General features: G+C 41.5%; 7 protein-coding genes and 1 pseudogene across 7 annotated transcripts; 1 reads left to right on the top strand and 7 right to left on the bottom strand.

Annotated features, from left to right (window-relative positions):
* Positions 1-2209: 2209 nt before the first annotated feature.
* On the top strand, positions 2210-2354 carry LOC136396154 (small nucleolar RNA SNORA48; annotated as a pseudogene).
* A 687-nt stretch (positions 2355-3041) lies between these two features.
* LOC136393726 (keratin-associated protein 9-3-like) lies at positions 3042-3401 on the bottom strand. The gene has a single exon (XM_066366358.1). The coding sequence runs from the start codon at positions 3399-3401 to the stop codon at positions 3042-3044; it is 360 nt and encodes a 119-aa protein (XP_066222455.1).
* A 2489-nt stretch (positions 3402-5890) lies between these two features.
* On the bottom strand, positions 5891-6584 carry LOC136393723 (keratin-associated protein 9-3-like). The gene has a single exon (XM_066366356.1). The coding sequence runs from the start codon at positions 6554-6556 to the stop codon at positions 6182-6184; it is 375 nt and encodes a 124-aa protein (XP_066222453.1). The 5' UTR covers positions 6557-6584; the 3' UTR covers positions 5891-6181.
* A 6327-nt stretch (positions 6585-12911) lies between these two features.
* Positions 12912-13313, bottom strand: LOC136393722 (keratin-associated protein 9-3-like). The gene has a single exon (XM_066366355.1). It carries the CDS (start codon positions 13311-13313, stop codon positions 12912-12914), a length of 402 nt encoding a protein of 133 aa, XP_066222452.1.
* Positions 13314-16907: 3594 nt separating this feature from the next.
* Positions 16908-17258, bottom strand: LOC136393724 (keratin-associated protein 9-3-like). The gene has a single exon (XM_066366357.1). It carries the CDS (start codon positions 17256-17258, stop codon positions 16908-16910), a length of 351 nt encoding a protein of 116 aa, XP_066222454.1.
* Positions 17259-20199: 2941 nt separating this feature from the next.
* LOC136393721 (keratin-associated protein 2-3-like) lies at positions 20200-20747 on the bottom strand. Its single transcript, XM_066366354.1, has one exon. It carries the CDS (start codon positions 20745-20747, stop codon positions 20340-20342), a length of 408 nt encoding a protein of 135 aa, XP_066222451.1. The 3' UTR covers positions 20200-20339.
* A 14609-nt stretch (positions 20748-35356) lies between these two features.
* LOC136393719 (keratin-associated protein 2-3-like) lies at positions 35357-35764 on the bottom strand. The gene has a single exon (XM_066366353.1). It carries the CDS (start codon positions 35762-35764, stop codon positions 35357-35359), a length of 408 nt encoding a protein of 135 aa, XP_066222450.1.
* Positions 35765-51509: 15745 nt separating this feature from the next.
* LOC136393718 (keratin-associated protein 2-1-like) lies at positions 51510-51947 on the bottom strand. Its single transcript, XM_066366352.1, has one exon. It carries the CDS (start codon positions 51945-51947, stop codon positions 51510-51512), a length of 438 nt encoding a protein of 145 aa, XP_066222449.1.
* Positions 51948-58787: the final 6840 nt, after the last annotated feature.

Raw genomic sequence — 58787 nt, 5'->3', positions numbered from 1 at the left:
TTAAGTTTTCAACTTATTTGGGAAAATACTGAGGAACATAATTGCTGCATTATATTGTAAGCCTATGTTTAGCTTTATAAGAAGTGGCCCAGCTGTCTTCCAAAGTGGCTATACCATTTTGCCTTCTCACCAGCAACGAGTGAGAGTTTCTGTTGCTCCCTTTGCCAGCATTTGGTATTGTCATTGCCTTGGATTTTAGACATTCTAATAGGTATGTAAGTCGGGCTCATTTTTTTTAAAATTTTATTAATTTTAATTTATTGTGTTAACATGGATTCAAGTGTCCTACTGAATATAACAACCTCTCCCCCCTCCCCCGTGTCCCTATTTACACCCCTTTTGCCCCCCTCCCCCTAACTCCTGCCCCCCATTCCCTCTGGGATTTGCTGTCCTGTTATCTGCATCTCTATGTTACGTATATATAATTTCACTCACCCTTTTACCTTCTTTGATCCCATCCTCTCATCCCCCTTCCCTCTGACAGCTGTCCCTCTCATCCCTGTGACCCTGCCTCTACCTCTATTTCGTTCCTCAGTTCACTTTGTTCATTAAATTCTACATATAAGTGAGATCATATGATATTTGTCTTTCTCTGCCTGGCTTATTTCACTTAGCAAAATAGTCTCCCGGTATGTCCATGCCATTGGAAAAGGTAAGATTTCCTTCTTTTTCATGGCCGCATATAGTATTTGATTGTGTATATGTACCACAGCTTTTTAATCCACTCATCCATTGATGGACACTCAGGCTGTTTCCAGATCTTGGCTATTGTAAACAATGCTGCCATAAACATGGGGGTGCATATCTTCTTTTGAATCAGTGATTTGGTATTCTTAGGATATATTCCTAATATTGGGATAGCTGGGTCAAAAGGCAGCTCCATTTTAAATTTTTTGAGGAATCTTCATACTGTTTTCCACAGTGGCTCCACCAGTCTGCATTCCCACCATCAGTGCAGGAAGGTTTGGGCTCTTTTTTTTTTTAATTTTTTTTTTTTTTTTTTAGAGAGAGAGAGAGAGAGTCAGAGAGAGGGATTGACAGGGACAGACAGACAGGAATGGAGAGATGAGAAGCATCAATCATTAGTTTTTCGTTGCACGTTGCAATACCTTAGTTGTTCATTGATTGCTTTTTCATTGATTGCTTTCTCTTTGGTCTCTGCCTTGACCGCAGGCCTTTAGCAGACTGAATAACCCCTTGCTCGAGCCAGCGACCTTGGGTCCAAGCTGGTGAGTTTTTGCTCAAACCAGATGAGCCCGCGCTCAAGCTGGTGAACTCGGGGTCTTGAACCTGGGCCCTCTGCATCCCAGTCCGACGCTCTATCCACTGCGCCACCGCTTGGTCAGGTTTGGGCTCTTTTTTAGTCACTCTTTTCATTCCATTTAGAATGACCTTCAAGGCCCACTTCAAAGATTACCTTCCTGTGAAGTCTTCCCTAATGCTGTCCCTTGCATAGCCCTTGCTGGTCCCAAAGTGATCTTTTTCCTTTTGAAATCCTGTCTCTGATCCTCTGTCTTCTTTGCAGTTTCCATAACTGAGATACTACTTTCCACAGCAGGGTCCATCCAGGGCCTCCCCGCGGTCTCTGAGGGTTCCTGGGGCATTGATTGCTCTCCCGCCATTCCCCTGCTCTGTCTGGCTCCTGGACTCTCTTCATCTTCCCTTGAATCAACCCAGACATGAAACTCAGCCCCTTCATTGGTTTTTACAGGAAAGTTGACCACTCCAAAGACTGTGTGAATGTAACAGCTTAAGGTGGACGGATCATAGACTAATATGCATGACCTCCTGACGAGATCTCTCCTTTCTTCTCTTTTCTCCTCCTTCCCTTTATTCAGTGAGAAATATTTCCCTCTTTGTTTCGTGTGTAATTGTTTAACATCCTTTTCTTAAGCTTTGGGAGTTGCCAGCCTGCATATCCCACGTGGGTGAACCTATTGTAAGTTGAACTACTAAGGCATCTTGGTCACAAAAGCATCTATTCCTAAGGCAGAGGGTGATTTTTCTCTACCAAATGCTAAGAAAATACAGTTTATCTCAGCACATTGTATGTAGCTATTTTCACACGCATTCTTTTTTTTATTTTCTGGATAGTAGGATTCTCAAGGATAAGAATGAACTCTTTATCTTTCTAATTTCCCTAATCCCTGCTTTAGAAGTGGTGGTCAATAAGTTTTTAATGAATGAATACACTATATATGACATCAGAACCCTCTGGCAATGGGCAAGGAGACACCTGATTGGTGATGTTGCTCTTATCACAGTCAGGGGCAAAGATGACGTATAGTCCTTAGTTCATCCTAGCTTGATGCCTGTGTTGGTGGCTAGAGCTGGTGCATACCTGGGGCACACAAAAAAATAAATGATAAAAAGAAACAAGTGTATTTCTTACAAATGAGCGTTCTTTAGCTGTCAGTAATTAACCCATTTTACATATAAGTAGAAACACTGACCATGATTTAATTTATTAAGAAATGACAGAAAACATTTGTATCACAAAATGATTAAAATAGTCAAGAAACAAGATCATTATGATTCCCACCCCCAAAGAAAGGGTTGGGATCAGAAATATGGAAAGACTAGCCTCGTTTTTGGAAGCAGAATAATGGGTGAAGAGCTTCCATTCCCTCTGGTGACATCTGAGGAATGTTACTTGGCTATATTTTGGTGCCTTTAATGTTGGGATTTTTTTTAGGTAAACAGAAACAAAAAATAGATCACAAAGTAGGGGAAAAATCAGGCTCGTGGACAGTTCTCAAAGATAAAATGCACAATACGGCATCAACCCTGCAGGAAGACCAGGACTAGAATGTCCGGAGCAATGGGATGGTCCGCAGGCGGGTTCGCAGCATCTGAGTCCGCAGTGGAGAGTCAAGGTGTTCGCTGCAGCATGGAACAAAACAGAACTCATCTACTTGGTAGCCCCCACACAGAGACCCAAAGAGAAGTCTAAGAACTTTTCAGAGGTCCAGAGGTTGTTAAGGAGGTAAATTGTTCAGATCCCGTGTCCTGGGTGATTGGAAGTCAGCAACTTGGCCTTTTTAGCAGGTGGGCTCGCAGCAGTAGCAGCAGCAGGCCGGACGACAGCAGGACTGTCCACAGTAGGATGGGCGGCAGCAGGAGGCCTGGGCGTGGTGCAGCTGGCAGCAGGTTGGGGGGGTGCAGCTCACCACGCAGCAGGGGGGCAGGCAGGTGTCCTCCACGCGGCAGTCAGGGCGGCACCACCTGGTGCGGCAGCTCATAGCTCCACAGCAGGTGCCACAGCCGGTGCCACAGCCCATCCCACAGCCAATGCCACAGCAGCTGGTCGGGCAGCAGGTTGGCTGGCAGCAGCTGGAGCCACAGTTCCCACCGGTGGAGCAGCTGGGAAACCCACAGAAGCTAGTGTGACAGCAGGCCATGGTGTCGGGAGCTGGGCTGCTTGGAGAAGCTTTAGTGTTGACTTTTATATTGGGGCCTTTTATATATCCTGGCAGCCGCTGTTTATACAATTCTTAACATATCTTCCTTGTTTTTGTTTAAATTTGTTCCTCAGTGGTCCTCTGATTGGCTTACGTTGAAATACTTATGACATATGAACAGCAATTTAGAAATTAGGTTTGTTTTATAGTTTCATTTGGACTCCTCACATCGGTCCTTTGCTGTTTGGAATAGGTTTGTGGTTTTCCATGTTCAAAGAGTCCTCCTAATTTAGTACACGTCAACACACTTGCTTTGTAGAGGTATTTATTCCATGTGACACTGTCCAGACTTCGAAGACAAGGATAATTGTGCTTCTTTTTTTTAAAAAAAACTATTATTTCTTCTTCGGGGTATATAGACTAAAAGTCTCTTGTGTTTAGGACATCAGGACATCCACTGAATTATCTTCTGTCCTTTAGTTTCCAATTTATTTACTCCAACATCAAATCAAACTACCATTATAATTCCTTTCATTTCAACCAGTTTGAAATGTGCAAATGTTATTCGTGTTTCAGGCCAAAAATCTTTCCTTGTGAACCAGATATCATAGTGTATATAAAAGTCTCTAGCAGGATGCTTAGCCTCTGGTAGTACCTCCCTGTTTATTGAATACGATATGAACGGGTGGAGGAAAGGGCATGATTCATGGATGCCTGTACCACTCAACGATGATTAAATAGAACTTCCAAGCTTAGCACTTCTCACAAAGGAGTCCTTCTTATTGTCAAAAGAGACCCGGAAATGCTGAAATTTTTTTCTACATTTAATAATTACACTAAGGCTCAGGAAAGACATCAGGAGTTATGACATTTTGTTTTGTTTTGTTTTGTATTTTTCTGAAGCTGGAAACGGGGATAGACTGTCAGACAGACTCCCACATGTGCCCGACCGGGATCCACCCAGCACGCCCACCAGGGGGCAACGCTCTGCCCACCAGGGGGCGATGCTCTGCCCCTCCGGGGCGTCGCTCTGTCGCGACCAGAGCCACTCTAGCGCCTGGGGCAGAGGCCAAGGAGCCATCCCCAGTGCCCAGGCCATCTTTGCTCCAATGGAGCCTCGCTGCGGGAGGGGAAGACAGAGACAGAGAGGAAGTAGAGGGGGAGGGGTGGAGAAGCAGATGGGCGCTTCTCCTGTGTGCCCTGGCCGGGAATCGAACCCGGGACTTCTGCACACCAGGCCGACGCTCCACCACTGAGCCAACCGGCCAGGGCCGGGAGTTATGACATTTTGAAGACTGCACTGCCATTTACTTTATCCTTCTCTGAAATATATAATCTTGTATGCGATCTATCATTACTACTAATTAAATGATGGAGTTAAGTGGGGGGAGTTTGTACATAATTTGGAAAATACTTGTCTAAGTATTGTCTAATATTTTGTCATGTTGTACTTTGTATATTGCACTCAAAAACTTAAGAAGGGTTGAAAATTAATTGGTAAAAGGTATTTTTGATCTAGATTTGTGTTAACTTCTTAAGAGAACATTTTTCAAATGGGATTGCTAAGTGCAAAATATATAATTGTTTCGTATTTCTAATGCATGAGTCTGACAAATGGTGATGGTGGAACTCACTGGATATCTAGCTATTTATTTTGCTTTCATTTAGATCGGTGATACACCTTATACATACTTATAATAAATGGAGGTGAGGGGTGGGAGTTGAACCTTAGAGATCAATTTGAGTATCAGTGGGAAGAATAAGATAGGGTAAGGCAGTGGTCGGCAAACTCATCAGTCAACAGAGCCAAATATCAACAGTACAACGATTGAAATTTCTTTTGAGAGCCAAATTTTTTAAACTTAAACTATATAGGTAGGGACATTCCTTATCGAGGTAGCGCCCGCACGTGGTATTTTGTGGAAGAGCCACACTCAAGGGGCCAAAGAGCCACATGTGGCTCATGAGCCGCGGTTTGCTGACCACTGGGCTAAGGCATAGGACTTAAAACTGAAATGCTCTTAGAAAATAAGTAGTGTCTGCTAGATACTGTCTGGTAGACATTTTTAAATCTACATAGTAGGTAATACATTTTCTTTGGATGTTTTGAGAATGCACAAGGAGAACGTCTAGTATATTAAAGGGAGGAGATTAAAAATGGTAGAAGTGCATCTAGGTAGAAATCCCATAGCTTTGATCAACCTGAAAATTTTAGCTAAAAGTAGCCTTATTGAGTCAGACCTAATCATAATAGACTAGAGCACGTACATATTTGAAAAATCACAAAACATTTTAATGCATGGAACATTTTATTAACTGATGGATGGAAGCATAATATAATTTGTATTTAATTTTTCTGGTTTAGACTTAACATTTTGCCTTAGGATTATTATCAAAATGCGAAGCCACTCTTCTTGAATTTCAGCTGAATGTGGACAAGCTTAAAGATAGAAGGAACAAAATAACTCCATTTACTGAGCATATTTAAACATTTTATTTCAAATGAACAGAGATATTAAAGGAGAAAATAGATCTGAAAATGTGTAGGGATTAAGAAATAAGGAGGAGAACAGAGATGTCACTAATTTGACACTCTGGTTGGTGCATGCTTTCGGTGTGCTAATTCGGCACACTCAAGAAGGTCGGAAGACTTGTTATTTCTGAGCAGGTTAGAAACATCGTGATACTTAGCATCCAAGCAAAGTCGAACATTTCTCCAGAGATCAAGGCAGTTGTCCTGTGCTTCACCTTTCATTCCTAAATAATCAGCAACCTTCCTTTTAGCAGGTGGGCTCGCAGCAGTAGCAGCAGCAGGCCGGGCGGCAGCAGGACTGTCCACAGTAGGATGGGCGGCAGCAGGAGGCCTGGGCGTGGTGCAGCTGGCAGCAGGTTGGGGGGGTGCAGCTCACCACGCAGCAGGGGGGCAGGCAGGTGTCCTCCACGCGGCAGTCAGGGCGGCACCACCTGGTGCGGCAGCTCATAGCTCCACAGCAGGTGCCACAGCCGGTGCCACAGCCCATCCCACAGCCAGTGCCACAGCAGCTTGGCTGGCAACAGCTGGTCGGGCAGCAGGTTGGCTGGCAGCAGCTGGAGCCACAGTTCCCACCGGTGGAGCAGCTGGGAAATCCACAGAAGCTAGTGTGGCAGCAGGCCATGGTGTCAGGAGTTGGGCTGAGAGTTGTGTTGTTAAGAGAAGTTTCTGAGTTTTGACTGCACCTTCTACGCCGGCCCTTTATATAGTCCTTAGAGACACCTGTTTCCCTAACATTTAGCATATTTCCATGATCCTATTTGCAAAGTCAGTCTCTGATTGGCTAATAACTGAGTTGTTTAGAAAATTATAAATAGCATTTCAATAACCTGCTTTGGTCTTTGCTCAATTAAGTCTCATTATGTTTCTTTTGTGCCCTGTGGGTCAAGTCAAGGCTCATTATGGAAGCCAATCATGGCAGCTCCTGTTTATGCTGGTCACATGACAGATGAAACTTGGGCCAACCACTGCCCTGGCTTGCTTTGTGAATCTGTCCTTTGATAACCTTCAGGCAGAGTTTACCTAAACTGAACATTTTCTTCGTAGGTGGTCACTCAATTAAGGATCATAATTTCATAAACAAGTTGTCTAGACTTGGAATAACTAACCCTAGTGTCATCAAAACATTAGTAATCACCTGATTCATCAACATCCAAAAATGTTTGCTTTTCTAGGATCAGAGTGTGTGAGTTATAGGAGCCTCAGAGCTCTAAAGGGCATTTTTGTCATCAGTCATCAATGTACGTGTTTCCAACTGAGACCCTTAATGACTTCAGCTTACAGATTGTTTGCGGCTTCTACTAAACTAAAAGTATACGCTAGTAATGAATACACATTTGAACAAGTCAAACAGTACAAAGGCATATATAGAAAAGTTAATATTTTCCCTCCCTTCCCCAAAATACACACATCCCTTCCAAAAGTAGTATTGCAAAGATAATCGGTATTTTGTGCCTATTCTTCAATACCTTTCTTCCTATTTTTGTGAACCTGAACCAACATATATACACATATATCCTCTAATTTTATAAAGTTGGGATCTCCTATACATATTTATATTTTTAATTGGTTGTAATAAAATACACATAATTTTTTTTTTTTACAGTGACAGAGTCAGAGAGAAGGATAGATAGGGACAGACAGACAGGAACGAAGAGAGATGAGAAGCATCAATCATTAGTTTTTCGTTGCGACACCTTACTTGTTCATTGATTGCTTTCTCATATGTGCCTTGACTAGGGGACTATAGCAGACTGAGTGACCCCTTGCTCAAGCCAGCAACCTTGGGTCCAAGCTGGTGAGCTTTTGTTCAAACCAGATGAGCCCGCGCTCAAGCTGGCGACCTCGGGGTCTCGAACCTGGGTCCTCTGCATCCCAGTCTGACCCTCTATCCACTGCGCCACCGCCCGGTCAGGCCACATAATATATTTTTTTTTTTTTTCATTTTTCTGAAGCTGGAAACAGGGAGAGACAGTCAGACAGACTCCCGCATGCGCCCGACCAGGATCCACCCGGCACGCCCACCATGGGGCGATGCTCTGCCCACCAGGGGGCGATGCTCTGCCCATCCTGGGCGTCGCCATATTGCGACCAGAGCCACTCTAGCGCCTGGGGCAGAGGCCAAGGAGCCATCCCCAGCGCCCGGGCCATCTTTGCTCCAATGGAGCCTTGGCTGCGGGAGGGGAAGAGAGAGACAGAGAGGAAGGCGCGGCGGAGGGGTGGAGAAGCAAATGGGCGCTTCTCCTGTGTGCCCTGGCCGGGAATCGAACCCGGGTCCTCCGCACGCTAGGCCGACGCTCTACCGCTGAGCCAACCGGCCAGGGCCCCAGGCCACATAATATTTTTAAGAGTACAGCTCACTAGTGTTAAGTAAATTCACATTGTGAATTATTTTTGTCTTGCAAAACAAATTCTATATCTATTAAACAACTTTCCCATTGTCCCCTCCCCAACCCTTGACAATCACCATTCTGCTTTGTGTCTTTTTTTTTTTTTTACAGAGACAGAGAGAGAGAGAGTCAGAGAGAGAGATAGATAGGGACAGACAGATAGGAACGGAGAGAGATGAGAAGCATCAATCATCAGTTTTTTGTTGTAACACCTTAGTTGTTCATTGATTGCTTTCTCATATGTGCCTTGACCATGGGCGGGCCTTCAGCAGACCGAGTGACCCCTTGCTCGAGCCAGCGACCTTGGGTCCAAGCTGGTGAGCTTCTGCTCAAACCACATAGCCCGTGCTTAAGCTGGCGACCTCGGGGTCTCGAACCTGGGTCCTCCGCATCCCAGTCCGATGCTCTATCCACTGCGCCACTGCCTGGTCAGGCTTTGCTTTGTGTCTTTTTTTTTTTCTTTTTTTTTGTATTTTTCCGAAGCTAGAAACGGGGAGAGATAGTCAGACAGACTCCTGCATGCGCCCGACCGGGATCCACCCAGCACGCCCACCAGGGGGCGACGCTCTGCCCACCAGGGGGCGATGCTCTGCCCCTCCGGGGCGTCGCTCTGTTGCGACCAGAGCCCCTCTAGTGCCTGGGGCAGAGGCCAAGGAGCCATCCCCAGCGCCCGGGCTATCTTTGCTCCAATGGAGCCTTAGCTGTGGGAGGGGAAGAGAGAGACAGAGAGGAAGAAGAGGGGGAGGGGTGGAGAAGCAGATGGGCGCTTCTCCTGTGTGCCCTGGCCGGGAATCGAACCCAGGACTTCTGCACGCCAGGCCGACGCTCTACCACTGAGCCAACTGGCCAGGGCTTTTGTGTCTTGATGAATTTGATCCCTCTAGGTACTTCATTCAAGTAGAATCATACAGTATTTGTCTTTTTGTGACTGGCTTCTTTCACTGAGAATAATGTTCTCAAGAGTCACCCATGTTGGAGAATGTGTCAGATATTCCTTTCTTTTTAAGGCTGAATAATATTTTATTGTAAATATACACTACAGTTTGTTTATCCATTTATCCATCAATGGACACTTCCACCTTTTGACTATGTGGTTAATGCTGCTTTTGGTTTGCAAAGTGGCCCCCATACACAAAGGGCAAGGAGGGACCAAAGAGAGAGGCAGGCCACTCCATATTGGTTGGTGGCAGGTTTAGAAAGCAAGGAAACTTAACTTATGAAGCTGTCTTGGGTGACAGCAAGGCAAGCAGACAAATTCAGCTGCTTGCCAAATCTTACAGAAGCTTTAACTGGATTCATGTATATTGTCCAGATAGTTTCAACAACTCATTGCTCTCTCTATACTGTGTCCTTGAAAACAGCTCCCAAATCAAACAATACAAAGGCATCTATAGAAAAGTTAATGGTTTCCATAGTGGTAATAGTACATTTCAAAGGCAGTGGAGGGAGTGAGGAGCCTTGAAATGCCCGGGTCCAACTCTTGGGTCAACCAGTGGGTAGTCACATTCTCTTAATTACCTCCTCCAACAGCTACCAAGAGCATGGGTGTATAAATATTTCTTAAAGACTGTAATTTTTCGTTCTTGTGGGTATAGTATATATCTAGAAATGGAATTGCTACTTTATGTGGCCATTCTATTTTTAGTTTTTGGAGTAACTGCTTTCCCATAGAGACTGTACTATTTTACATTCCCACCAACACTGTAGAAGAGTTTTAAGTTCTCTGCATTTTTGCCAACGTTTTTGGTTTTCTAGAGTAGCAATGGTGTGAAGTGGTATGTGATTGTGGCTTTGATTTGAATTTTCCCAATTATTAGTGCTATTGAGCATCTTTTCATGTGCTTGTTGGCCATTTGTATATCTTCTTTGGAGAAATGTCCATTCATGTCATTTGCCCAACTTTTTTTGTTTGTTTGTTTAAGTTGGAGCCAGGGAGGCAGAGAGACAGACTCCCGCCTGCGCCTGGAAAGCCCCCGTGGCAAGCTCCCAACCCAGTGGTGCTCTGCCCATCTGGGGCCACTGCTCTGTTGCTCATTAACTCAGCTATTTTAGCTGCCTAAGGCAAGGCCGTGGAGCCATTCTCAGCACCCGGGACCAACTTTGCTCAAACCATCTAAGCCTTCCTTGGCTGCAGGAGTGAAAGAGAGAGAGAGAGGAGGAGGGGAATGGGTGGAGAAGCAGATGGTTGATTCTCCTGTGTGCCCTGACTGGGAACTGAACCTGGGTCTTTCATATGCTAGGCTGATGCTCTACCACTGAGCCAACCAACAAGGACCACATTTGTCCAACACTTAATTGTTTTTGTTGTTTAGGAGTTATTCATATATTCTGGATATTAACCCCTTATTGGATATATGATCTGCAAATATTTTCTCCCATTCTGTAGATTGCCTTTCCATTTTGTTACTTGTGTCTTTGATGTACAAAAATTTAAATTTGATGTAGTTCAATTTATTTATTTTTTTACTTTGTTGCCTATGCTTTTGATATCATATCCAAGAAATCATTGCCAAAGTCATGAAGCTTTTCCCCTATGTTTTCTTTTATGAGTTTTAGTTCTTATATTTCATTTTTGTTTGTTTGTTTGAAAAAGTGAGAGGAGAGGAGATAGAGAGACAGACTCTTGCACATGTCCTGACCAGGATCTACCCAGCAACCCCTGTCTGGGGCTGATGCTCAAACCAGCTGAGCTATCCTCAGTGCCTGAGGCTGATGCTCAGACCAACCAAGGTATCCTCAGTGCCGGGGCTGATGTTCAAACCAATTGAGCCACTGACTATGAGAGAGGAAGAGAGAAATAGGGGGAAAAGGGAGGGGGAGAGAAGCAGATGGTCACTTCTCATGTGTGCCCTGACTGGGGATCAAACCTGGGACTTCCACACACTGAGCCAACAGGCCAAGGCCACATTTAAGTCTCTGGTCCATTTTGAGTTAATTTTTTATAAGTGTAAGGTAGGGTCCAAGTTTATTTATTTTTTACAAGTGCTTACATGTTATCATTTATTCATGCTTTCTAATTGCTTGGTTATTATTAACTCTTGAATGAATGAAGCATAATTTTAACCAAAGTAATATTCTTTTTTTTTTTTTTTTGTAGGGGAGAGACAGAGAGAGTCAGAGAGAGGGACAGATAGGGACAGACTGACAGGAAGGGAGGGAGATGAGAAACATCAATTCTCCGTTGTAGTTCCTTAGTTGTTCATTGACTGCTTTCTCATACATGCCTTGACCAGGGGGCTAGAGCAGACTGAGTGACCCCTTGCTCGAGCCAGCGACCTTGGGCTAAAGCTGGTGATCCTTGCTCAAACCAGATGAGCCGGCGCTCAATCTGGCAACCTCAGGGTCTTGAACCTAGATCTTCCGCATCCCAGTCTGATTCTCTATCCACTGCGCCACCGCCTGGTCAGGCCAAAGTAATATTCTTAATAAAAAAAAACAAAAAACACCTTCAGTCTCACCCAGTTTTTGAACCATGAATTAATCCTGATCCTTTCCCCAAAACCACCCAAATTTATGAAATATTCTGTTATACTTGTGTTTAAATGTGTATAAATATATTGTATATATGTATTATGTGTAAATGCATATATGTATGATAAATAGATGTATATTTCTGTTAAGTATACATTTCAAGCCAAAGTACTTATGATGGTTTTAAAAACAGAGCAAAATCTTTGTTATCTTCGCTTTCAGTTTAGAAACTGGGGGAGTTTTTGGAGTAAAAATCTCCCTCTATTTAAAAGCGTATTTCCTCAGAGGGGCTTCCCCATCTGATAGTCCTCTTGCTTTACTCCACGTGTAAATAGAAGAGTGTGATTTATCAGCGTACATTACCATTGTTTGAAGATTGCCTGAAAGAGCTTTCCTCTAACAGTTATGAAAAAATAACATATTCTGGTGCTAGATTCAGAGGTCCTGACTTCCATACCTTTCTGGGTATGAAAGCACTGTGGGAGGTCAGGACATGGTCATAGAGCTCTGCCACTTCTGAGGCTCTAGAACTGCCTATGCTGGGTCTTTTTTATGGGGATTAACCTCCATTGGATACAATAAAATTCCCTAACATTGTATAAGACGAGCAGTGTGGGATAGAAACACCCGATTAAATCTTTTGTATGGCTTTCTATGAAATGTACATCATGGACACGCTCAATGAAGAAAGAGATATTTGCTGCACCAAACAGATATAATTTATTATTTGGTGGTAAGGTATTCCCTTTTCATGGGAAAGGTAATCTGCAGGATGGTGGAGTACAGGAGGTGACCGTCTCTGAGGAGTACAGAGTGTTGGTTCTTCCACGGCCTCGGCAGTGCTGAGCCCTGGAGCGAGGGCTTGGATACTTGCTGAAGGTCAATCCCTGTGCAAATTGCTTTCCCCACTTCTTGAGTCAAATTTGTATTTTGCAGCTTCAGTTGGGAGTTTAAGGTCTGTGAGGGAGATAGGTCAGCGAGGCTCAAATATTTGGTAACCTCCACAACAAAAGCCAAATAAAAGTTCGAGGACTTATTAGTGGTCCAGGGATGGTCAAGGGGTCCATGGATTGAGTTGGAAGTTGAAACTTCAAATTAAAAATCAGCAACTTGGCCTTTTTAGCAGGTGGGCTCACAGCAGGTGGGCTCGCAGCAGTAGCAGCAGCAGGCCGGGCGGCAGCAGGACTGTCCACAGTAGGATGGGCGGCAGCAGGAGGCCTGGGCATGATGCAGCTGGCAGCAGGTTGGGGGGGTGCAGCTCACCACGCAGCAGGGGGGCAGGCAGGTGTCCTCCACGCGGCAGTCAGGGCGGCACCACCTGGTGCGGCAGCTCATAGCTCCACAGCAGGTCCCACAGCCGGTGCCACAGCTGGTGCCACAGCCCATACCACAGCCGGTGCCACAGCAGCTTGGCTGGCAACAGCTGGTCGGGCAGCAGGTTGGCTGGCAGCAGCTGGAGCCACAGTTCCCACCGGTGGAGCAGCTGGGAAACCCACAGAAGCTAGTGTGGCAGCAGGCCATGGTGTCAGGAGCTGGATTGAGAGTTGGGTTACTTGGAGAAATTTTTTTAGTTTTGGCGATGACTTCCACAGTGAGCCTTTTATAAGCCTTGGCCAGCTATCATTTGCATAATTCACAAAGTCTCTTCCTTGTTTGTGTTTAAATAACTTGTTTCTGAATGATAATTGCCCTGTCTCTGAGTTATTTGTTCAACCTTCTCAAAGCCTTTAAAAGTTGATTTTATTTGGTCTTCAATTAGGATTCCTTACCGTGGTCAAGTAGTCATTAGCGTTCATTGAGTACATAACCCCTAATTTCCCGTATTTGTTACAATTTGCTCATTGCCTAAAGAATAATTGTCCGATGCCTTGCCTGTAAGGAGTGTCAGTATTCCTGAATGTTGACCCTAATAATTGAGTCTTGGGTCTCACGGGACAGTTTAATTCTCAGCAGCATGGCCTCCAGTGTTGATAGCTGCCCCTTCTTCACTTGTCTCATCTTCACTTTGCCCGAGAAGCAATGTGCTTCAGCTGGCCAGAAAGGGGTGCTTCCACTGGGGGCTGGGAAATATGTGAATTGTTCCTGAAAATGTTTTTGAAGCATTTATGTGTCCAAACAGTTCTGAGAACTTTGCTTGCATCAATTCATTTGATATTTCTTATTTAGCAATTAAATTTTAATAGGGTGACATTGGTCTGTGAGAACATATAGGTTTCAAGTAGACATCTCTAGAGCATTTGAACTGTTGATTGCATAGTCGGCCCATCATCCAAAGTCAGATCATTTTCCACCGCCATATATTTGTCCCTCTTTTCTCCCCTCCCCCGGTAACCACTTCACTTTTATCTGTGTCCATGAGTCTCAGTTTTATATCCCACCGATGTGTGAAATCGTATAGTTCTTAGCTTTTTCTGATTTACTTATTTCACTTAGCATACTATTCTCAAAGTCTACAGATTGAATACTAACCTCTTCTGAAAACACCCTCATAGGCACACTCAGAAATAATGTTTTCCAGCTATCTGCTTATCCCTTAGCCCAATCAACTTGAGGCATAAAATTAACCACTGCATAATGCGCCACAGGATGAAGACTAATCTGAACATTCCCTTAGCTTCCCTACATAAAGAAAATCAAGTTTTTTTGTTCTACTACTTAAAGCCATTGATTCCTGATTGGTTCTCATACAAACAGAGTAAGAAATGTAAGCATCTGTGGTCTTCCCCGGTGTAGATTTTCTATCCTGTTTAAGTACTGGGTACTCCTAGTGCTGGTCTTCTTTGGAGAAAGAAAATACCAGTAGCTTTACATTTAAAGCTTTTTAAAATTATGATGCCCGTTTCTTTTGGTTTCAATGACTTCTTCTTTTAAGTTATGGTGCCTAGACTATTCCAGTATGATAAGAAGAGAGGATGTGTTTACCTGCAATTCTTGAATTTTTGCCTTCTGCTAATAGATACTAATATATTGACTCATTTTTCTTTAAGATGTCAGGGTTTCATTTTTCTAGCTATCCGTTTTGGGTATTCTTGCAATTTTTTAAACTTTATTTAATCAGATCTCTATATCAGTTGCATCTGTCTTACTTAAATTCCTGAAAAATCAGACATGGTTAATGCACCAACCAAATGAACATCCCTAACTTTTTATCTTAAATTATGTAACAAGATCTTTCTCTTCTTTTGTTGATTCCAACCTGGCTCTTTTCAGTTCTTCTGAGCTGAAGCCCTTCTAAGTAAAAGGTGCATTCAGTCTAAATTATCCCAGCTGGATGGGAGAAAAGGGAGAGGTAGAGGAGTGGAATAGAGTGTTGACTATGTTTTAGTGGTGTTGTATATGAATGTGTGGGTTGTGCCCTGATTGGGTGTTCTGTCCACTCAGAGGAAGGAGAATCTTCTTCTTCACACAAAGAGCTGTAGGCTCAACAAGTTGTGTATTTCTTGGGCTGAGTTTAGCTAATAGTAATGCTTTTTTCTAATTCTTTTAAGTTGTGCTAGTGGAGACACATCCCTTTGATTAAAAAAAAAATTGAGGTGAAATTAACATACCATTTAAAACATTTTAACATTACCATTTTAAAGGGTACAGTTGATTGGCATTTAGTGCATTACAATGTTTGCCCCTACCACACTTCTGTTCAGTTTCAACACTTTTTCATCACCCCAGAGGAGGAGTGATTAAGGTTAGCAGTCGCTTCTACCTACAGCTGTTGGATTACCACTTCGATTTAAAGATCCCAAAGATTTTATTTGTTATCATGGAAGCTCCATTCTGTGCATTTCATCTCATCTTTGTTTCATTCTAGAACTCTCTGGAGATTAGAATAAAAATGGAGATATGGTATGCCAACACCGTGATCATTTAAATCCATCCCTGTAATGGTCATTTATTTTCTACTTCACAGTGCTTGAGAGAATGGTATAGGTGTTATAAAAACATCAGTTGAAATTACCTTTAGTCAATCTGTGAAGTCTATTTTGAGGAACAGTAGGGTTACAGGATGTTAGTTGGTGATAAGTGAATAGAAGATCTCCTGGTTAAATCAGTTTGGGAGTGATGGTTATAGAGGTTCCTTTTTGCAAGACATCTCAGTCCCCTCAATATTCTAATGTGCTTTCTATGTGTAAAATGGTGGTAATACATACAACAGTATTTTTTTCTGCTTTGGACATCTGAAGGGACTAATTGTCAATGTGTCACCTGTTAAGGAAATGACTTACTACCCTATGCCTGGGACATTATAAGTCATAAAACTCCATTCTCTCATTTTCCAGGTTAGAAATAAATGGCCAGCCAGGTTAAGGGATTGCTCAAGAATTCATGGATTATTATTACAGAGTGGGGACTAGAACTTAGGCTGCTTTTACATGTATTAGTGTAAAATCTTGCATTTACTGTCTTTCCAATTATGCATTACTCTTTTTTATACCCTTGCTGATTGAAAAATTGTACACAGAATCATATATTTATGAAATGAATGCATTTGGCAATGTTCACAAGAAGGTAAATGACACAAAATTCCTTTTTGTAACATCGATCTTCTGCAACACCTAGCCATCGATTGCACATTTCAGTACTTCGAGGAATAGTTTATAAATACTATCTTTTTGTATTCTTTTAAACATATATTTTGGCTGCAGAATATTGGATCATTTAGTGGCAAAACTAAAGAAAACTACCTTTTAAAGACTATTATTAAAGGCACAATAATGAAAAACCATAGTGCTATGCCTCATTTATTGAGATATTGAAAAAATCCCAATACTCTAGTATTAGTAACAAGTTCCAAAAAGAAGACTCCAACGATGACTTCATCACTGAAGAATGAAAATTTTTATTAGATCTCAAACCCAATGAGCTGTTGAAATATTTCAGATGGTATTTATAGTATTAGATTATGCACTATTTTCACATTGTAGGTCTTCTATTGATATCCAGGTCTATAAAATACTTTTGGTCTTCTATTATAAATTAATTTACATCTTAGGGAAATTATGTAGCCATGGGACAAGAGGTAGCAAGCTGAGTCATGGGTACTGGAGCCCAGAAGTTTGTTGGGACTCTACATTAGTTTGGATGTGCCATTTTCTCAGGATTGCCATCAGAAGAAGGTTTTCAACAGGTAGGCTGGCAGCAGGTGGGCTGGCAGCAGTAGCAGCAGCAGGCCGGGCGGCAGCAGGACTGTCCACAGTAGGATGGGCGGCAGCAGGAGGCCTGGGCGTGGTGCAGCTGGCAGCAGGTTGGGGGGGTGCAGCTCACCACGCAGCAGGTGGGCAGGCAGGTGTCCTCCATGCGGCAGTCAGGGCGGCACCACCTGGTGCGGCAGCTCATAGCTCCACAGCAGGTGCCACAGCCGGTGCCACAGCAGCTGGTTGGGCAGCAGGTTGGCTGGCAGCAGCTGGAGCCACAGTTCCCACCGGTGGAGCAGCTGGGAAACCCACAGAAGCTAGTGGTGCAGCAGGCCATGGTGTCAGGCGCTGGGCTGTGAGTTGGGTTGCTTGGAGGAGTTTCTGAGTTAGGGCTGCTTATTCCACTTGGGCCCTTCATAGGCCTTGGCCAGTTTCTGTGTGATGGACAGCATTTTTATTTTGTTACTTGTTAAACAAGGTTTCCCAGGGCCCTCTGATTGTTTAAATACTGAGTTATTTTAAATATATGTCCCAACTGAGTTTTCCTTATTGCTCAGCTGGTACTCACCAAATGTGTTCGGTAGTCCTTGGTAGAGTTGTTGATGGCCTGTTTCCAAACAATGCTGTAATATTCACCTGACAAAATGGCTCTCACTCATGATATGGTGCTATTTTGAGGTCATATTCAGCAAGACTAAAGTCTTCAGAAAAAAAAAATGATTAACCACTGACTGCTATTATTAACCGTGTCTTTCATGTAAGGCTATCTTTATAAATTTTTTAGATTAATAAGATTTAGTCTCTACAGTCACCAAGATAGAAACTCTGATAAACTCCACATTCATAGAAATTCATAGATTTTTTTCCAGAAATTGGAGATCCAATTTCTATGCTCTTTCTCAAAATTCACACATTCAGCTGAAGAAACATTTATCACTCAGGAGAATATATGGAACAAAACCCGTTTCATTTGAATATTCTGTGAATATTTGGCTATCACAAATTTAAAACAGATGCTCAAATTTACATTCAGTAATTGGGAAAAAATTACAAAAATTTAAGTGTAATTTCTATTTCTATGAAACATGAAAATCAGTGCTATGCCAATTATCTGGACAGCATTTCTCAGAGGTGGGATTCATTTCCGTTTATGTCACTTTATGTAACTACACTTATGTCTTATGCAAGGATATCAGACCAAAGAGCACAACAGTTTAATTTGTAAAGGAGAACCAATATAAGACAAAGCAGGAATCTGGATAGTTTTTCTGGCTTACACTGCTTATAAGGCAGCTTAGGAAATAGATGATCAAAAATTGTTCAGTAAGTATAAATGCAAAGAGATTAAAATAAATTTCAACAAAGTAAAAATTTAAACAGTTCCTGGTGGTTGCTAAAAGAAAGAATGTGATTTTTCCATTTGATGTTTATTGTTACATAGGGGGAAATGAAAAAAAAGTCATGGCCAAAAGAACATATTATTGCTACCTGTAGTAGGCTTATTTTTTCCTTTCAGTTATGAATAGAAACACATAGTTAGCTGCTATGAAGTAGAGGTGTTGGTTAGTAAAAGGATAGAATTAAAAAGTGATTCATGCCAGTATCAATAAAGATGTTCATTTCATATGATAACCATGACTGTAAGTATGAAGTTGAAAAATGGTTAGACAGAATCATTACATATTAGAGATCAAAACCTTAAACAATCTTGTCCAATTATTTAATTTTATAGGTAAGGGAACTGACATCATACTTTTTATATATAGCACATTTATTAAATTTTATTATGCACAAGGCACTAAAGAATTATGCAGAAAGCAAGACTTAAACTGTCTGCCTCATATCTTGCTCTAGTGCATAAATCAGTATAGTATTGATAGGAAAGATTAATCACGGAAAAGAGTCTAATATAGATGCCATTGATGTTATGCTATGAACTACTTTTAAATTCCTCTGAGCATCATTTAATGTTAGAATACTGCTGGGTTGAGGAATGGCTGCATTTTGAAGAGGTTAGTGACTAGCTCCATTCACACTGCCAGTACATAGCCAGAAGAGCTGGGTATAAAACTCTTACCCTTCACTCTTAGATCAGTTCATTTTATTTTGTACTATGCTGCTTTCCAGGATCAATGAATTAGTAAAATTCTTTGTCTACTATTTAAAAAAATATTTTATAATAGCTCAAGAATATGAATATTAGTGGAAGGCAGAATGTACTGTGAAGTCGTGATTTTAAACACATAATAAATAAACATTAATATGTTAACATTATTTCAGGTGTCTATTGACCAGAAGAGTTTCCTCTGGAACCTCAATAAAATCATATTTGCTTCCTAATTGTCTCTTGTTTCTCACATTCAGATTAGTTAATATTCCTTCAGGGTTTCTGTATTTGTGATACTTGTATCTTCTTTATTCTGTTGCTATCATCTTAGTTCAGCTCTCAGTTTGTTTCTGTAGAGTCATTATGTATGTATGTAGCTTTTAGCCCTCTGTTTTCATAACCAGTGACCATAGGAATCACCCCAGTGTCCCACTCCTATCATGCTGATCCCCTGCCTCAAGGCTTTCAACAACTTCTTACACCTTACTGCTTTAAGGGTATACTCATTTGGTTAATATTTAAAGCACACAAATTTTCAAAATTTACCTTCCACTATTACTTGACATTTATCCGGTACTCCCAGACAACTCTCCTCTGAACAGCCTGTCTGTACCTTTGCACATCCTGTTTCCACTGTTGAGAATGCCACCTTCCCTGAGATCTGCACCCCAAAATCTTAACCCTTATAAAACGCTTGCTTCTCCCTTTAATCTTTCTTGTTCTCCCCAATCAATAGTGACTTCTCTGTTGAGACCATACAGTGTGTTATACTTTCATTTTTTCCGTAGTCTAATTTTTAGTTGTGTTATTGTGAATTTGATTCACTGTCTTGGAGTTTTCTTGAAGAGGGGAACATATTAAGTCCATTTTAATTTCTATTATATACCATACCGTATGTAACTTGCAGATGGTAGTCAAGCAGTACATTTTTTGTTGTTGTTAAGGAGTTGAGTGAGTCCTGGTTCACAGTAAGAATTAAGTAAACAATATTTATTTATTAAAAATTAATGAAAAAAATTAGAATGAGTATGAAAAACCAAAGCTGTGTTTGGTAGGCCAAAGAAGAGAAGTTTATTAGGAAACAAACATGCCACAAACACCTAAGATCTAAGATGAAAAGAAAGAAGTTGCTATTACTAAGATGAGAACAACCCAAGTCTTAATAGATTAGCCTGCCTGGATCTCCCTGCAACTCCTGGCTGACTTGAGGTCTTAATGGCTCAGGGCATTAGGGAGGTTTGTCCGGTAAAGACATGGGAATATCCCTTTTTCAGAAGGTTGATTGCCTACTCTAGGCAGTCAGAGCACTGCTCAGCAGCAGCAGCAGGGGTAGGTCCTGCAGGTGCTGCGGCAGGGGGCGGGCTGGCAGCAGGGGGGCCGGCAGCAGGGGGCCTGCACACAGATGGGCTGGCAGCAGGTGGAGGCCCAGCAGCAGGGGCGGCAGACCACGGCCGTGCAGGACGTGGGGCAGCAGGCGATGGGCCGACAGCAGCCCTCCTGCAGGCCGCAGGGGTCACAGCAGATGGGGCGGCGGCAGGGCTCGCAGATGGGGCGCGTGCAGCGGGGCACACAGGTCACGGGGCGGCACACGGTGGTCTGGCAGCAGCAGGGCCGGCAGCAGCAGGGGTCCCGGCAGCAGCAGGGCTGGCAGCAGCAGGGCTGGCAGCAGCCTCCCCCACAGCTGGAGGAGCAGGTGGAGCCGCAGCAGGAGCCGGTCATAGTGGTTGGTGTCTGGGGCTGGGCTGGGTTGAGCAGGTGAGAGGAGTTGGGTGCTCTCAGGTGTGAGTGTCTTCCTCCCCACTGGGGCCCTTTATATACTTTGGCCTGGTGATGATGACCCCTCTTGTTTATCTTTTGGCCAATTAAGTAGAATTTTGTTTTGACTAATGATTGCATTGCTCATGACACGCTCATGATCTCATTAAAGAACTCTTGTTGCACCCTAAATTGGTTATATTCATGCTGTTTCTCATCAAAATCTAAGATTCACAGTCACTTCAGGTGATAGCAGCTCTTGATACTAATTTTGAGGGCATTGGACCTAATTAATCCTGAACAAATTTGCTGTATAAACATTTCAGTTTTTAAAAGAAATTAAACATATTACAAGGGTTTCTAGAGTAATGACTAGGTCCTATCTCTGACGCCCAAGAGCTCCTCTGAAAAGCCTTGGTGTTAATCACATGGGTATTAGACATGTCCTTTGTGTAGATTCCTTGGAACTACGTAGTAGTTGGTATAACGGAATGTATATATGTGTCTGCCTTGAATAAGCCTGTAGCTCATATACTTATATTTGAAATGAAAAACTTTATTTTTGTAAACCTGGTAACTATTGGAATAGAACATTCAAGACTGCCATCCATTTTCCGTTGCTTTTCTCCAGTTCATTTTGTGCATATCTCCGGTCCTTTTGATCACAGAATGAATGATTTTATCTCTGAGATGTGACATTATTACACTTGTTTTCCTTGTGTACATGATAAAGAATGTCACGAGAAGTTTTTCCTGTGTTTACCCTGACATTGGGCTATGGCTAAGAAGTGACAAGATGAAGGCTTTTCAACCAACATTGAAAACACACAACACACTGTTCGAAGGAGTTGCGTCGGGAGGCCACAGGGCTGTTCCGCGGTGGCTTTGCTAGGAATGGGATGGGCATTCTCTTCCGGGAGCATCGGCAGAGGCCGCTGAGGAATTCCATGGCAACAGCCTCATTATTTTTCGGTTTTACCCCTCCTATTACTCATCAGACAGGGTTTTGGATCACTTTAAAGGATCATTCTTATTATTTAAAAAATGTGTCTTGGGCTCTAGGAGCTAAAGCTCCCTAAATGGAATTTCAAATATAATTTGAAAACTTTATAAAAAATGTAAATTGACTAAATGTATAATCACAATTGGGGAAACAGAGGAGGGAAAAATCAAGCACAGTTCTCATCAGTGAGGACCTTTGACTCTCACATTTCCTATTCTTAAAAGACCTCTTGTCCTTGGTCACGTGATTTTTTCAAAGCAGTAACCTGAGCCTAGATAAAGATTTGCATATTCTGCTTTCTTCCCCTACCCCCAGATTTATTAAGATATAATTGGCACATGACTGAATAACTGAGGTATAGACTGTGATGTATAATAGGTTGCGTTACAGGGGTTTCTAGAGTAATGACTAGGCCCTATCTCTGATGTCCATGTCTTGGCTATTGTGAATAATGCTGTATTTAACATACGAGCACAGATATCTCTGGATGACATGGTAGTGTTATTTTTAATTTTTTTAAAGAATCTCCTTACTCTTTTCCATCATGGCTGTATCTGTTTACATTCTCACCAACAGTGTGTCAAGTTTTCCTTTTCTTCACATCCTCGCAAGCATTTCTTTTCTCTTGTTTTTTGCTTTTCTTTTATAATGTGCATTCTAACAAGTGTGAGATTATATCACCTTGTGGTTTGTTTTGATTTGCATTTCCCTGATGATTAGTAATATTGAGCACCTTTTTGTGTACTTGTTGGTCATATGTAAAGTCTTCTTTGGAAAAATGTCTATTCAAGTCATCTGCTCATTTTTAATTGGCTTGGTCCCCCTTTTGCTATTGAGCTGTAGTGGTTTCTTTTTTTTTTTTCTTTTAATTTATTTATTAATTTATTTATTGTGTTTACATAGATTCTAGTGTCTCCCCAAAAGCATCCCCCCTCTCCCGTATTCCCCCCAACATCTCCCCTCCCCCCCTTCCCAACAGCTCCCTCCCCCCTTCCCTTCAGGTTTAATTCCATTCCTCTGTTCACATTGTTCCTTGGAATCCTCAAATGAGTGAGGTCATATGATATTTTTCTTTCTCTGCTTGGCTTATTTCACTCAACATAATAGTTTCCAGGTCCATCTATCTTGCTGCAAAAGGTAATATTTAATTCTTCCTCATAGCCCCATAGTATTCCATTGTATATATGTACCAAAACTTTTTAATCCACTCGTCCACTGACAGACACTTGGACTGTTCCAGTTCTTTGCTATTGTGAACAATGCTGCCATAAACATGGGGGTGCATTTCTTTTTTTCAGTCGGTGATATGGTGTCCTTAAGATATATTCCTATAAGTGGGTTGGCTGAGTCAAAGGGCAGATCCATTTCTAATTTTTTGAGAAATCTCCATACTGTTTTCCACAGTGGCTGCACCAGTCTGCATTCCCACCAGCAGTGCAGGAGGGTTCCTCTTTCTCCACATCCTCGCCAGCACCTATCATGTGTTGTTTTGTTAATGAGCACCATTCTGACTGGTGTGAGGTGGTTTCTCATTGTGGTTTTAATTTGTATTTCTCTATTGATTAGTGATGTTGAGCATTTTTTCATATGCCTATTGGCCATCTGTATGTCTTCTTTGGAGAAGTGTCTATTCATTTCTTGGGCCCATTTTTAAATTGGATTGTTTGTCTTCCTGGTGTTGAGTTTTACAAGTTCTTTATAAATTTTAGTTATTAACCCTTTATCAGATGTATTGTCAAATATGTTCTCCCATTGTGTGGTTTGTCTTTTTATTCTGTTCATATTGTCTTTAGCTGTGCAAAAGCTTTTTAGTTTGATATAGTCCCATTTGTTTATCCTGTCTTTTATTTCATTTGCCTGTGGAGATAAATCAGCTAATATATTGCTGCGCTAGATGTCAGTGAGCTTTCTGCCTATGTTTTCTTCTAAGATGCTTATGGTTTCACAACTTACATTTAAGTCCTTTATCCATTTTGAGTTTATTTTTGTGCATGGTATAAGTTGGTGGTCTAGTTTCATTTTTTTGCAGGTAGCTGTCCAATTTTCTCAACACCATTTGTTAAAGAGACTGTCTTTACTCCTGTGTAAGCTCTTACCTCCATTATCAAATATCAAATGTCCATAAAGGTGTGGGTTTATTTCTGGGTTCTCTGTTCTGTTCCATTGATCTATATGCCTGTTCTTATGCCAGTACCAAGCTGTTTTGAGTACAATGGCATTGTAATATAACTTGATATATTGCAAGGAAGTGGTGATACCCCCCACTTTATTCTTCTTTTTCAAGATTGCTGAGGCTATTCATGTTCTTTTTTGGTTCCATATAAATTTTTGGAATATGTGTTCTATATCTTTGAAGTATGTCATTGGTATTTTATTGGTATTGTGTTGAATTTATAAATTGCCTTGGGTAATATAGACATTTTAATGTTTATTCTTCCTAACCATGAGCATGGTATATGCTTCCACTTGTTTGTGTCTTCCTTGATTTCTTTTATCAATGTTTTATAATTTTCTGAGTACAAATCTTTAACCTCCTTGGTTAAATTTACTCCTAGGTACTTTATTATTTTTTTTTGTTGCAATAGTGAAGGGGATTTTTTCCTTAATTTCTCTTTCTGACATTTTATTGTTTGTGTATAAAAATGCCTCTGATTTCTGTGTATTAATTTTATATCCTGCCACCTTGCTGAATTCATTTATCAGGTCCAGAAGTTTTTTGACTGAAACTTTAGGGTTTCCTATATACAGTATCATATCATCATCTGCATTAATGATAGTTTCACCTCTTCTTTTCCAATTTGGATGCCTTTTATTTATTCTTCTTGTCTGATTGCTGTAGCTAAGACTTCCAGTACCATGTTGAATAAGAGTGGTGAAAGGAGGCACCCCTGCCTTGTTCCTGATTTTAGAGGAATTGCTTTTAATTTTTGTCCATTAATTATGATGTTGGCTGTGGGTTTGTCATAGATGGCCTTTATCATGTTGAGGTATGTTCCCTGTATTCCCACTTTGCTAAGAGTTTTGATCATAAATGGGTGCTGGATTTTATCAAATGCTTTTTCTGCACCTATTGAAATTATCATGTGGTTTTTCTCCTTTTTGTTTATGTGGTGAATTACATTGATTGATTTACGAATGTTGTACCATCCTTGCCTCCCCAGAATAAATCCCACTTGATCATGATGTATGACTTTTTTCATGTATTGCTGGATCCGGTTTGCTAATATTTTGTTGAGGATTTTAGCATCTAAATTCATCAGGGATATTGGCCTATAATTTTCTTTCTTTGTGTTGTCTTTGCCTGGTTTTGGAATCAGAATTATGCTTGCCTCATAAAAGGAACTTGGAAGTGTTCCTTCCTCTTGAATATTTTGAAATAGCTTGAGAAGGATAGAAATTAGTTCTTCTTTGAATATTTGGTAGAATTCACCAGTGAAGCCATCGGGCCCTGGGGTTTTGTTTTTTGGGAGCTTTTTGATAACTGTTTCAATCTCATTTGTTGTTATCAGTCTGTTTAGGTTTTCTGATTTTTCCAGATTGATTTTTGGAAGATTATATGTTTCGTGGAATTTATCCATTTCACCTAGGTTGTTTAATTTTTTGGCATACAGTTCTTCATAGTATTTTCTTATAATATTTTATATTTCTGTTGTGTCAATTGTTATTTGTCCACTCTCATTTCTAATTTTATTTATTTGAGTCCTCTTTCTTCTTTTCTTGGTGAGTCTCGTTAAAGGTTCATCGATCTTGTTTACCCTTTTAAAGAACCAGCTCTTGGTTTCATTGATCCTCTGTATTGTTTCTTTAGCCTCAATGTCATTTATTTCTGCTCTGATCTTTATTATTTCCTTCCTTCTACTACCTCTGGGCCTTACTTGCTGTTCTTTTTCTAATTCTCTTAGATGTAGGGTTAGGTTTTTTATTTGAGCTTTTTCAAGTTTCTTAAGGAATGCCTGTAGTGCTATAAACTTCCCTCTCAGTACTGCTTTTGCTGTGTCCCATAAATTTTGAGTTGTATGTCCATTATCATTTGTTTCTAGGAATATTTTTATTTCTTCTTTGATTTCATTGTTAACCCATTTGTTATTTAATAACTTGCTATTTAGTCTCCATATGTTTGAGTATTTTTCAGTTTTTCTGTTGTGGTTAATTTCTAGTTTCAAGCCATTTTGGTCAGAGAAAATGCTTGATATGATTTCAATTTTTTAAATTTGTTGAACTCACTTTTGTGTCCTAACATGTGGTCTATCCTAGAGAATGTACCATGAGCACTTGGGAAAGAATGTATATTCTGCTGCTTTAGGATATCCTAAAGATATCTAAAGATATCTATTAAATTGAGTTGATCTAGTGTGTCCTTTAAATCTGCTGTTTCTTTGTTAATTTTCTTTCTTGAGGATCTATCTAGTGATTTTAGTGGGATATTGAAATCTACTATTATGGTATTGCTGTTGATCTTGCCCTTTATATCCATCAAAGTCTGTTTTATATCCTTAGCGTAGATATTAGGTGCATAGATATTTATGATAGTTATATCTTCCTGTTGGATTGCTCCCTTTATCATTATGTAGTGACCTTCTTTATCTCTTTTTATAGCCTTTGTTTTAAAGTCCATTTTGTCTGATATAAGTATTGCTACCCCAGCTTTCCTTTCATTTCCATTTTCATGAAATATTTTTTCCATCCTTTTACCTTTAGTCTATGTGCATCTTTTGTTTTAAGGTGTGTCTCTTGTAGACAGCATATGTATGGGTCCTGTTTTCTTATCCATGCAGCTACTCTATGTCTTTTGATTGGATCATTTAATTCATTTACTTTTAAGGTTATTATTGATATGTAGTTGTTTATTGTCATTTTATTCTTTAAAGCTGTATTCCTCTTTTGCTGTGTTCTTTTCCCCCTTTTTTCTGTTTACACCAGGCCCCTTAACATTTTTTGTAGCTTAGTTTGGTTGTAATGAATTCCTTGAGTTTTTTTGTCTTGGAAGCTTTTTATTTCTCCTTCGATTTTAAACAATAGCCTTGCTGGATAAAGTAGTCTTGGTTGTAGGCTCTTGTTCTGCATTACTTTGAATATTTCTTGCCATTCCCTTCTGGCCTCAAGTGTTTCTGTTGAGAAGTCGGATGTCATCCTTATAGGGGCTCCTTTGTAGGTGATAGCCTTTTTTTCTCTAGCAGCTTTTAATATTTTCTCTTTATCTCTTAGCGTTGGTATTTTAATTATGATGTGTCTTGGTGTGTATTTCTTTGTGTTTCTCTTTAATGGAGTTCTCTGTGCTTCTTGAATTTGTGTGACATTTTCCTGCCTCAACATAGGGAAGTTTTCTGCTATGATTTGATTGAACAAGGTTTCTAACCCTTGTTCTTTCTCTTCTTCTTCAGGAATTCCTATGATGCGGATGTTGTTTCTCTTTAGATTGTCACACAGCTCTCTTAGTTTCCTCAGATTTTTTCATTCTCTTTTCTTTTTGCTGCTCTGCTTCCGTGTTTTCAATTATCTTGTCTTCTAAATCACTGCTTCGATCCTCTGCTTAATCCAGCCTGCTTTTAATTGCTTCTAGTGTAGTCTTCATTTCAGATATTATATTTGTCATTTCTGATTGGTTCTTCTTTATTATTTCAATGTCCTTTTCAATACTTGTTATTTCTTTATTTATGTGCTCACTGTGACCTTCCATTGTTGTTCTAAGATCTTTCAGCATTCTAATCATTATTCTAAACTCTGCCTTCAGTAATTTGCTTATATCCATCTCACTCAGCTCTTTTTCTGAGGGTTTCTCTTGTTGAGTCATTTGGATTGCACTTCTTTATCTTCCCATTTTGTCTGTGTTGCCCTGGACTTCCCTGAATGGGACCTGGGGGAGATCGGTGGGGGTCACTGCCTGTGACTGGTTGTTATCTACTATTTGGGAGCTACAGGTTATCCGGAATTTATGGCTATCTCTGCTGGGTCCAGGTGCCGTTGTAAATATCAGCTGCTTTTATCTACTCTTGGCCTGGGAGAAGTTACTTTAAATTTCAAGTTCCCCTAAACTCCACTTTCTGTTGTCTTTTATTGCTGGCTACTTGTTGGGCTCAGTAGTGTAATTGAGTGATTAAGTATGTGCTGTGGCCTACTTCTTCACCTCAGGTGTTCTTCTATCCAGACATTTTAGCTCCCGTTTTGTGGTCTAACTGGCCACCACTGCTGTTGCTGCCCCGGGCTTTTGGGCTCAGGTGCTGCTTGCTGGCTCCATCCCACCTCCGTGACCACCGCTGCCCTGGTCGCCCGCATGTGCTTGCGCGCCCGCCTGGCCTGGACCGCCTTGGTTGGCTCAGCTCTCAGCGGCTGCCTGGGGGATTGCAGGTGGCCTTCTCGGATTTCTGCTGAGGTTTCCTGTACCCTAAGCAGGTTAGCGCACCCTGGATTTGTAGCTTCCACCGTCGCTGGTGGACTTGCATGCGCACGTGCACTTCCCCACTCAGTTGCCACTGGGGCTCTGCCTCTGCTCGGATCACCGCCAAGGGCACACCCAGCCCCAGGCCAGTTAGCGTGCCCGCTGGTCTCCCCTGGCTGCCAGGCAAGCTCCACCCTCGCTACCCCTCTGTTGATTCTCGGGCCTCCGTGTCTGCCCAGGGCATGCCATTCAAGGCGCAGGGGTGTGCACAAGCCCAGGCTTCCCCAGCAGCTACGGCGATCCCGCTCCGTGGGCCAGCCTGCACTTGCTCACTCAAATCACAGCCACGTTCTGCCGCCTCCAGCCTATCTGCCCCAGGCGAGCTCTCAGCAGGGCCGTGGGCAGCGTAGCTTAGACCTCTGTACTCCCTATTTGTGTCCCTAATGTGGCGCCTGGCTCTAAGTGACTTTGTTTTAGCTAGGGTAGGGGAGCCTCGGGTGGACCTGGCACTTTCTATCCTTTGCTGGTGATATTGGTTCACTTTAAATTGAGGAGCCACTCAGCCCAGGGGTTAGGGTGTCCTCCTGGAGCTCTGGAAAAGTGTCTGTGATTGAGGCTCTCGTGCAGTTACTTTAATACACAGCCTGGGTCTAAGAGTCCTGCCTCCTTCTCTCAGACCATATCCAGACTTTTTTCTCAGCCAAATATAGTCTGTCAGCCCCTTCCTAGCTCCAGGGCTCTAGGTTGGGATTTCGATTTTGGGGATAAGGACCTGCAACTCACTGGACAGCCCTCCCCTTCGAGTAAATTCCTCCTGGATGCCACGACGGTCCTTGCTCCCTGGGAGCCGGGGAGCCTTCTCCACGTCTCCACCTCTCCTACCAGATTCCGCGTGGGTTCTTTGGTGGTCCTTGGTTGTAGAATTCTCCTAGTTCAGTCCAAAATTTGTCTTTCACAATAAGTGTTCTCAGATTTAAGTTGCAATCCACCTTAGCTCTGGGAAGTGGGAGTTGGTGCATCTGCCTACTCCATGGCCATCTCGACTCCCCTCTAGTGGTTTCTTATTTATTTGAATCAGATACATGGTTTGCAAAATTTTCTCCCTTTCAGTAGTTTGCCTTTTCATTTTGTTAATTGTTTCTTTTGCTGTGCAGAAGCCTTTTAGTTTGATGTATTCCCACTTGTTGATTTTCTGTTTTGTTGCTTGTCCTCTGCTCTTTCAAGGCACATTTTATCTTAATAAATATTTCATGTTTCTGGTCAGGGAATTTTGGTTAGAAGTGTTTAGAGTACTGCTATTAGATACATAAAACCTCAAGTTAACAAAACTAATAGCAGTACTCTAAACACTTTTAACCAAAATTCCCTGACAAGATTTTCCCTCCCGTTTATGAAAGATCCACCTAGAGTCCATGAGTCCCTCGGGAAGCAGTTCTCATGTTTATTCAGTCTAAGCATTCGTCCCTACCCCATAACCAAAATTTATTTCCAGGTAGAGAAAATATGGTTCATGTCTTAGTAGCTCATGCCACAGCTCTGTGATTTGACACTAGAGGGAAGTCACATATTATTCTCTGATGCCACTTAACCTAAAACCAGACAACACCCATTGAAAACTTTGCCACTTACTGGCTGTGTGTCCTTGGGCTACAGAACATAATAAAAGTATATACTAGGATTGTTATAAGCATTAAGTGAGATAATATTTGTTGGCACAAAGAACAGTGCCTGGCACTTAGTGTCTTGTATTGGTTAATAAATATGTTTTAAAAGGTCATATTTTGTGGTGCCTTATAAATTCTACATTTTTAATTTAGAACAAAAATGAATGCATTTGATATGACCAATGACCAGTTCTCTGCTCAGTCACCACAGCGTACATACATAGTAAATAAGATCAGTTGGTGGGAGTTTCATTAATAGCATGAAATAAAATAAAAATACCTGGAAGACATAGGAATATATATATAGTTATAGTTATATCTGTATATCTATATATGAAGATACAGAGTTCCCTCTTTGAACACCAATCTTTACAAGGGGAGTCAGAACCAACAAGAAGAGTATGTGCTGGAATTGTGGACGGTGGCATGAACCCTGTTTTGAACCCCACAACCCATGTAACACAGAGTGAAGTCTTAAAAACCATTCTTGAAAAAAAAAAGGCTTTAGACTAATTTAGACAGATTCCTAGTGGTGATGGGCAACATATTTTGCACACAAATGCTAGAAATTTATTTAACAGTTTTGTTCAACAATTGCATTGTAAACAAACTTTAACATAAAAATGTTGTTTTGCATTCTGAAATCTTAATTGTCTATACCAGGGGTCGGGAACCTATGGCTCACGAGCCAGATGTGGCTCTTTTGATGGCTGCAGCTAGCTCACTGACAAATCTTTAATAAAAATAATAACATTAAAAATATAAAACATTCTCATGTATTACAAGCCATTCATTTCTTACCACTCATGTTCATGGTTGCGGGTGGCTGGAGCCAATCACAGCTGTCCTCCAGGACAACACCAAATTTTTATTGGATAATGCATAGCGTACATGGGTTGTTGTATGGCTCTCATGGAATTACATTTTAAAATATGTGGTTCATGGCTCTCTCAGCCAAAAAGGTTCCCGACCCCTGGTCTATACAGATGGAGAAAAATAGTTGTACATATAATTCAAAACTACTAACTGAAAGGTAGAAACCACATGCTGAACTGAAAACATGAGGCTAGTATATTCCTGTTAGATTCGGGGAGGCGTGCTGTGGCTGCCAGAGTGTAATATTTTGGAGCAGGAACAGGGAGGTGCTGATAGGGCCCTGCTCTGGCTGCCAGAGTGTAACTATTGAAGGAGCAGGAACAGGGAGTACTGATAGGGCCCCTGTGAGGCTGAGAACAAAGAAGTTTATGTTTGAAATTCGCCACTAAGCTAAGCCCGGCCCCTGTTGCTATGCTGGCCCCTGTTGCTATGCTGCATGCAACCTCCCTAGTGAATAGCTAACTGCCACATCTGCTTCTGTATAATGCTTGCTCACTTAGGATATATAAGGACCTAGCTGTAAGCGCCAGGCGCGACTCTCGTTTGCAGCTCCTTGTGAGTATGGTGTCTCTGGACATCTTGGGAGTTCACCCCTGCGCAGGTTAAATTGGCCAATAAAGTAACATCTAAACTCCTGAAAGTCTCCAACGTTTGTTCTCGTACCCCGTGGATGCAACATTCCAAAAGGAAAGTTTGTTTTAAAAACACTTCAGTGCAGGCGGGCTGAGACCAACAAAGGGTGTCAGCCCAGAGCTGCTGCAGGAGAGGGCTTTATTATTATTTTTTTTTATTTTTATTTTAGGAAGGGGCTTTAGATTTAGGGGTTGCTGTAGGCATTTGCTGGCATGGGGTTGGGTGTACCTGGACATGTTCAGATGAGTATATCCTGGTTTATGGCCTTGGTCACTGACTTGAAGATGCACTGGAGGAGTGGGATTCAGCAGCAGAAACACCTCCACTGCAAGTTTTTTTCTCATGTAGCACAGGCCCAATCAGCATGGTCCTATCTGGTGTCCTTGCTAAATCTTCAAGACAGCTGGGTCCTGGCACCCCTGGGCCTGTGGCTAGGCTTTTACAAACAACTATTGTGATTTAAACTCCCCTAATTTTCAGGTTCCTCCCCAATGTAAGCTTTTCCTGACTTTCCTGCAAAGGTAAACTTTTTGATACATTTCAAAGTAAAGGCCAGGAAGCCATTAAGAGAGAGAATAGCAAGCAAATTAAGTAGAACTTCGCAGTGGGGGATGAGAGTGTTCTGTTTTGAGCTCTTCCTCATCCTCTGACCTGCGCTGCTGGCAGCTTCGGGATGGCAGCCAAGTAGTCACTGTATCTATCACTAACAAGTTTTTAAATTCTTAATTTGGAACATAAAATAAGTATACCTTATTGTGTACAGTTGAGATGATCCTAAAAATGTTAAAATATGAATTCAATGTTTAATAATTTGATAACATTTTAAAGATATTGAAGAAATTCACTATACATAACATAGTAATATACTCCTCTATATATAATATAAGATTTCTTTAGAAACACAAATAGTTTCTGTCTAATTTATCTGCTTTAAATCCATTTAGACTTTGATAGGTAGGTTTTTAAAAGCAGAATATAATTGTGAGGAAGGTTTAAATATTTTTTTCCCAAAATAGACATAGGTTTTAGACAGTACATTTTATTAAAACATATCTTCATTTTAAAGTGCTATTAGTAAAAATATAAAGAAAGAAAATGAATATTATTCCCAGTTACATTTAGATTTTGGTGCATAACATTCCAGATATTTTTTTAGGTAAAACATACCTGAAGCTAGGCATAGGCATAGATGTGCTGAACACATTCTTTTCTTACAAAACAATTGAATATTTTACAGCTTACTTATATTTTACTCAAATACATGACAAGGCAATTGTATGATGTCATAAGTTTACAATCTTCAACTATTTTTAACTATTTGAGGCATTTCTTCTATGTTTATATTACTTATATTTCATACTATTTGACTTTTCTTATTCATCCATCACCTCCCTAAGTGAACCTCTTTGAGGCAGGAGCGCTGTTTTATTCCTTCATATTTCCTCTAGGTCAGTGGTTCCCAACCCCCGGGCTGCAGACCGGTACTGGTCCGTGGGCCATTTGGTACCGGTCCGCAGAGAAAGAATAAATAACTTACATTATTTCTGTTTTATTTATATTTAAATCTGAATGATGTTTTATTTTTATTTTTTATTTTTTTAATTTATTCATTTTTAGAGAGGAGAGAGAGAGAGGGTGAAAGACAGAGAGAGAGAGAGAGAGAGAGAGAGAGAGAGAGGAGAGAGACAGAGAAAGAGAAGGGGGGAGGAGCTGGAAGCATCAACTCCCATATGTGCCTTGACCAGGCAAGCCCAGGGTTTTGAACCGGCAACCTCAGCATTTCCAGGTCAACGCTTTATCCACTGTGCCACCACAGGTCAGGCCGATGTTTTATTTTTAAAAAATGACCATATTCCCTCTGTTACATCCGTCTAAGACTCACTCTTGATGCTTGTTGTAAGGTTGGTGGGTAATGGGGGATGGTCACATGGGGAACCCAGACCCGCAAACTTTGGCTAGGACCGCCCACAACCAAGCACGCCAAAAGAAACTTCCCTGGAGCCCTTTGGAAAAAAGTGACCATCTGCCAGCCAGTGAGATCTCACCACGTCATATTAGCTCGACTTCCCTAGAGGGACCCTTTAAATATCTCCCACGCGGTTTAATCCTGCGACTTCCCTGGCCTCCATCTCCTCCATCTTTCTTTCTTCGGGTCCAGGGAACCTTGCAGGCGGGATGCGCTGTACTCAATAAAGCCTTTTGTTATTCCACACTTGGCTCTGGCCCCTTCCTTCCTTCTCGGTGGGGAAAAATACCTTACACTTGTCTCATAAGTTCAACAATTATATTTAAAAATACCACAGTTTTTACGTCGGTGGCATAATTTTATTTTGTGCATTTTTCCTTCCCACCCTAAAGGCCGGTCCGTGAAAATATTTTTCTGACATTAAACTGGTCCGTGGCCCAAAAAGGGTTGGGGCCCACTGCTCTAGGTGGTCAACTCAGTGCTTTATTCATGGTAGATATTTAATAAACACATGTAGATTGACAACAATTGAACAATTTGCTTGGAATATGCCATTAATGCCCCGTTCCTGAGTAAGCAGCCCTCAGGAGTCAGTGTGGATTTAATATCCACAAGAGTCAACCCTGTAACTAACATTCTAAATAACAATGGGATCAACAGCACAGAGCTGTGTTGGAGACTGCAAGCTGACAGGGTCCTTACGGTTTAGATTTTTGGGGGATGGACGTGTGGAGGACTGGCAGTAAGCTGACAGGCTGCCCATCCCCCCACCCCCACCTCACTTGCTTGATTAAGTTGCTAAAGGCTAAGTTCTTCTCCACACCTCTGTGTTAGCTGTGTTTCCACTTGTCACATCCCCCATGTCCCTCGAAGAGACTGGAGGCCGTTTTCTTTTTATCCTTTGTTTTGCGAAGTTAAGATATTATTCAGGGTGGAGAGTTTTCTTCACTGGGGAGAATTCTTGGGTTGCCTTGGAAATGTGAGTTTGTATCAAAGATCTCTTTGTTTTGCTAATGACTTTGCTCTGCTTCATAAAATAAATAAAAACGGTTTGGGGGTGGAGACTTGCTCTTGCAAGCTATTAGCTGTGCAATGGGTCCTCCCGATCCCATCCTTTTTCTTTCTGTGTTTATTTTCTAATCCTCTACTGTTCCCACCCGAGACCTGCAAAATTATTTGCCAGGCATGTTTGCGACATAGCAGGGAGCACATTATCTGAGTAGCAGTTATACTTGGCCACAAAGACAAGAAGAAGTGTTTGACTTAAGGCTTAAGGTCAGGGGCTTGCCCTCTCCTGGGTCTTTACTGAACATTGGTGATTATAATTATATTGGTAAGAATTTATTTCATCTTTCATTACTCATTGCTCTTCAGCTTCAAAATCAGAAGATTGGCCAGATGTCACCTAAGGTTTCTTCTACATCTAACATTTTGGGCCTTCTGTTCTGTGCTAACAGGTGTCAGGTCAGTGAAAGAACCCTCTGACTGGGAATGTGTGTGTCAGCCCAGGTGCAGCCTCCTTACTGATCATTTGGAAGGTGCTTTGTGTGTCTGGAAGAGTGAGCCCAAGTGGCTCTATATACATGATGAGAATATAGCCATGCCCACCTTCCTCACTCAGTTGCTGTGCCCCATAAATGCCATTTACAAAGATAATAAAGAAACTAGCCAGACTAAGGTTATTGCATAAAACAATTTAAGAGGATTATTTAGCGCTTTTTTTTTTTTCATTTTGCTTTGAAGATCTCTGGGCAAAACAGAAAGACAGAATCTGCTGAAAGCAAATATCACAAAGACCATGATTTCTATGCTGAGAGTACAGAGTTTATTAGAAAACAGACAACTTGCTTTGGAGTTAGACGATTATCTTGAGGAGACAGGGCATTCTTCATCAGTAGTTAGCCTGCAAGGATGTCTTCAGTGCCTACTGTGAGCCAGTTTGAAGAGATAAGAAGTCGACTTCTGGAGGAAAGACATGTTGCCCTGCAGTGAAGCTAAGGGACAGCAGGATGGACCTGGCCATCCACTGGGGGACTCTCAGAGATGATGCACTACTCAGCAGCAGCAGCAGGGGTAGGTCCTGCAGGTGCTGCGGCAGGGGGCGGGCTGGCAGCAGGGGGGCCGGCAGCAGGGGGCCTGCACACAGATGGGCTGGCAGCAGGTGGAGGCCCAGCAGCAGGGGCGGCAGACCACGGCCGTGCAGGACGTGGGGCAGCAGGCGATGGGCCGACAGCAGCCCTCCTGCAGGCCGCAGGGGTCACAGCAGATGGGGCGGCGGCAGGGCTCGCAGATGGGGCGCGTGCAGCGGGGCACACAGGTCACGGGGCGGCACACGGTGGTCTGGCAGCAGCAGGGCCGGCAGCAGCAGGGGTCCCGGCAGCAGCAGGGCTGGCAGCAGCAGGGCTGGCAGCAGCCTCCCCCACAGCTGGAGGAGCAGGTGGAGCCGCAGCAGGAGCCGGTCATGGTGGTGTCTGGGGCTGGGCTGGGTTGAGCAGGTGAGAGGAGTTGGGTGCTCAGGTGTGAATGTCTTCCTCACTATCGGGGTCCTTTATATACCCTGGCCTGGTGCTGATGACCCCCAGGGCACAGGGTCACTTCCTTGTTTTTGTTTGTTTATTTATTTACTTATGTTGAAATGGCACTGGCAGGTTAGTAAGTTCTCTAGGCACGTCTTTAGCTGTTCAGGTACTCATAAAAGACTACTTGTTTTTCCTTATTTAATGGAAACTCATTACTTTTTTCTATTTATGGCTCAAATATGAACTTAATGACCCTAACTTCAAAGTCTCCAATTACCTTTATAATTTGGTGACGCTCTAACCAATGGTGTTTTGAAGCACGGAGGAGCTGCCACTCTTCGCTCCCTTGCTGACAGTGGGTGTGAGTCCCCGGGCTGGGACTGCACTCTGGCGCTGCTTAGCCTCCCAGGCAAAACAAATTCAGAAAAAATACTCCAGGAACGTTTTTTAAGTCATGGTTTGTTGGTAAGAAAAGAACTTTTCAGTCTACTTTTTGGAGCTACAAGAATACATCTTAGTAGACCTCTGTCATCAGTGTTTCCTTTTTACAAAAAGTTTTGTAAAATACATGTAACATAAAATTTGCTATCTTGACCATTTTTGTGCATACAGTTCAGTGACATTAAACACATTCATATTACTGTGTAGTCATCAGCACTATTAACCTCCAGAATGCTTCCATCTTGCAGAATAAAATCCGTACTCGTCAAACACTAACTCTCTGTGACCACCCCTCTCTGGCTCCTGGCAGCCACCACTTTATTCGTTTTCTGTTTTCCCTCCAGCCTAGCCTATGTTAACCACCATTGCATTCCATGCTACAAATTTGGCTTCATTTTTTTTTTTTTGGTCTTCGATTACATGCTTATTAACTTTCATAATTATATATTTCCATACCAAGGTGACTTTCATTATTTATGCCCTTCATGATAGCAAAAGAAATACATATATTCCTTTATTCTTTATAATAATCCTATGAGGTAGGTATTATTGTATTATAGTCCTTATTTTATACATACGAAACCAGATAAGTGATTTGCCTAAGGTCATTCACTTTGCAGCATTGGAACCGATACTTATTCCAAAAACAGCTCCGGGAACACTTTGTGCAAGCCCAAGAAGCTGAAGAATGGAATTGTGGGTATCACATTCCTTGTCATTAAGCAATGTCTGTTTGTTTAGAAATTTTAACATTGAGTTTATTTTTTTTAAATAGTTGTTATTTGTGAAATGGCTCATTTTTAAAGTCACCAGAAAGGACTCTATGTCTCACCAATATCCTCAAGAATTGGAAGAATTATCTCCCACACAGCCTTCTCAAAATTCAAGAACATACCATAAGGAGATAGTAATAACATTGGATGTAACTGAGTGGTCATGGGGCACGAGGAGCAAAGCCACGATCTAGATGATTGCTCAGTCTGCCAGCATGACAAAATCCCCAGGTAGTGATCCCAGCTGGGGGTGGTCTGCAGGCCCGCCTAGTTTACACCCCAGTGTCTCTTACTCCACTCTCTCCCCCTGGACTGTGCTTGAGTTTCTTCCTGCCCACAGCACCGACTGTGATATTCAGTTGTTTCAAGCTGTCAGGACTTGTAGGGGAATGCTGACACTCAGTAATTTTCTAGTTTCCGCCTCTGGATTTGCTTGGTTCTGACCTGTTGCTTTACAACAAAGTCTGTTCTAGGTCTACGGTTGAAGGCTCCAGGTTAGGCCTTCTCCTTGATCATCCGGCTGGCACTGTCCCTCGCAGCTTACCCAGACCTGCCCAGCCACTGTGCTGACCAGAACATGCAGTTAACTATGGGAGCAAACACGAGCCAATAATAATGATGAGCTTGGGACAGGACAAAGCATTCTTCATCTGAGAAAATATTGTAAGATGAGGACGTCTCTAGAAGGCTATCAAGAAAGATTTGGGGATGAAGGGAAACAAATGATGGTAGAGAATTTTAAAAATAGTGATCAAGAATATGTAGAAAGAAATTGGATTTGTGAGCCTATACATTAGTAAACTATTAAACCCTTAGGAAAGAGAAAAACCCTGTTGTGCACATACTTGTAAGAATGAGATGGCACTCGAACACCAGGTGTGTAGGCTTTATTAGAGGAGAAAGACCTGCCAGGGCACTCCTCCAGGAGAAGTGCACCCAAACAGATTCTGAGGCAAATTTTTTATAGGGTTAAGGGAGAGCTTTGAGCAAGTGTGTGTTGCGTCAGCAGTTCTGGTATGCTCCCTTCTGTAGTTTTACGATATCGGCTTCTTGGAACGCTTCTCCTCGGGTGGCTGACCAGCTTCCTAGAACTTTTCTGTTTCAGGGGCGATAGTCCAGTAAGGGTGGGGTCAGATAGCCAAGCAGAACAGCAAAAGGGCAGTTTGGAAGTTTTGGTAAATTCATGTATCCATCAATACTGAAAATGTTAAGCTTTTAATCTAATGGAATTCTTGTTGAGAAACTTTTACTATCTTTCAAGAAAAATACTTTTCTTCATAATATGGCTTGTTGTTTTATTGTCAGAACACACATGTCCAGTATGAGGAGATAGTTGGAGTAGATAAAGCTTCCTTCCTTCCTTCCTTCCTTCCTTCCTTCCTTCCTTCCTTCCTTCCTTCCTTCCTTCCTTCCTTCCTTCCTTCCTTCCTTCCTTCCTTTTTCCTTTCTCTCTCTCTCTCTCTCTCTCTTTCTTTCTTTCCTTTTCTTTCTTTTTTATTAAGTGAGAGACAGGGAGGCAGAGAGACAGACTCCCGCATTCATCCTGACTGGAATCCACTCAGCAAGCCCCATCTGGGGCTGATGCTCTGCCCATCTGGGTCCACTGCTTCATTGCTCAGCAGCCAAGCTATTTCAGCACCTGAGGCAAGGCCATAAGCCATCCTCAGCTCCTGGGGCCAAATTGCTCGAACCATTAGAGCCATGACTGTGGAAGAGAAGGAGAGAGAAAGAATGGGGAGGGGTGGAGAAGCAGATGGTTGCTTCTCCTGTGTATCCTAACCAGGACTCAAACCCAGGACTTTCATACACTGGGCTGACACTACCCCTGAGCCAATTGGCCAGTGCCAGCCTCTCTCTTTTAACCCTTAGAACTTACTCAATGATTCAGCAAATAATTCCTAATTATATACTATGTGCCAAATATTGTGCAGGTCCTTGGAAATCTAGGAGTGAGCAAAGTCAATTAAGATCCAGGCTTCCACAAAGCTTATCTCGCCTGACTGCTCTCAATGAGCAGGTAGATATGCCCAAGCATACAGGTAGCACATTCCAAAAAACTCTTATAGATCAGATGTTGGGAAATCAGTACATATTTCTCAGGAAAACAATAATGTTACTTTTCTGGCCAGCTAAAAAAATTTTAACAACAACAATATGTCTAATGTGAATTTATGATATCACTATATCAACTGCATTCGCATTATTTTAACAGTAAAATTATTTGGAGTGGTTCCAACCAAGGTACATTTCTCTCTGTCTGCTCAACAGCAGTGCGTGACTCCACTGAAATTCAAACGGGCCGTAGTGGTGCCGGTGGGAGCCGTGGGAAAAGCTCGGATGGGGTTTGTCCAGCACAGGCGCTCAGTCATTGAGGTCTCCCAGATACTGGTTCACATTAATCACTGTGCAGTTTTCTAACTCAGGGAACGTATGGGGCTCTGATGTAGGCTTCCTCCCCCTTGTCACGTGTGCTGATGATTCATGAGTCACATTCATGATCAGAGAGACCTGCTGAAATCTCTCCCTTCACTCAGCATCACCACAAAACCTGTGGCTTGAAATGTGAAGCTACTTAACGTAAGATGTTCTGAATGATTTACATAGCTGTTAAAATTGCAGACCTTGTACTGGAATTGCTCCTGAAGCTCCACAATGGCCGTGGAAGAGCCCTCTTCCTTCGGTTCTTCTGATTCTGCACACCGTAACGTAAGCTAAAAGTAAGCTTCCGAATATAAATAAGCACTAGAGAGAAATACATTTGCTTCTCAGAAATAAAAAATTTTATTATTTTACCACGCAAAAACCCAGCGTAAATGTAATCTGATCTTGGAAAAATGTCCCATCTTGAAATAGTGGAGGAGTGATGATGAGTCGGTGGGATAGAATTTTATTCAAGAGGAACTTTGAGCTTTGTTTACTCATTTTTCAAGCCAGATGATGAAAGTTGGAATTTTTCTAAAGATTCTCAAAGAGGGCCAGCATGAGCTGCTTAATTATGTGGAAAATGGATGGCCCGGTACTGTGGAGTTAGTTGTGAAAGAGGTGGTAGGTTGCAAAGGTGTGCTCTCTCATTCGATCCTTCAGGGTTGGGAAAAGTTTGTATGTTTCTGAGCACTTGGAATGTTTCCTGTTGGGCTGCTCAGCAGCAGCAGCAGGGGGAGGTCCTGCAGGTGCTGCGGCAGGGGGCGGGCTGGCAGCAGGGGGGCCGGCAGCAGGGGGCCTGCACACAGATGGGCTGGCAGCAGGTGGAGGCCCAGCAGCAGGGGCGGCAGACCACGGCCGTGCAGGACGTGGGGCAGCAGGTGATGGGGCAACAGCAGCCCTCCTGCAGGCCGCAGGGCTCACAGCCGATCCGATGGCGGCAGAACACAGCCATACAGGACGTGGGGCAGCAGGCGATGGGCCGACAGCAGCCCTCCTGCAGGCCGCAGGGGTCACAGCAGATGGGGCGGCGGCACGGCTCGCAGATGGGGCGCGTGCAGCGGGGCACACAGGTCACGGGGCGGCACACGGTGGTCTGGCAGCAGCAGGGCCGGCAGCAGCAGGGATCCCGGCAGCAGCAGGGCCGGCAGCAGCAGGGATCCCGGCAGCAGCAGGGCTGGCAGCAGCAGGGCTGGCAGCAGCCTCCCCCACAGCAGGAGCCGATCATGGTGGTGTCTGGGGCTGGGCTGGGTTGAGCAGGTGAGAGGAGTTGGGTGCTCTCAGGTGTGAATGTCTTCCTCCCCACTGGGGCCCTTTATATACTCTGGTCAGGACCTGATGACCCCCCAGGGCACAGGTCATTTCCTAAAGCTGTGGTTGCCCACTGAAATAAGAACCCAAGATGGGTGGACTGAGTTGCTGAGGCAGCAGTTCCAACGTCACCAAAAGCTGCTTTCCTTTCTTCCTGCTTTTCCCTTGAAATGAATACTTCATGATTTATATCTTCAGAAAAGTGACTCATTGAATAGCCAGATTTTCCAGACCATGTGACAAGTTGAAAGTTTGAAGAATCCAGTGTGGCCACATCACACTTTCTTCTTGTTTACCATCCATGAACAAGTGTGAGACAATAACGTTCACAGGCCTGACTTCATTGGCTGAGGCAAGAACAGCTAAAAATAACTAAAATGGCTCATAAAAGATGTGTACCGATTCTGCTATGAAAAGAATGGTGCAGTGCTTCTGTACAACAGCACACTGCTTCTCCTTGTTTGTAGGGAAATAACCATCCTAACCACTAGAGTGGTATCATTGTAACCAATTAGAGTTGGCTTATGACTCATACTGGCTGGTGAGATGCTTCCTGTGTAAACAATGCTATACTATTTGGGCGGGGGAGAGAAATATAAGTTCTAAATAGTTTCTGATCACCCAGTATTTACAAATTTTAGGAAGTCAGGACAAAGGCAGATAAAGTGACTGAAGGAGAAGAGTTTCTTATGGGACAATAAGGCCAAACTAAATGTGGGTTTTCTTGGTATTGTGCCTCTTAGCATGCCCCTCCCTGAGTATGGTCTTAGAAATAAAATTTAAACTGAGGTATCTCTTGCTTTCGAGGTGTGACAAAGGCACTTGTATTGAGTTCTTCAAAATATATTGAAAATATTTATAGAGGACTCAATTATAGTTCCTTAACAGATGCTGACATTTGCTGGCTGAGGGTTTTGATTCCGTATGAAAGGTGAAGTTGGGCTTCTGAAAAAGGCAAGGGGAATTAAGGGAATTGATGTCTGATAAAATAACTTTGTCTTTTTTAGCCATAGCTAAGAAAAATAGGGGTATAGAAAATAAATTTATAGTTGGAAGGTAGGTTATAGATAATATTGTCCAAGGGTTGCTGATGGCTATCAGACCAGATTTGTCTCCAAGGTATGTTGTTTGGTGTGATCATTTTTTTATACACTCTTTGGTCACCAATAGTCTTAGTCCTTGAAGGCCTTTGACTTTGTGGACCATCATAGTTCATCAGTTTTGGAAGGCCAGATTTGTAGAATGATTTTTCAGAGTCATACAGATAAAAGAATGGCAAAGTTTTAATAACACTACAGGTTTTCTGTTGAGTATGAACGCTGATGATTGACTCCCACTCTTTTCCCAAATCTGAGTCACTTCAAAGTAGTGAACACGTAGTAGTAGTTGTCAAAAATTCTGTCCCATATAGGAAAATAACAACTTGCTTGATTTATGGTTTAGCATATTGTTATTTGGCATAGAATATATATACAGATTAGAATATTAGGAATAAGAATATATCTATTATTCTACTCGCTGCTTTTTTTTAACTAACAAAAAGATAGTACCAAGAAATTTTGGTTTTAAAATTACAGACTATCAGAAACATTGCTTCATGAAGTCACCTCAGTAAGAAGGGAATGTCCCACTCACTATTGCCTGGCCGGAAACACAAGAGAAGCAGCCTCAATATCCAGCCCAGAGGCAGAGTTTCAGGTAAGAGATTTTCAGACATGATTTTTGCATTTATCTTCCAGATGTTGTTGCTGTTGTTATTATTATTATTTTGCACAAAGCAGTGTTTTGTGCTTTGAGCAAAACTCCATTTCATATCAAAGTCCACTATTTCTCAAAATCCTACAGAAACTTTTTCTTTCTTTTTTTTGGTTCTTAAATATTTTTAATCTTATTTTTATTAATTTTAATGCAGTGACATTGATAAATCAGGATACATATGTTCCAAGAAAACATCTCCAGATTATTTTGGCCTTTGATTATGCTGCATACCCCTCACCCAAAGTTAAATTGTCTTCTGTCACCTTCTATCTGGTTTTCTTTGTGCCCCTCCCCTCCCCCTCCCCCTCCCTCTCCTTCCTTGCCCTCTCCCCACCCCTCCACCCCATTCCCTGTTACCATCACATTCTTGTCCATGTCTCTGAGTCTCATTTTTATGTCCCATCTATGCATGGGTTCATATAGTTCTTAGTTTTTTCTGATTTACTTATTTCACTCCGTATAATGTTATCAAGGTCCATCCATGTTATTGTAAATGATCCAATGTCATCATTTCTTGTGGCTGAGTAGTATTCCATAGTATATATGTACCAAAGCTTTTTAATCCACTCATTCTCTGATGGACACTTGGGCTCTTTCCAGATCTTCGCTATTGTGAACAATGCTGCTATAAACATGGGGGTGCATTTCTCCTTCTGGAACCGTTCTATGGTGTTCTTGGGGTATATTCCTAAAAGTGGAATGGCTGGGTCAAAAGGCAGTTCGATTTTCAATTTTTTGAGGAATCTCCATACTGTTTTCCACAGAGGCTGCACCAGTCTGCATTCCCACCAGCAGTGTAGGAGGGTTCCCTTTTCTCCACATCCTCGCCAGCGCTTATTCTGTGTTGTTTTGTTGATGAGCGCCATTCTGACTGGTGTGAGGTGATATCTCATTGTGGTTTTAATTTGCATTTCTCTATTGATTAGTGATGTTGAGCATTTTTTTCATATGCCTATTGGCCATCTGTATATCCTCTTTGGAGAAGTGTCTAATCATTTCTTTTGCCCATTTTTTGATTGAATTGTTTGTTTTTCTGGTGTAGAGATTTACAAGTTCTTTATAAATTTTGGTTATTAACCCCTTATCAGATGTACTGTTAAATATGTTCTCCCATTGTGTGGTTTGTCTTTTTATTCTGTTCTTATTGTCTTTAGCTGTACAAAAGCTTTTTAGTTTGATATAGTCCCATTTGTTTATCCTGTCTTTTATTTCCCTTGCCCATGGAGATAAATCAGCAAATATATCGCTGCGAGAGATGTCGGAGAGCTTACTACCTATGTTTTCTTCTAAGATGCTTATGGTTTTATGGCTTCCATTTAAGTCTTTTATCCATTTTGAGTTTATTTTTGTGAATGGTGTAAGTTGGTGGTCTAGTTTCATTTTTTTGCAGGTTGCTGTCCAATTTTCCCAACACCATTTGTTGAAGAGGCTGTCTTACTCCATTGTATTTCCTTACCTCCTTTGTCAAATATCCGTTGTCCATAGAACTGTGGGTTTATTTCTGGTTTCTCCGTTCTGTTCCATTGATCTATGTGCCTGTTCTTATGCCAGTACCAGGCTGTTTTGAGTACAATGGCCTTGTAGTATAGCTTGATATTAGGAAGTGTGATACCTCCGCCTTTATTCTTCTTTTTTAAGATTGCTGAAGCTATTTGTGTTCTCTTTTGGTTCCATATAAATTTTTGGAATATGTGATCTGTATCTTTAAAGTATGTCATTGGTATTTTAATTGGTATTGCATTGAATTTATAAATTACTTTGGGTAATATAGACATTTTAATGATGTTTATTCTTCCTAACCATGAGCACGGTATATACTTCCACTTGTTTGTATCTTCCTTGATTTTTTTTATCAATGTTTTATAATTTTCTGAGTACAAGTCTTTAGTCTCCTTGGTTAAATTTACTCCTAGGTACTTTATTTTTTTGGTTGTAATAGTGAAGGGGATTGTTTCCTTAATTTCTCTTTCTGACTGTTCATTGTTGGCATATAAAAATGCCTCTGATTTCTGAGTATTAATTTTATATCCTGCCACCTTGCTGAATTCATTTATCAGGTCCAGTAGTTTTTTGACTGAGACTTTAGGGTTTTCTATATACAATATCATATCATCTGCAAATAATGATAGTTTTACTTCTTCTTTTCCAACTTGAATGCCTTTTATTTCTTTTTCTTGTCTGATTGCTATGGCTAGGACTTCCAGTACTATGTTGAATAAGAGTGGTGAAAGGGGGCACCCCTGCCTTGTTCCTGATCTTAAGGGGATTGCTTTTAATTTTTGCCCATTGAGTATGATGTTGGCTGTGGGTTTGTCATAGATGGCTTTTATCATGTTGAGGTATGTTCCCTGTATTTCCACTTTGTTGAGAGTTTTGATCATGAATGGGTGCTGGATTTTATCAAATGCTTTTTCTGCATCTATTGAAATTATCATGTGGTTTTTCTCCTTCCTTTTGTTTATGTGATGAATAACATTGATAGATTTGTGAATATTGTACTATCCTTGCCTCCCCAGAATAAATCCCACTTGATCATGGTGTATGATTTTTTCCATATATTGTTGGATCTGGTTTGCTAATATTTTGTTGAGGATTTTAGCATCTAAATTCATCAGGAATATTGGCCTATAATTTTCTTTCTTTGTGTTGTCTTTGCCTGGTTTTGGAATCAGAATTATGCTCACCTCATAAAAGGAGTTTGGAAGTGTTCCTTCCTCTTGAATTTTTTGAAATAGCTTGAGAAGGATAGGAATTAGATCTTCTTTGAATATTTGGTAGAATTCACTTGTGAAGCCCAGGACTTTTCTTGGGAGTTTTTTGATAATTGTTTTGATCTCATTTGGTGTAATCGGTCTGTTTAGGTTTTCTGATTCTTCCAGATTGATTTTTTGAAGATTGTATGTATCTATCAAGGAATTTGTCCATTTCATCTAGGTTGTCTAGTTTTTTGGCATACAGTTCTTCATAGTATTTTCTTACAATATTTTGTATTTCTGTTGTGTCAGTTGTTATTTCTCCCCTCTCATTTCTAATTTTATTTATTTGAGTCCTCTCTCTCTTTTTCTTGGTGAGTCTAGTTAAAGGTTCATCAATCTTGTTTACCTTTTCAAAAAACCAGCTCCTAGTTTCATTGATCCTCTGTATTGTTTCTTTAGTCTCTATGTCATTTATTTCTGCTCTGATCTTTATTATTTCCTTCCTTCTACTACCTCTGGGCTTTACTTGCTGTTCTTTTTCTAGTTCTTTTAGCTGCAGGGTTAAGTTGTTTATTTGAGCTTTTTCTAGCTTCTTAAAGTGTGCCAGTAGTGCTATGAACTTCCCTCTCAGTACTGCTTTTGCTGTGTCCCATAAATTTTGAATTGTTGTATGCTCATTGTCATTCGTTTCTAGGAATTTTTTTATTTCTTCTTTGATCTCATTCTTAATCCATTTGTTATTTAACAACTTGCTATTTAGTTTCCATGTGTTTGAGAATTTTTCAGCTTTTCTGTTGTGGCTGAGTTCTAGTTTCATGCCATTGTGATCAGAGAAAGTGCTTGATATGATTTTAATCTTCTTAAATTTGTTGAGACCACTTTGTGCCCTAACATGTGGTCTATCCTAGAGAATGTACCATGAGCACCTGAAAAGAATGTATATTCTGCTGCTTTAGGGTGAAAGGTTCTGAAGATATATATTAAATCGAGTTGATCTAGTGTGTCCTTTAAGTCTGCTGTTTCTTTGTTAATTTTCATTCTTGAGGATCTATCTAGTGATGTTAGTGGGGTATTAAAATCCCTTACTATTATAGTGTTGCTGTTGATCTCGCTCTTTATATCCATCAAATCTGCTTTATATATTTAGGTGCTCCTATATTAGGTGCGTAGATATTTATAATAGTTATATCTTCCTGTTGGATTGCTCCCTTTATCATTATGTAGTGGCCTTCTTTATCTCTTACTATGTTCTTTGTTTTAAAGTCCATTTTGTCTGATATAAGTATTGCTACCCCAGCTTTTTTTCATTTCCATTTGCATGAAATGTTTTTTTCCATCCTTTTACCTTCAACCTATGTGTATCTTTTGTTTTAAGGTGTGTCTCTTGTAGACAGCATATGTACGGGTCCTGTTTTCTTATCCATGCAGCTACCCTATGTCTTTTGATTGGATCATTTAATCCATTTACATTTAGGGTTATTATTGACACGTAATTATTTATTGCCATTTTATTCTTTAAAGCTGAATTCCTCTTTTGCTATATTCTTTTCCCACTTTGATCTGTTTACACTATGCCCCTTAACATTTCCTGCAGCATTGGTTTGGTTGTAATGAATTCCTTGAGTTTTGTTTTTTTTTTTGTCTATGAAACTTTTTATTTATTCTTCAGTTTTAAATGATAGCCTTGCTGGATAAAGTAGTCTTGGTTGTAGGTTCTTGTTCTGCATTACTTTGAATATTTCTTGCCATTCCCTTCTGGCTTCAAGTGTTTCTGTTGAGAAGTCTGATGTCATCCTTATGGGGACTCCTTTGTAGGTGATAGCCTTTTTTTCTCTCGCAGCTTTTAATATTTTCTCTTTATCACTTAGCTTTGGTATTTTAATTATGATGTGTCTTGGTGTAGGTTTTTTTGGGTTTCTTTTTAGTGGAGTTCTCTGTGCTTCTTGAATTTGTGAGAGTTTGTTTCTCCTGCATTAATTTAGGGAAGTTTTCAGCTATGATATGATTGAACAAAACCTCTATCCCTTGTTCTTTCTCTTCTTCTTCAGGAACCCCTATGATGCAGATATTATTTCTCTTTATGTTGTCACAGAGCTCTCTAAGAGTTTCCTCAGACTTTTTGAGTCTCTTTTCTCTTTTCTTCTCTGCTTTCATGCCTTCATTCCAGTTGTCCTCCAACTCGCTGATTCGATCCTCAGCTCTATCCATCCTGTTTTTAATTCCTTCCATTGTGGTCTTCATTTCTGATATTGTATTTGTCATCTCCGACTGATTCTTTTTTAATATTTCAATATCCTTTTTAATACTTGCTATTTCTTTATTGAGGTGTTCGTGATGACCATTCATTGTTGTTCTAAGATCCTTAAGCATCCTTACAATCATTATTTTAAACTCCGCATTCGGAAGTTTGATTATTTCCATATCACTCAGTTCATCTCCTGAAGGTTTCTCTTGTGGTTTCATTTGGATTGCACTTCTTTGTCTTCTCATTGTGTCTGTTTGTTTGGGTGTTTTCTTTGTAGAGCTGGTTGAGTCTAGGCTTGGTGTTTTCACTTTTGTTGTTTCTAGGTCTTCTTGGGTTGGCATCAGCTATTATTTGTAATCCACTTTTGGATTTGGGCAGCTTTGAAGTCTTGATTTGTTTGTTTTTTTTAACAGGTGATTGTCTTGTTTGTGGATCTCAGCAGGGGGCTTTTTTGAAACTGTATCCAGGAATGCGATGGGTGTGACCTGAGGTTCTGAAGTCCTCTTCTGCCAGTTAATCCCTCTGGGGGCGGGTTGCTTTCTCAGCTTCAGTAGGGGGAAGTGTATCTCAGATCTCTATGGAGACCTGAGTTACTGCCCCTCCTCCCCACTTCTTGTTTTTAGCTGTGTCTTGTTGCACTGATTGGAGCTGGAGAGATGTCTGTATCTCTGTGACCTGGAAGTACTTTTGTATTTTGCTTTGTGGAAGGATCAGCCCCTCCCCCAGTTATGGCCGCCTCCAGCACTGAGTTAGTCAGCTTTTTATGTCATCACCTGTATTCCACTCCCCCTCACCATTCGTCTCTCTCTCTCTCTCTCCTTTCTTTTTGGAAGACAAGTGGGCCCTTTCAACACACCTCATTCCCTGGTCACCAGGCAAGTGGCTGTGAGCAGTATTTACTGCTCTTTTCTTTGGAGTAAGAGCCCAACCTCACCCCTGCCCTGTTCCTGTAAGCAGGGGAGATTCAGGCACTCCCTACCAGGTTTGTTGTGGCTTCTTCTTTGCTCCTTGGTTTTTGAAAGCTGTTCTTGTAATCCAGATTTGGTTTTTCATGGTGATTGTTCATAAATTAGTTTATAATCCAGTTTGGTGGTGTGAGCTGGGAGTATGTGTGTCTGCCTACTCCACTCCAGAAACCTTTTCTCTTCCTTCCTTTATTTTGTGGTGCCCTGCTGTGTGGTCTCCCTTGCTGTAGCACATTAATGGACCTAAACTTGTGGGACAAGAGATGTGTCCCTGGTCTTTATCGTGTCGGCTTTTTTTGTTATATCATTCACATAACTGGTTCTGCAATAGATAATAATCCCACCAGAGTGGGCATAAGTAATCAGTAACCATGGTGGTGATAAACTGTAGGACTTTTGTGGCTGAGTCGGGAAAGAATATAGCATTGGTGACAATTTGTGATGGTGAACCATGCCCCCATCTTAACAGCTTCATAGGTTGTATTTTGTTAGGAACTAGTTTCAGGGCCACTGGATGTTAGGAAATTTTTTTTAAATTCTGAAAACAAAATATGTATTCCCTATTCTCCAAGATGATCTTTATTAAAATATCCTCCAATCATAAGATTAGAAATGGGGATGGGGGAGCTTAGCAGGAAGGGATGGGAAGACAAAGGAGTATCCAGATCCTTCCTCCACCACCTAGCAATTGTGACTCAGAGCAAGTACTCGAGTACTTGTACCCTGACACCCCCAGTTTCCTCGTCTGTGAAATGGTAAGTGTCTTCTCGAGCCAGGTTTACCATAAAATCCATACGAACGAGAAAGACGGGAGCAATGGATACCATTAATTGAGAAGAGAACATATTTTAGTTGGAAAAGACAGAAAACTCTAGATGATCAGGGAACTGGTGAGATTTATTTCTGAAATTAAAAAAATAAATATCTCTTCCAAATGGTGTAGATATTCATCTGCCTAAAGCCGGGAAGACTAAACCAGGGAATATTCTGGAGTCTCTTGCCGCTTGGAGTTAATTCCTTTGATGGTTCAGGGTGAGAGGAAAAGTCTGGCAGATGCATGTATTTTCCCCAGCTCTGTTTTCTCCTGATGCTAAAATCCCTATTTATAAATCCTATCATCTAGGACTCTTTCCTGTGGACTTGCAGGTCAACTGTTAAAGAACCCTTTCATTGCAAGACGGCCTCGATCTGATGATGAAGTTTTTGGTCTTCTTTATTTATTAGGAATTTTGTTTCTGCCAGTGGATGTGGACCATCCTGGAAAAAATAAAGCCTTCGCTGAATCCTTTCCCACTCTTTGTGACATGATATGTAATAAATAGCACATCTTTTGAGCCTGTCTGACATAGTGATGCTCAAATATGCAGCAAGGAGTACAAATGACAGTACTGGGTGCTTACTGTATGCCAGGCACTTTACATACATACAGTCATTTAACTTTCCCAGCAGTCTGCATTGATGAGTATTAATTTTCCCATTTTGCAAATTAGGGAACCTGAAGGTGAGAGAAGTTTGTTATATTGAATGCAGAAGTTTTTGCTTTAAGGAAATATCCACCTCTTAGAATTCTTGTCATAAATTCTCTTCTAATTTAGTTGGATTCAACAAATAGAAATTAATTCCAATTCTATTCTAAACAGTAAGCTCAGTACTGGGAGCCAGAATGAATAAACTGTGGTTTGTGGTTGGAGGAAGATAAATAGATAATCTCTATACAGTGCTTAGTGGGGAGGGAGATAAACACAGGATCACAGGATTCTACTGGCCTATGTCAGGGTACCGAACCTAGCCCCCCTCTCAGTCTGTGTGTGCGTGCGTGCGTGCGTGTGTGTGTGTGTGTGTGTGTGGTTGCCTACTGCAGAAGACTGAATTGAACTTGGAAATGACTCAAAGTTAGATAGCTGAAGAAGGTGGAGGGATAGGGAAGGTGAAAGGATAGTCCAAAAAAAGGAAAGAACCTGAAAAAATGAAGAAAAAAAAAAGGAACTGCATAGCATGTGTGTTACTGTGAGAATTTTAGTGCTGCTTTAAGAGAAACTTTGTGGGGACTCTTAAGACATGAACCTGGAGATACGAGTGGAAGACAGGCCATGGAGGACCTGGTGTGCATAGATTTCCTACCCATGTGAGCAGACAAGGATGAGCCCGGCTGTCCTGCACAACCAGTCAAGACTCATACCAGGATTTGTAGCACCTCTCTCTCTTTCCCTCTCCTGTCTTCCTCATCTTCACTGTCTCTTTCCTTCTCCCTCTTCACTCTCCTTCCTGTTCATCATCTGCTCATCTCCGTACACTAATATAACTGCACTAATAAATGAATCAGGTAGCAGAGAGGTTTATAGCAAATGCAGTTTATTGGAAACAAGTGAGCAGCAGCACATTACAAATGATAATGGGAGGCACGAGCAGCCTCTGGAGTTCAGGATGGGGTTGCCAAGTCCACTCCAGGTCTCTTAAATGTGGGATTGCCATCCATGGTGACTTCTGCTGCTGAGGACACCTGGGCTTGGCCAAGGGTTGAGATGGAGAGCTGCTCGTGTTGTATCCAAATGGTAGGGTGTAAAAATGACTATTGTCACTTTATGGAAAAATCTATTCTTTTTTTTCGTGTGTGTGTGTGTGTGTGTGTGTGTGTGTGTGTGTGTGTGTGTGTGTTTCCGAAGTTAGAAGCGAGGAGGCGGTTAGACAGACTCTCCCGTGCACATGACTGGGATCCACCCAGCATGCCCACCAGGGGGCGATGCTCAACCCATCTGGGGCGTTGCTCCGTTGCTTCCTGAGGCGGAGGCCATGGAGCCATCCTCAGTGCCTGCGGCCATCTTTGCTCCAGTGGAGCCTTGGCTTCAAGGGAAGAGAGAGACAGAGAGGAAGGAGAGGGGGTAAGGATGGAGAAGCAGGTGGGCGCTTCTCCTGTGTGTCCTGGCCGGGAATCAAACCCGGGATTTCTACAGGCCGGGTGGACGCTCTACTGCTGAGCCAACTGGCTAGGGCTGGAAAAATCTATTCTTCTTTCAACTTGATTAAACTGCAGAATGGGTGCTTTAGCACCAACATATTCATCTGTGGGGACCTTGGGGCTTCAGCAGCAGCAGCAGCAGGGGGAGGTCCTGCAAGTGCTGCGGCAGGGGGCGGGCTGGCAGCAGGGGGGCCGGCAGCAGGGGGCCTGCACACAGATGGGCTGGCAGCAGGTGGAGGCCCAGCAGCAGGGGCGGCAGACCACAGCCGTGCAGGACGTGGGGCAGCAGGCGATGGGCCGACAGCAGCCCTCCTGCAGGCCGCAGGGGTCACAGCAGATGGGGCGGCGGCAGGGCTCGCAGATGGGGCGCGTGCAGCGGGGCACACAGGTCACGGGGCGGCACACGGTGGTCTGGCAGCAGCAGGGCCGGCAGCAGCAGGGGTCCCGGCAGCAGCAAGGCTGGCAGCAGCAGGGCTGGCAGCAGCAGGGCTGGCAGCAGCAGGGCTGGCAGCAGCCTCCCCCACAGCTGGAGAAGCAGGAGCCACAGCAGGAGCCGATCATGGTGGTGTCTGGGACTGGGCGGGGTTGAGCAGGTGAGAGGAATTGGGTGCTGTCAGGTGTTAATGTCTTCCTCACTATCGGGGTCCTTTATATACCCTGGCCTGGTACTGATGACCCCCAGGACACAGGGTCACTTCCTTGTTAATTTCCTGTCCAATTAAGTGAGGCTTTAGCATTGACTAATGTTTTGAGTAATCCCTCACCTCATACATATACAGGCACCCACACCATAAATGTTTTTCCCTTTTTTTGCATTGTTTTTTCCTCAACCCAAATCCAGGCATTGGGTTAGATTCTGATGAGTTTCCCTTTAAATATTCCTAACTCATAAAAGAGAAAAGAACGTGTTTTCTAAACTAGTATGGTATCTAATCACTCTTCCCTGTGGCCCTGAAGTTAGTATTTTATTCATGGACTTCAAAGATTCTAATTACCACCCAACAGTGACTTGGCTACTTACATGCAGGCACATGACAGGAACAGGTCAATAGCAGCACTCCAGTGCAGACCGACAGTCATCTGCTTTCCAGATGTCTCCTTCCATGACTCGCTGAGAGGCAGGTTTGTGGGTTCTCGCATGAGGAGTGACCACATGGCACCATGGATCCTTGTCCCCCTGGTTTACTCATCCCTCCCCCCATCCCCAGTAGGGCCTGGACTGCCCTGCCTTGATTGCAGTGTCTCCACCTTCATCTGGAATGCCCTCCTCATCCTTCCCAGCCAAACTCAATGTCTACCTTGATTGGGAAACCCTCATTGAAGATTTGTTGCAATTTTTGTCTTCGTAATTTATTTGAGATTAGTCACTGCATGTGTGGAATCCAGGAAGGGACTGTCGAGGATATGTAGGCTTATGCCCTCATTTGGCGGGATGGTCATGCATGGTCACCATGGTCACACAGTGATGTCAGGGGTCCAGGTCTCCTTATTCCTCAGTAAGCAGCCTCTGTGAGCTTTCAGTTTACGAGGCTCAGTAGACCAGAGTCTTCAGATGGGAGAGAGACCAACTCAATCTTTGAAGTAAGTGGTATGACTAAAAGTGATAAGGGAAGAGAATTAAGGAATGTTTCCCTGCTGGACAGACAATCTGAAAGGGCCCAAGGATGGCTGTGCTGGTCAGACCTGTGCACGAGCACAGAGGCTACTTTCTGAGCATCAGCAGAGCTCAGCGGAGGGGGTGGCATGGGGGCTGCTTTTCTAGATGTCAGTCTGGTTGCCCTTTAGGGACTCATCATGTCACTGAGATAGGCATGGACTTGTCTGAATCCTTCTATTGTTATTTATTTGTATCTTCATCCTGTATCTTACCTTTATGATGAATTCCATAAATTTACTTCTTACTAGTGAAGTACATCAACACTTTTTTTGTTGTTTTGGATTTGAATTAAAAAAAAAAGAAAAATAAATCTGTCCAGTCAATCCCATTTACTCTCTGTGAGCACTAAATAGAAAAAGGAGAGCCAAGAACTTGCAACCACCATTCAAACACTTTTTAATAGTCATTTGTCCTAAATTTGCTCCCTCTGCTTCAAGGGGGAGGCTTTTTGTTGTCATGGTGGAATTAGTTCTCTGTTTGTTGTGATGATACCCTGAAAGAGATCACAGATGTGCATTATACCAAATTCATTCTCTGTACTCATGCCAGGATTTTCTCTTGGCTTCTTTTATATTATAAATTGATTTTTTACTATGTAGACTAAATAATTCTCTGCAATTATGCGGTTAGAATTACATGCAATATTCTAGGAAAAATCATAACCTGATATAAGGATAATATTTTCTGATTTGTTTACAGATAACCTTTTTAATTATGACCAACATTCTGTGGACATTTTTGGCCACAACGTTCCTTTGAACTAACATCTTATATCGTAGTTTTACAAGGAATTTTCTTTTCTAACCAGGCTCTTACTGGAAGGTTATATGTATGCTCCTCTAAGAAAGTTTATAATACTGTAATTTAGTTTGCTGATATTGGATATCAGCTTTCATTTTTTTTCATACCTATGTAAAAACTTAAAGTTACAATTTAGAGAGTATTTGGTATGTTCCATGGACTGTGATAGGTATCTTTTACCTATCTTATTAACCATCATAACAATCAATCGAGTTAGGTATTATTATCTCTACTTTATAGATGAAGAATCTGAAACTTAGAGAGGTTAAGTAATTTGCCCAAGGTTACACAACTCTTAAATGACAGTCTGGATTCAACCTAAGCATGTCCTACCCTTAAGCCTGTGGTTTTACAAATATACTTACAAAAACAAATAGGATTCTCTTTTAATTTAACACGATAGTATGTCACTTTGTATTTATAAAAGCTTAATTTTATCTCTATACCCAGAGATCTATTAACCTATGTCCTTCAGAAAATTTATTAAAATAAAATCAACCTGGCACAAACACGGGCACTCCTTTATTTTTATTTCCTTTATAAAAAACTGTCTGCTTAATCTTTTCATACTGATAGATGCATTAAGCTCGTTTCTCATTGCCACCACAGGTGAATTAGTCAGCTACTGCTGCATAACAAGCAACCACAAACTCTTATAATATACAATAACAAGTATTTATTTCTTGGTCATGTATTTGCAGGTCAGTTGCGTTTTGGCTGTTTGAGGCTGACCTTGCCTTCGGGCTGTGGGTTGGTCTTGGACTTTCTTTTAAATTAGAGTTGTCAGGTTTACTAAGTAAAAATAAAGGTAATTCAGTTAAATGTTGATGTCTATTAACCAACAACTAATTTTTTAGTACGTTTGAGTATGCACTGGGGTATACTTACTAAAAAAATGTATTCATTGTTTATCTGAAATTCCAATTCAGTGAGCTATGTCCTGATTTTTAGTTGACAAGCCTCCTACTGATAGCACAAGCACTGGGGAGCAATCCCAGTCATGCAGACAATTTCAGGTCTGTGCTTGGGTCATGTCCTCTAACAACCCATTGGCCAAGCAAGTCACATGGTGAAGTTCAAACCACAGGGTGAGAGAGTCAGGAGGATATTTCTTCCAGAGGGTGGGAGAGGAAAAGAGTAAATATTAGTGAAGAATGATATAATCTACCAGAGCAGTGAATCAGAATTTTAACACTCTTTATTGTGAAGCTTGGATAAGGACTTTTAGAAAGACAAACTAGAGCATGTTCACTGGGTCTGCATTTTTGAGGTTACTTTTAGTCCTTGTCCTCCTATTCCTAGTCAACCAAAAATGTCATTGATTAAACAATTTCCTGATTTCTCTATACGAAATTCATGTTTGTCACTTTCCTGTTAGTTTATATTTGATTAGGTGTACAAAAGGAAGACACTAGTTTTATGAAAATAGCTATTCATTTAATCAAATATTTCATTGCCTACTATAAATACCACTTATTCAAATGACTAACAGGTGAAATTTGCTCTGGGGAAAATTAATGAAGGGCATCAGCAACACAGATACTGAACTAATATGAAATCCCCCTCTGACTCCTTATAAACAGAGATTCTGGATATGTTATAAAGTGAAAAGTTTCCAAATTTAAAAAAAGAGAAAATAAAAATCCCCAGGTGCTAAATCAAGAAGGACTTTAAGACCAGATTGTTCAGTCTATGGCCTGGTGCCTCAGCTTTTTTAGGATCTGAACCAGTGACTCAGGGCTGGAGTTTTAATTTCCTCATAGGGCCAAGAGACTTTATGGTGGGACCATGAAAATCTGCGACTCTGGAGGGATCTCTCTCCTGAGATAGGAGAACTGGAAAAAGTCAGTAAGAGAAGCCCAGTTAATCTTGTTCTTTGATGAAAGTTAATGGAAGAGAAAAAATAATTCTATGTTCAGAACTGAAAGCTTACCATATAGTAAGTTTGGATTTCAGTGTTAGTCTTCTCTGTGATGTGGAAATCCCAAGCTGAGAAAAACTTTTGTCTCAGGCCAGAGAAACCCCTGATACTCCCAGAAGTAGCAAACTCCAGAACCATCATGAGGATGGAAGCAGTGGAGGTCCAGTTCATCATGTGATGTGTCATTATTTATTATGAGCTAACATTCACTGGAATTGTTTGTACTATAAAATTTTCATTTTTCTTGGGTGTGGAAATGTCCTTATGATTTTATTTTCTACAAAACAACCAGTTATTGGTCTTAGTTACATCTGAATAATAGGACTTCTACTTTTGTTAGTTTGTTTGGTGTTATGGTGACAAATCTGACTTTTCTCTACTTTATCCATGCGATTGCCTACTTCCGGAAACGCTGTGGTTCATCTGGATGACAGTGAAAATTGTGGATGGAGGACACTGGGTAGTAATTATTCTATTAACTCATAGTCATCTTTGGTAGATGATGACTGGAGAATCTGTACAATTGTAGTACTTTCTCTTAAATTAAAAAGATGTCCTGGATTCTCTGTCTTATGAGAATCACACTAAACACCTTTTAAGTCTTTTTTAGTTTCTCCTACAAAGTTTCAATAGTCTTAGTTTGTTGACAAAAAGAAGAAAAAAGATGACACTATCTGCCTCTTGCTTTTTTGCTTTTTCCACCATATCAAATCTCAGGTTGTAGAGGTTATACCATCTCTTTCATTACAAGGAATTGACAGATTTTTTACAAATCATGAGCAGCTTATGTCAGGTGCTTATCTGAGGTCATTTTGCAGTCTGGAAGTTCTCATTTTCCCTGTCTCTTTTGTCTTAAATATAAGCAGTTGTCATTACCTGTAGCCCTACCTCTGCCAATAATTGTAGCCACAATTACCGATTATAATTCATAGACCAGGATCCAACATACCTGCATAAACTCTTTTACTTAGTGTTCAAATGAGTGTAAGACAGGAAGAAAGGGACCCTGAAGACTGACATTGACTTAGCAGAACTTCCTCATTCTGGCCAGCAGTGTCTTGTAGCTCTTCCCATCAAGAATCAGATTCTATTTCTCTACTCTTTGTATCTGGTTTGGCCTTACATCTCTTAGAGCATTTGTACTAGTATACAAAGAAGCCCAGTATAGCCTACTAGAGAATGAGAGGCCATGTAGAGAAAAACCAAGGCACCCAGGAGACAAGCAGCCCCAACTACCAGACATCTAAGTGAGGCCATCTTGGACCATTCAGCCCAGCTGAATTTTGAGAGGAATTCTGTAGCTTGAGCGAGACCAGGCAAGTTCATCAGAAGGATGCCCAGTGAGTGCATGGAATTTTGAGAAATAGCAAATCATTGTTTTGAGCTATTAAATTTGGGAGTGGTTGTTATGCAGCAATAGACAAGTGAGACAATCTTTATATATTCAATTTATTTATCCATGAGAGCAGTTTCCCTTATAGAAAATGGCATCTGGGGGTTCCTCTCACATGAGCTCCCACCAGTCAAACTCCTCTCATGTCAGTAGCCAGCATAGAAAGTAGGTTGAGACTGTATGATGCTATGATATTTCTTTAACTTCAAAATGTTTTGTTTGAATATTTTTAGACAGTTACAGAACATTATTTTGGAAAATAGTTTCTGATACTATCATAGTTGTTGAAATTCCAAATTGCAAGTTAGAGGTTAGGAAATCTTGACATTGCTTGTTGACTGTATAAGTTTCAATCTCTTATGTAGAATTCTTATTTCAATACCAATGTGCTCACAAAATCAGTGTGTACCCCAGCTGAGAACTACTCAAAACTACAAATTAATTCCCATTAAAAAATTCTTAAAAAGAAGTTATGCCCTGGCTGGTTGGCTCAGCGGTAGAGCGTCAGCCTGATGTGTGGAAGTCCCAGGTTGGATTCCTGACCAGGACACACAGGAGAAGTGCTCATCTGCTTCTCTACCCTTCCCCTCTCCTTCCTCTCTGTCTCTCTCTTCCCCTCCCACAGCCAAGGCTCCACTGGAGCAAAATTGGCCCAGGCGCTGAGGACAGCTCCACCGCCTCTGCCTCAGGCGCTGGAATGGCTCTGGTTGCAATGGAGCAACACCCTAGATGGCCAGAGCATCACCCCTGGTGAGCATGCTGGGTGGATCCTGGTTGGGCACATGTGGGAGTCTGTCTCTCTGCCTCCCTGCTTCTCACTTCAGGAAAAAGAAAAAAGAAAAAAAGAAGTTATGAGTTCTGAAATTCCATCCTCCCAAGGTCAATATATGTTGAGTATTAATTGAGGAGATGCTTGAATGATGAGGAAAACCCTGAAAGACCACCCTCCAGATGAGGCCTATTTCCTTAAAAATACAACTTGAGTAATATTTATTAAATATGTATAGCTTTTTCATGTCAATCAAACCTTAGTAAAGTATTTTTTAAAATACTATGAGATAGGCATTTCTTTTCAGCAGAACTAAATGAGAAATATAAGCCACTTTGTGATTATGAATTCTGAAAAGTTATTTTTTAATGAAAGAAATCAAATATATGTAAGTCCTTTATGAGAGATTTCCCATTTTTCATTGACATGCAATCAGAAAATTGAGTTTACCCTTTTCTGCAAAATATAGCCAATGGTATTAAGGGGTGCAGTGTGTTTTAAATAAGAGCTGAAGACATGCATTAAATCTGTCCTAAGTTAGGATATTGAGTCCCATACATGTGCACACACATCACTTTTAATCTAATATCTTAAATCATCTATGTTTGATACTGCACTTATTTTCAAAGTGATTTCAACATGGGTTTTTTTCCTTATCTGCCTCGTTACTGAGTAAGATAATCATAAAAGCAGTAGGGAATGATGTCAATGAATTCTTACGTGCAGAAAAGTTCATTAGAAAGCAGAGAAGCGACAAAAGGTAAGAAGTTCACTACAGGAGCAAATACAAGGTATAATTGGACCCCAGGTCTACGGGTGTCAAATCAGTGTCACTCAGGGACTGCAGATAGCGTGGCCTT

This window comes from Saccopteryx leptura, chromosome 2 (genome assembly GCF_036850995.1).
Source record: "Saccopteryx leptura isolate mSacLep1 chromosome 2, mSacLep1_pri_phased_curated, whole genome shotgun sequence".
Lineage (NCBI taxonomy): Eukaryota > Metazoa > Chordata > Mammalia > Chiroptera > Emballonuridae > Saccopteryx > Saccopteryx leptura.
Note: the sequence above shows the minus strand (reverse complement) of the source record. Positions and strands in the feature narration are given on the sequence as shown.

Bases quoted from the DNA above. Each gene is read 5' to 3' on its own strand.
- LOC136393726 (XM_066366358.1), bottom strand. From the start codon at position 3,401: ATGGCCTGCTGTCACACTAGCTTCTGTGGGTTTCCCAGCTGCTCCACC.
- LOC136393723 (XM_066366356.1), bottom strand. From the start codon at position 6,556: ATGGCCTGCTGCCACACTAGCTTCTGTGGATTTCCCAGCTGCTCCACC.
- LOC136393722 (XM_066366355.1), bottom strand. From the start codon at position 13,313: ATGGCCTGCTGCCACACTAGCTTCTGTGGGTTTCCCAGCTGCTCCACC.
- LOC136393724 (XM_066366357.1), bottom strand. From the start codon at position 17,258: ATGGCCTGCTGCACCACTAGCTTCTGTGGGTTTCCCAGCTGCTCCACC.
- LOC136393721 (XM_066366354.1), bottom strand. From the start codon at position 20,747: ATGACCGGCTCCTGCTGCGGCTCCACCTGCTCCTCCAGCTGTGGGGGA.
- LOC136393719 (XM_066366353.1), bottom strand. From the start codon at position 35,764: ATGACCGGCTCCTGCTGCGGCTCCACCTGCTCCTCCAGCTGTGGGGGA.
- LOC136393718 (XM_066366352.1), bottom strand. From the start codon at position 51,947: ATGATCGGCTCCTGCTGTGGCTCCTGCTTCTCCAGCTGTGGGGGAGGC.